Here is a 72,089-nt window from a genome sequence, read left to right as displayed (position 1 = left end):
CCTGATTTGAATTTAGGTTTTCCTGACTCCATACCCAGTGTTCTATTTACTGTGCCACCTACCTGCCTCTCTACCACTCTGAACACTTTTCTTCACCAAAAAATGATTTCCCTTTAGCAGAAGGAGGACAAAGTATTAAGGCAACCTTGGAAAAGTTTACAAATTGTGCACTTTTTTGTGTTCCTTTCTACTTAATCATTTTGTGCCAAAATTGTGCCTTTGGCAATTTGGTGAATCCTGTCTCACCATAATGTTTTTAAATCAGTAAGAAAATACATAGGATTACCCCCCCCCTCAAAATTATATTTGAAAAATAGCTATCAAAGTATTTTTTAAAACAAGTTCATGAAGCCTAGGAAAAGAATTTCTATACTTTGCACCTTTATTCTAACATAAGCAATTTGACTTAGAAGAAAATTATGTCATGGGGAATAAGATATACTGGCATTAGTAAATATCTGTCTTTTGTTGCATCTCTCCTATTGTAGCTACCTCACTCTCCTCGTAGCTCTATCCTCCAGCCTACCTGCTCTGCTCCTGGTTCCTCAGTCAGTGGACTAGGGTTTGCATTAGCAGCTCTGACCCAGTGTCCAGAACGTTGAGCCTGGAAGTCAGGAAAACATGAATTCAAGTGCGGTCTCACACACTTGCTAACCAAGCAAGTAACTTAATCTTTATCTGCTTCTGTTTCCTCATTAGTAAAATGAGGATAATAATAACTAGTTCACAAATGAGATAATATTTGTAAAGCACTCAGTATAGTCCCTGGCACATAATAGGTGCTTAACATGTTTGTTGCTTTACCTCCCTTTCCCATCTATTTGTTGATCCTTGCTATTCATTAATACCAGTGTATTTGTAAATTACCAGTGTATTTGTAAACTACAATTTGTAAATTGTAGTTAAATTTGTATTTAACTATGCTTATGTTGTCATGTTTAGGGACATTTTCTTATTGAAAACAGAACCCCTCAATATTCTGAGAGTGCCTCTGACACTTCCTACCTTTCACTGGATCATAGAAGAAACCTTGACTTAAAAGAAACACAAAATGGAGATGCTTGTGAATCCTGTGAATTACAGTCTTACACATGTGGGCTTCTCTTGGCAAAAGAAGCCTGTCTTCTTCACAAGACCTAGTTTGACTCCTCACTGCTTCACACAGAGAAGAAAGAAATAAGTATTTATTTTTCTCTTCCTACCATTCCTCACAGGCCTTGAGGCAGGGGTGTGCTGGAGCCTGCTTATCCTGCTTTAAGGAGAACAGATTGTTCAGTTTTTCAGCGTGAGAATTTACACCTCAGAAATCTACAAACACTACAAATCAAAGCCTGACATTGTCTTTTTTAAACTGTCTAGACTTAACATGATGGAGAAAATGTTAACAATGCAGATTAAACCTAAAAATGTATGTTTTTGCAAATTTTTTTAGAGAGCAGGTTGTTAAACATTTACCACGACAGCACTGTTTATAAGTATGTTGGTTTATTAGGCAAGATGAAGGCCAGTCTCCAGAGATCTACAGTAGTCCCTAACTTGAAACTTTGGGCAAGTCCTTAAATTCTCTTACCCTTCCTTAGTGCCTTGACTGTAAAAGAAATGACAAGAATAATTGTTAGAAGACTTGACCTCCTCCCTCCTAAATCTGAAATCTGTATTTCTAAATGTCTATTGCACATTTCTACCTTGACAACTCACTGGTTTGTCAGACTTCAAAATGAAAAACCAAAATCATTACTTTTCCCTCAACCTGGCTCATTTTCCTCACATCTCATATTGGAAGTCTCAGTGGCACCTTTGATTTCTCCTTCTCCTTATAGCCAACCAGTTGCCAAATCTTGTTAATTTTACTTCTATGTCTCTTTTCTCAGTACAGTACTACCACCCTGAGGCAGCTAGGTGGTGCAGTGGATAGAGCATCAGGGCCTGGAGTAAGGAAGATCTGAATTTAAATCAGGCTGTGTGTTCTTGGGCAAGTCACTTCTCTCAGTTCCTTATCTGTAAAAGGAGGACATGCTAGAAAAGGAAATGGCACACCACTCCAGTATGTTTGTCAAAAAACTCAATGGAAAAAGTCCATGGGGTCGTGTAAAGTTGGACATGACTAAAAGATCTTGACTCTCATTTCCTTCCACTAGGAATACTGCAGTAGTCTCCTACCTGATCTCCCTGCATCCATCCTCTTAACCTGTCCAATTCGTCATATACATCACTGATAGATGAACTATGTTTTATTTCACACATAGTACGCACTTAATGTTTGTTGAGTAACAAATATGTACTAGTCACTTTTCTCATTTGATTTTAATGAGTTGGAAAATATCTGTACAAATAACATTATGAATTAATATCTTGGTCTTCAAATGTCAGTGACAGATGGCAGCTCCTTAATATACTAATGTCATGGGAATGTGTAATGACTGTTAATCTTTGTTATTATAGTCAAAATTTTACCACTGACAGCATCTTAAAACATACTGTAGAAAATGCAATGGAAATAGTTCTAAATGTCAGTCAGCAAGTCAGTCAACAAACATGTATTGAGCACTTACTACTTATTAGGCACTGTGCTGGACTCTGAAGATAACCACCACAATAAAAAAAGGCAAAAGATAGCCCCTGCCCTCAAGGAGTTTACAATCTAATGGAGCAGACAACATGCCAACAAATACATCCAATGCAAGCTATATACAGGACAAATTGGAAATAATTATCAGAGGGAAGGCAGGAAAAATAAAAGGGATTGAGAAAGGCTTCTAGTCAAAGACTGGAATTTTAGTTGAGAATTAAAAGGGGCAGACAGAGAAGTCAGAATTGGAAGTTGAGAAAGGGAGAGTTTTCCAGGCATGGAGAACTGATAGAGAGAATGCCCAGAGCAAGAGATGGAGAGTTCATGGAACAGCCTAAGGAGGTCAATGTCATTGGATTGAGGAGTACATTTTGGGAAGTAAAGTATAAGAAGAATGGAAAGGTAGTAGGAGTCTAGGTTATGAAAGGCTTTGAATGAAACAGAGTATTTTGTATTTGATCCTGGAGACAATAGGGAGCCCCTGGAATTTTTTGAGTAGAGGAATTACAGGATCTGACCCATGCTTTAGGAAAATCACTTTAATGGCTGAATGGAAAATGGATTGGAGTGGGAAAAGACTTGTAGGTACAGTCAGTTCATTATGTTTTCATGTTCTACAAACATACCACAAATCATGTTCTATATGAAACACCAAACCTTTGGTCTTTTGGAAAACATAGAATCTAAATAAGTAGGGGAAAAAACTACCATTTATATGGTGCTTTAAGGTTTTCAGAGTGATTTGTAAATTACCTCATTTGATAATAGAGAAGCTAACTGATTTTTTTTATAAACTATAAGAGAGATGTATTCATTTGTGTCAAGGGAAAGCAAATGGATAGAACAGATATTTTTATAGAACTGGTTAGGAAATTCAAATTTCTATTGAGAAAAGATCACCTTTCATCATTTTTTGCTGAAATAATGAAAACATCAATCTCCATGGTAAATTTATCACAAATAACAACAAAATGTGAACATTTTTCTGACTACAATTTTTGGAAGATAACAAAACATTTTATTTTGGATTTTTTTCAAGAGGTAACCAGTGAATTCTTTTTATTTTCACTTGATCTTTTTCTAACTTGTCTGAACAGCTTTCTTTCATAATTTATTGAAATATGGTAGCTATGTGTTTGGTTTTTTGGTTTGTTGTTTTTTGCCCTGGATTTTTCAAGTAGTCTAATGATTCTGGAATTATCTCTCCACATTCTCTTTTCCAGGTAAATTGACATGAGATATCTTACATTTTCTTCGTTCTTTTCATCTTTTAACATTGTTCTAATATTTTTATTGTCTGTCATAGTCATTAAGTTTCACTCGGTCCATTCTAATTTTCAAGGTCTGCTGTTTGGGTAAGGTCTTGTACTTTTTCTACTAAAATATTGATTTTCTTTCCAAGGCTTTTCTACAAAGCTATCATTTCATTTATAGTAGAATTAAAAAAAAAACTTTTTTCCCCCTTTACTTCTCCTAGGAATTCTAACTGATTATGTGGCCAAGCGACGTTTCTTAATTCTCTTTTACTTTTGGCTTTGCTTGTATGTGTTTTAGAGACATGCTCTTCTGCTATGTTTGTGTCTTGGGCATCGTCATCATCACAGCAACTCATCATTTTTTGTTTACTTGTTTTCCACCTTTACTTCCCAGATTGAGACTGTGTTAGCACCAGGCTTGGATCCCTTTTGTCAGGACTGTCATGGCTTTGTATGTTCCTGGGCTGCCTTCTCTGGGGTCCTGCTGCTACATTCTTTGGGTGGTGAGGGCTTTGTTCTTCAAGGATCACAGAAGCCACTTGAATCAGGAAGCCTTCCTGTGCTTTCTAGGATCCAGACGCTGTTTGCTTCTAAGCAACACAGCTTCACATTTGGCTCAGAGTGATGTTCTCATTCTCAGTCTTTTTCTAGGAAACCTCCCATATTACTGGCCTAAGCCTGGGACTGGAATTGAGTCTGTTTGCTCTGTATAGCTGAGCTGCTGGCCAAGCTCTGTTATATGCCTAGGACTAAATCTTAGTTCTGCTCTGGAAGATACTTCCCCATCCTCACCTACACAGCTGACCTGAGTTCAGGACTGAGTCTGTCCTACCATCCCACCCCTGCTCCAGAATTCCTAAGCAGGGGTGGGGAAACTGTGGCCTGAAGGTCACATGTGGCCCTCTAGATCCTCACGTGTGTCCCTTTGAATCCAAACCTGACAGAGCAAATCCCCTTATTAAAAGAATTTTTTGTATAAAACTTGGAGTCAGTCAAAAGTCTTTACCCAAGGACCTAGAAGGCTACAGATTCCCTACCACTGTGACCTAACCTATTCATTTGCCTATGGGTTGAATTTGTAATCTTGGGCTGGAAGGATGCCTTGGTGTAGTTTCTCCTCAGATTTCCAAATCGCTATTTAATTTGGTAGGCAGCTAGGTGGCAGAGAGGATAGAGTACATCTGAAGTGAGAAAGACTCATCATCCTGAGTTTGAATCTGGCGTCAGACACTAACTAGCTGTGTGATGCTGGACAAGTCACATAGCCCTGTTTGCCTCAGTTTCCTCATCTGTAAAATGAGCTGGAGAAGGAAATGGTAAACCACTTTAGTACCTTTGCCAAGAAAATCCCAAATGAGGTCATGAAGAGTTGGACACTACTGAAGCAATTAAAAAACAACAAAAATTTAGTCTGGTAGTTTTCTTAGATCTTTGTTGGATTAATTTTGGGAGGAGTTGAGCCCTATTGCTTCCTCTTACTCTAGCACCTTGGTTGGTCTCCTCAAGACTACAAAGCATTTATAAACTTCCTATGCATATATTTTCAAAATTTTTTACAGGTTCATTTTTAGATCTTAATCAACAATTAATAAACATTTCTTAAGCATTTACTACGACCCAGGTATTGTAGTAGGTGCTATGGATAAAAATACAAAGAATGAAACAATCTCTACTATCTCTAGCAGGAGAAATGAGCACATATGTAAGTATATACGGAATAAATATAAAGAAATTAAACTCAAATACATGCAAAGAAATCAAAGGTAGTGTAGTTAGGGATAAAGGATACCAGGAAGCCTTGTGTAGAATGTGGTACTTCAGCTATATCTCGAAGGAAGAGAGAAGTTCTGGGAGACAGAGAATGCATTACAGACATGGCGATGGGAGATATTATGTTGTGTATGGGGACGAGAGAAAAAGCCAGTTTGTTTACATTGCAGAATGAAGACTCGTATAAGAAAAATGTATGAGGAGGGTGGAAATATAGATTGGGACCAGCTTGAAAGGTCTTTACAAGCTGAAAAAATTTTAAGAAGACTTTATGTTTCATCCTAGAAGCAATAGGGAGCTACTGGAGTTTCTTGAGTTGGGGGTAATATGGTTAGATAAGTGTTTAAAAGGCAAATCTCTTTGGCAACAGTATAAAGTACTATATTGGAGTGGTTAGAGACCTGAGGCTGGCAAACCAATTAGGACGCATTTGTAACACTTACTTTAATGCCTACAGATAATAATAATTTTTCAAGGTTATTCTGGTGGAGGAATATGTTTTATATTGTTAAACAGGCTTAAAAATCAACTTTCAAAGCAATACATATTTATGTCATTCCATATCTGAACATGATTTAATATAAGGATATTGATTTGTTCTTGAGTAAAATGTTTTCAAGACCTTAGTAAATAAATATTTTGGAGGTAAAATAACTTGACTATTTTCAACTTATTTATAGTAGTAAATTGCAAATTTGTTTTCCAGAACCAGTTACAACAATCCATTATATCGACTGAATTCAATTTCCTACCTTCCAATCTAAGTTGTTTTTTTTTTTTCAGACAACATCTAATTCTATTTACAATTAACTTAGGATTATGGAATGAATACTGGATTTGGAATCAGATGGCTTGAGTTCAGATCCTGGTTTTGCCACTAATTGTGTGACCTTTGCAAAATTACTTCTCTCTCTGTCTCATTTGCTTAATTTGTAGAATGGAGGTACTGGATTGCTGATCTGTGAGTCTCCTCCTACTTTGGATACTATAATCCCATAATCTATTAATGTTTCATATGACAGAAAATAAATGGAGTCTCATCTCTGTTCTCATCTCTGGAACAACTGCTGTCCCACATTATTAATGGGCAGCTAGATGGTGAAGTGGATGATGGTTTCATGGTTGGCTTCGGTTTCCTCATCTTTAAAATGAGGAGGTTGAACTAAGTCACCTCTGAAGTTCCTTCAGTTCTAGAGCTATGATTTAAGATAATTAGTGGAGAGAAATCTATTTGATAGGACATAATATTCTACTACTCCAAATTGGTCTAAAGTGTCTTTCCTGAAGTCAGGAAGATCCAAGTTCAAAGTTGACCTCACACACTTAGCTGTGTGACCCTGGGTAAGGCATTTAACCTCTGTCTGCCTCAATTTCTTCATCTATAAAATGGGAGTAATAGTACCCACTTCCCAGGGGTTGCTATGAGGATAAAATGGGATAATTTTTGTAAAGCACTTAGCATAGTGGCTGGCATTATTATTGTTACTATTGTTAAAGCAGCCTTCCATAGTCACACAGATATCATCATGGTTGTAATTACATTCTGTCTCAGTGCAGCATGATGTCATGGCAAGAGCACTGAATCTAGAGTCAAAATCCTTCAGATCCACTACTGGCACTGCCATTTCCTGACTATGCACCTTTATAAAAAGAAATAACTTTTTTTTTTTATCTGGACCTGTGACTTCCTAAGTTTAAGAATCACCTTGTGAGGATACTTCTTTCACCAATGCAGATCTATAACTGTCCTTTAATTTATGATCTTAAAAAGCTGCAAATCAGTTATCTTTCCTGTTTTCTTATCTAGAAAATGAGTCTAATAAAACTTTCCTGTTCTATCACTCCCCTCTATTATTGTATCACCTTAGGATGTAAGTACTTTGAAGGCAAGTGCTGCTTATTTTTTGTCTTGGTATTTTGTTCCCCAGTGTCTGGAACATAGCAGATGCTTGCTGACTATTTGTTGATTGATTGATTAATGTCTATCTTGATTAGCAAGACTCCTTTGCCTAGGGCACTTCTCAAATGTGATGAAACCTAAAAAAAATAGATCACTTTACATCCTTGGCTTCATTCTCCTCATTTATAGAACAAGAAGTTTGAGCTAAATCACTTCTAAAGCTACTTGCAGGTCTAGATCTATTATTTAAGACAATTAATGGAGAAAATTTTATCTGATTTTTTCACTGGATATAATGTGCTACAATTCCAAATTGGTCTGAAGTATTTGTTGTATATTTAACTTTTAAAAGCTCATATGCATTTACAAAATATTAATGTAAATAATACATAAATGATTTGAGTTCACTATGCTCTTTTCATAGATAAGCAGGTAAAATGGCATGTCATTTATTCAAGGTATTTCAGAGGAATTTCAAAGAATTTAGACTTACCTATAAAAGTGACTTTATGACGAGGTAGATTATGTGACCACTTATACGTGCTGTGATTTTAGGGCCATCAGGAAACTCAATTGACCAAAAATATACGTACTCACTTTATTGATACCTAATATTTCACCAGAGATTCATTTTTCTTTTCTTTTCTTTTCCTTAAGACTTTTTCTTCTGAAGATACATTGCATTAAACCTTACCAGTCATTTGTATCTTAGTATGAATGAATTTATCAAAGCCTTACCCAAATTTTAGTGGGGAGAAACAATTTGGAAAGCACTAGGGGTCTGAAATTAGAAAGGAGAGATATGCTGTGGATGGGGAAAAGAGGGCAAGTTGAGAGCATTGATGACAAAGCTTCATAATTTTGCATAAATTCAGGTCTCTATATTAATTTGTATTACATTGTTAGTCTAGAACCATCTTAACACACATCAAGTTGACTTTAAAAACCACAGCAATGAATCAAAAGACAATGATGAGAGACTGAAAATATGTCAACTCAAGAAGACAAGTTCAGAGGATGCCTTAATAGAAATGATTTGAGATCTTTGCAATAGTTTAGATTTGCTTTGAACCTAATAAAAAGTATTTGAGATCTGAATTAGGAAGTCTTTTTTTTCCTAGCTATTAGTAGTTTATATAAAACTTTTCCCACAATGCATCTGAGGCCATTTAAAGGTACATACATACCTTGGGGAACCTCACATACAGAAACAGAAGAGGGAAATAAAGAAGTGGGATTCCTTTAATAAGCCTATATACCCAGGTCCCAGAAAAATTTAGATGATTAAGGTTTCATTTTTAAAAAGGCAAGAGATTTGAGAAGGGTGGCAGTTGAGGCCAAGTCATTATGCCTGTCAACCAAATACAGTGGATGACAGTATGTCTTTGTAGACTATCTGTACGGCAGGTTATGTTCAGTAGGAAGATTTGCCCTATACTGCTCTTACTATAATGCAATGGAAATAACACAGGCCCTGAAGTTATAGGACATGGGTTCAAATCCCAGGTTTGCTATGTATTTATTCATTCATTTATTCACCATGTGTCCTTGAGCAAATCATAACTTCTTTGGACCTTGGCTTCCTCTTCTAGAAAATCAGGGATTTGGAGTACATGATTCCCTAAAGTTCTTTCCAGGTATTAAATCTATGAGACACACATGTATATTTGTCTGTCCATCGGATCATCCATCTGTCTATCTATGTATCTATGTATCTGTCTATCATCTACATATCTGTCTTGACTATGTAAGTGCTGAAGCATCCTTATCCTTCCCTATTCTCTTCATCCATTAAAGAATTGAGTTCTTAGAGCTTAGGTAGCTGCATCTCCCTGTCAAGGTTCTTGAGTACTCCTGAGGGTTTGAAGATAATTCCCTAACGTTATTGGTTTGAGCCTCAACTAGAATTCTTCCAGCCAAGATTATTACTTGATAATTCATTTACTCAGCCAACCTAAAGTAGTCTTAATAAACAGGTATTTACCAAAGTGATACAATAAGAACAAGTGGTAGAAAACATCCTCCCAACATCTGTGACAAACTCTCCTAAAAGTATATACTAAGTTCAGGGGTAAAAGTAGGCTCAAGATTAAAGAACACATGTCAAAGAGGTGGTTGACAGCTCCTGGTTGCTGGAAGTCTTTTCTACCATTATGAGGAATTAAACAGCATGATGAATCTACACCCATCTGTCTTTGGCTACTTATGCAAACATTTGTCCCCAGCACATCTGGAGATGTGATTTATGACATTCTTTGGACCTTACCAAACATTAAGGTCATCTGGTTAATGGAGGGGTGGTGGTGGACAATGAACAAGACCTGGCCAAGGCTGAAGAAAAGGCATCTCTTTCACCTCCAGGGGTGTTTGTCTGGAATTCTACACACTTCAATTTCTATAACTGCCTCATTTCTTAACTTACTGAATAATTTATAGATGATCTCAAGATGTACCTCAAGTTTCCTTATTCTATAGGAACAGGTAATTTTCTGCCTGGCATCATTTCCTTTCATCCACTGATTTTCAAAGATTTTTCAAACTTTGTCTTAAAGTCTTTTGGTTAATTGAAATGTGTTCTTCCTAGTCAAGATATTAAGCTAAAATGGGGTAGAGTGGTTTCAATCCCATTCTTACATATATATTCTAAGCAAAATTCCACTTTCATAGTGAATATAATCTCAGTTGCAAGAGATCAGTCAAATAATCTATGAAAAAATGTTAATCATTATGCTACTTTCCCAATAGCAAATCTATCTATCTAGCCAAAGAATTCCTCAAATCACCTAGCTTCCTAGAATGCCAGTACAACTAAGACAGCTCTCCAAGAGAACTGAACGTGATTTTCATGAACACAAAGGCTGTGCTTTTTCTTTTTGGTATGATTCATTAGGTAGATGCATCTCCTGACAGCATCTGAAGGATATAGCGTCTGATGACCAAAAACTTTAAAGATTTACATAATAGCTTGCATTAAGAATCGGGATTGTATTGAAGCCACCTTGCACTGCCTCTTAACAGTCAATTGCTAAATTCTCAATGTGAGCATTTATATCTAGGAAATCAGTGAGTGCTACAAATCATGACCTGATTTATTATTTTGTTGATTGTCTAGAATTAAGTAAGTGATGGAGAAAATGTTAATAATGCAGTTTAAATTTAAAAGTATATTTTAAGTACGTTTTTTCCCAGAGAGCAGGTTGTTAAATATTTACCAGCACATTCCTACAGAGGATCCAGAATCAGGGATATGATTGTAGGGCAAGTGGGGTCCAAACCTTCTGGCTGTATGAAATATAAGAAAAAATCCGCAGTAGCTACTTTTTAGGCCGGTTGATCAAGTGTGGTTCTCACATCTTTTCACCTGGGCTATCATCCCTGAGACGACACCTTCCCAACCTGCCATCTCTCACCTCTCTGACCCCCAACCAGGCTTCCAGGTCCTACCTAGAGGATATGCTAATTCTCTCTACCACCATCTTCCTGCCATACCACTGATGATATACCCTACCTCCTGCCCCCTCCCACTTTACACTTCTTGCTTTGATTGCTTTGTACTACTTTTGCAAAGGGTACCTCAATAAATGACAGCCATATGTTCCTCTTATCAACCTTGTAAATTCACCCTTCTGTTCGTGCCACTCTCCCATATGTGTTGTCTTCCTTTATTAGAATGTAAACTTTTGGGGTGGCATGGGCTCTCTCTCTCTCTCTCTTTCTCTCTCTCTCTCTCTCTCTCTCTCTGTCTCTGTCTGTCTCTGTCTCTGTCTGTCTCTGTCTCTGTCTCTCTGTCTGTCCTTCTCTCTCTCTCTCTCTCTCTCTCTCTCTCTCTCTCTCTCTCTCTCTCTCTCTCTCTCTCTCTGTCTCTGTCTTTCTCGTTAATCACCAGCACTTAGCACAATGTCTGATATATGAGTAAGTGCTAAAAATAATCATGCTTTCTAATAGTTCATTCATGTATACTCTTCCCTGGAGTATTATACTCACTTCTAGGAACAACATGTCAAGAAGGACACTGACAAGTTGAAACACTCAGCAGAAGATAATGAAGATGGTAAACAAATGAGACTAAGCAATCTTAGAATCAGTTGAAGGACTTGGGATATTTAGTCTAAAAAGTGAACACTTAGGGAAGCATCAGCTGTGTCTTCAAATATCTAAAGAGATGTCAAGTAGAAGAGGAACTGGGCTGGTTCTGATTAGCCCAACAGGTCAAAATTGTCAAGAGGAATATGCCAAGAAAAGCTTTGAACAAAACTAACTCCATCTGAAAGTGGAATGGGCTGCCTGTGGAAGTAGTGAATTCTCCCACACTGGAGGTGTTCAATACCAGATGATCCCTTGTTTCAGATGAGGCAGAGGGGATTTTTGCTCCTGGACAAGTGGAACTAGGTGACCTCTGAGATTCTACTATAATGTAAAATTCATAGGAATGAAACAAAGATAGTTGCCCTTCAACCTCACACAAACTGCAGTAATCAGAGAGGAACCTTACACTCTTCTCTGGGGCTGATAGCAGAAGTCTGTTAATTCCAAAGTGGTCCATTCCCTTCCCATGCCCGCAAAGGCAGTCTAGTTAGAATGTCATCTCTTTTATAAAAAGTCCAGCTTTAAATCAGTTCTACTTCCCCTAGGTGAGTATTTTCTCATTATACCATTTAAACCTTGCTCTGTGGTAAAGCCAGAAGTCATTATGAGCCTAATTCAACATAATCCCAGGTTTGATACCGGCTTTTATCCTAAGTCTAAAACCTAGGGTTAAGCATATACAGCCCCAGACCCTAGCCAGATATAGAATGAGCCTGCCACACTCCCTTCCCCTCCCAAGGGTAACATTTAATCTGGTGGTCTGCCAGACTTTGTATTTTTCTCTTTTTAAAATTTGGAGCTAGTAAGACAGGAGAAGTGTGTATTCCTAAATGGGGCGAGGCTGGCTCTACAGATTGCAAAGCAGCCAAGTGAGAATCCAAAGACCTGGGTTAGAAGTGATAGAATACATGGCTGAATGGACATTTGAGGAATAAAGATTTAGTACTTGAAGGAGAAATATGGGAGGGTTTTTTCTCCATGACTAGACTTGCCAATGACTATATTCCCTGGTTCTACTACAAATGAACAAGCTAATGAACCAGCTATTATGGAAAGACCTTGAAGATTGGAATCAAGGTCCCAGCCATGGAGAGAGTGCTGAAGCAGGAAAAGTGTTTGGAAGAAGAATTAATATCTGAAGTTTTGAGTTCCTTTATTCAATTAGATATTGACCTTTTGGGGATGACATTAGTACATAGCTTTGTAGAGGACTGCTGAGTGCTCCAGCATTGGCTGTGCTTTCTAACTCCTGGTGGAAGCAACTAATGGGGAAGACTGAGTTCACACATGTAAACCATGTCCCTGTAATTCCTGGGTTTAAGGGTGTGCTAATAGACTAGTTAAGGACTGCCAAGGATTGAAAGGAGTGTGGTGAGAACAGCCCAAATGGAGAATGTTTATTTGATTTTACTATTTTAATGGGGGGGGGGTTGTAATGAAGAACTGTGAATCTCAAATCAGATAATGAATTGAAAGTGTTCTAATAACTTTAAAGCACTACATCAAAGTCATTTATTGTTAGTATTTTTATGGCACTATCATTCTCCCAGTCACACAGGTCCTGAGTTACTCAACTAGACCCTCTCCATCACACCCTTATATCTAGTAAATGACAATTCTTGTCAAAAATATTTTTCATATTTATCCTTTCCTTTTTACTCCATTTAGGACCTCATCACCTCTTAGCTGGGTCATTATAATAGCCATCTATCAGGTCTTCCCTGTCTCCAGGCATCTACATTCTGCTCCCATCATCCATCATTGGCATCTTTATGAATCTTCATGAGGCATGGGTTTGTCCCTATTACTTTTTTATGAACAATCTTCAGTGGATCTCCTTTACCTGACAAATAAAATTATAATAATATTAATCACATTAATAGTACTAATCACTAGCCTTTATCTTAATGTTTGCCTGTATATGTTATTCCCTTCATAAGCCAAAGCCAATGAGAGTAAGGTGCACTCATTCCCTCTCACCTCTCCTCTCTTCCCCTCCACTGTAAAAACTTTTTCTTGCATCTTTTATGTGACATAATTTACCCAATTCTACTGTTCCCTTTCTCCTTCTCCCAATACATTCATCTCTCACCCTTTAATTTTATTTTTAGATATTATCCCTTCATATTTAACTCACCCTATGCCCTCTGTTCTACATAGGAGCTTCATCTGGGATAAATATTGGGACCTTTGCATTGGCAGAGGCTCATTGGAGGAACTCAACAGTAGGGACATTCGTTTTTAGAAGCCCCACTTTTCAAGATCTACCAGAAAACAATTAACATTTTTTCCCTTTTATTGTTTTAGATTGTAATTGTATGATCTACTTTCCATATGTTTCCTAACAAATATGACGAGTCGTTTTGTGATAACTTTTGCTAGTCTGAATAATTATGTATCAAAACCATTTGTGTTTTTTACCCAGTATAAATATTGAGACTAATAGCTATGTGGACTTTAGCATCCCTAAAAGCAGGGCCTAGCAGTTCCCTAAAGCAATGGCACCAAATTCAAAAAGAAATGGGGATCATTAAATTGTACATAAGGATGCCTATAGGTCCTTAGTTTTTAAAAAGTAATATTATCTATATTCTATAATTATTTTTATTTTGTTAAATATTTCCCAATAACATTTTAATCTTGTTTAGGCTTCAATTAGGAGAGCTGTGAACCACATAAGGCCTACAGGATCTATATTTGCCGCTCTTTCTGTCTGAGAGCATAATTTTTTTCTTCTCTTTCATCTTATATTCAAAACCCTGAATAATCTTATTTTAATTTACCTTTTCAGCATTAGTTAACTGTACCCTTCCTTCATGTACACTGTGCTCCAATCAAATTGAACTACTTTCTCATCTGTTGACAACTTCCTGCCTTCTCCTATTTTCACAGAGTTAAACATACTGCCTCCCATACGTGAAACCTCTCTCTCATTGCGGCTGCTGCTGGCATCCTTTTTTCTTAAAGGTTCATATGGTTTCTTCCCTGATTTCCTTTTCTAGAAATGATCCCTCCCTCTTTGACTCTTTGAGGTCAGTCTTTTTTTATTTCTCCCATGTACTTAATCATTTTCTAAGGTGGGATATAAATTATGTATGTTTCTCTGCCTACTTGATTATAAGCTTCCTTATGGCAGGAAATGTTGGTTTCTCCTCTTCCCCATCCCAATGGTATATCTCCAGCTAACAGAGCAATTAACACGGAACACATAATGACTATCGAATTTTCAAATCGCTATAATCAGGATGCTTGCTGAACTGAAAAGCTATGTTTTAAGTTACCAGATATCTTCATAACAACAGAAATACTCAATGGACATGCATTTGAAGGGAAACCATTAAATGTCATTGGGCCTGTATGTCTGGGAATTTTTATCTTAAACTTCATAATTTCGTCCATCAGCATCAGATATGGCAGACTTTGAAGAAGACTTCTTGGCACTGTGCGCATGACAAAATCTATTCCACAAAAAGGTAGACAAAACTATGGACAGCAAATATTGATGAGGAATATGTACTAACATAGACCTGTGGGTTCACAGTCTAAAATTTCAGTAGCAAAAATTATCATTTTTCCCAAGATGAATCTTGTCTTAACAAACTTATAAGAATTCAAGCATTAACTAAGTGTACTAACTATAATTGTGTGCTATTGGAATAAAAAGGTGCTAGCTATAAGGCACGATACAAAATCATGACATTTTAAATGAACCACATATAATAACGAGTCCCTAGATCTTTCAGATGTTTAACTGTTCCAGGAATCAACCTGGTAGCTGAGATTATGATAGCAATGACAATAATTATGATTTATTGTTCTTTTTAAAATACATGCTTCATAGTGTAGTCATTTTAGTCTGAGTCATGTCATAAATTATCATTTCATTTTAATAGAAACTGAAAATTAAACTCATAGCAGTGGTGATGTGCCTCTTTAAATTTCTGGTACCCATGCATGATATTCAAATGTGTCCAGTAGTCGTGCCACATTGGAAAGTGAACTCGGAGCAAATATTTATAGTAGCTTAATGTAAGTTTGACCCTACTTTTCTTAAGAGGGGGAGTGTGCCTCTGGTGCTAGGGGAAATGTTTTATAATTTCTGTTTTGGCTGAATCTTTTTAGTAAATATCCCTAGTTTAAAGCTAATTGATGTTACTTGCTTGTTAGCAAACTATGACCCTCCACCTGTTTGTTTTTATTTTAACAGCCATTGTAAAATGTAAATAGCCATTCTTAGCTCCCTGACTATATAAAAACAGGCCAGATAGTTTGCAAGTCCCTCAGAAAGGATACTGGGGCATTAATCACTGGTAGTTAATCTCAGTGAGAACACACTGGAATAGGGGCTCAAACTGATAGCTTCAGAGAAAGACACTCTTTCCTCTTAGGGTACCCCAAGAACTCTGAGGGAGAGATGTAGCCAGCTTCACCCTATGGGGAACTGACTTAAGTGGGATAAGACCCCCCTGCCTTACAGAATAGTCTATTCTAGCCTTAAAACCACAAACAAGGAACTGTTGTTTACATGAGGGTGACTTGCTGACTGGGTAGCTGGGAAAGGGTATTTCCAAGCAGGGTTACAATAGTAAGAAAACAGAACGTTGTAACTGGGGGCTTTCAAGAGTACAAAATGGGTGCTGTAGACAATATGGAATCAACTTATTCACACTCTAATACCAGCCAACTTGGCCTTCTTTCAGTGTCTCACATTTATTTTATCTCTACCTGTTAGAACCACTTGTTTCATTCAAACAAAACATCCTACATGAAACCTTCCATGCTCCCACCCAAAATTACTCTATATTTATTTTCCATATCTTTATGTAACACAAGAGCTTATGGGGACATGGAGAAATGCATGGCAGGAGTTGAAATTTCCTTGGGTCAGAACAGATCCTCTGAGACTGAGATCAAGGCAGATGATGGAGAAGATGAGGTGGTTGTGAGTGAGATTTGATTTTGCGGTACAGGAGAGGAGGGCAAGCTCAGAGGCAGTGGGGTGATGGTGGATGGAAGGAGAAAAAGAGAAAGGGGGCACCTTGCATTTCCTTGTGATGGAAATTCAAGGGCACAAGACTGAGTGCTGCAGGTGTGGCTCCAGGTAACCCAGCCTCTGCTTATTACAGAGCCCTGGTGGATATGGCTGAAACCTTGTACAGCTTGCTAAACTAGTGTTCTTTGTGGTTGTACCTTGCTAGCTTCACTCTCTCTTCCTCCTTTGCCTGAACGTGGCAGAGATTTGCTTTCAAATTTTTCTATTTCTTTGAGCTTTTTTTAGTTTTCTGATTTTTTTTTTTAATGTAACTTTGACCAGCCTCAAGTCTATTACTGCATAGAGGTGGAGTGCAGTGGAGGGAGTCAGTGAATAACTCGTAGTATACAGAACTAAACCAGGACAGAGGCTTAAATTTGGGTGGTTTTTTTTTTCCTTTATACTAGTTTGGGGGTTCTGATCTATAATCCTTATTGTTTTGATTATTAATAACTTTTTGATCAACTTCCCCAAAGAATAATTTAAATTGAATCTGGGTCTTCTGTAACATATATTAAAACTGAGCTAAGAATAAGAGATAGTCTGGTGAGAGGGATAAGTGTGTGTGCATCCCATGGTTTCTTTTCTCCCCTACTCCTGTTTTCTCCTTCAACTAGGAAAGTGACTGAGAAATGTCACCCACCTCAGTGCTGGGAAGCATAGCCACTCCTCAAAATTCTGAAGGTGAGGGAAGAGGAAAAAGCAAATGTCTCTTCCTTCAACTTTCAATTTTCCAACTAAATCTTTAAACATAGCACCACCTATTTATTTTCCTTCACCTACACACTCCATTGTTGGAGAGACAATTGAGACTTTTTATTTCTGCTACATATCTCCATTGCCAAGCACATATAGGTTCGTGACACTATTTGCACTTGACTTTGTTTTGAGTGAGGCTTATTTTTTTCTTTTGCTCATTAAAGGCCATTCCTGTTTACTTCTTAAAGAGGCCTATTCACTGAATGGGCATTACCTCACTCTGAGTGAGTACCTGAATAGGCCAAGGGCTCCCAGAGCATCCTGGGTCATTTCATCATCCTGAGGAATATCTGGTCACTGGATCCAGATGGTCCAGGAGAGGAAGTGGGGCTGGTGACCTGCACAACCCTCCCTCACTCAAAACAAAGTCAAGTGCAAGTCATGTCATCATTTCTCTGACGGCACGGTCTTGTTTGAAAACGAAGGATGAGCGCAGACAGATAGGTGCATAATAAATGCTATTGCATGCATTCTTTTCATGGCCCTCCATGACTTCATATTTCACAAGCCTCCCCTTCCCCATTAAAAAAAAAAATAACTATCTGCTTAGTGTAGAAATTCAACAAGCATTTATCAGTTACCTATAAATGGCTCCAGAGGAGAAATGAGGCTGGTAATCTTGCACAGCCCTCTGTCACTCAAAACACTCAAAATAAAATCAAATGCAAGTTGTGTCATCATTTCTCTGATGGCATGGTCTTCTTCGGCAATGAAGGACAAACACAGCCCTACATAGAACTCATTGCTTAGAGAGAAGGAAGAGGCTTTGCCCTGAAGTAGCAGAGGTCAGAAGTATAAGACACATAGGTATAGTAATATGATATCCCAACTGCTTAGCATAGTTTCTGGCTCTCAATAAATGCTACTTGCTTGCTTGATGAAAAATATGAATCACAAAAAATGCCAGTTACCTCAAAAAGAAATTGAAGATACAACTTTGATGAAAGAGTTAAATTTTTACATAGTACATTTTCAGAGTTCTTCATGAGTTGATTCTTCACAGCATTTCCACGTGAAATGAAAGTTATGGTTTCTAACATATATTTTCCTATGTATGAACATTTAATGATTTTTTACACTTTAAAATGATTTATTATAAACCATATTGAAAATAAAATCCAGCTGGAGTTTGAATTATTTACATTTAAATAAAAAGGATTTATTTAACTGATAAACATCCTAAGTTTTTTGTCACTCCCTTTAAATCTCATCAGGAGTTTTTGTCCTATCATTTTTCTTTTACTGTGATCGCAATAATTTTACTCTTTTCTACAGGTTCTAAGTTTTTTTCACTCTGCATGATTTTGTAAAGCTTTTCCCCCCCAGATTTCTTTATATCCCTCAGAGTTGTCTTCATTAGTAGAATTATAATATTTTACCATATTGATATGTCACATATTTAGCCATTTCTCTGTTGGTAGACAGTTAAATTGCTTCCAGCTTTTTTTCAATTACAAATAATATATTTTCACATATTTTTAGACTATATTCCTAATAATGAAAATAGAGGCCATGGTCCTTTTTGTATCTTTTGCTTCATTTTTCTAGATTGTTATCTAAAATGATTCAACAAGTCTGTAATTCCATTTGCCCTGAGTATGCTTGTTTTTTTTTATAATCCTGCCTTTTTAATTTCATTGCTTTTAATTATTTTTTGGACAATTTTATGAGTATGAGATAGTACATTAAAGATGTTTTCTTTGAATCTCTAGACAGTATTTGTTCAAGAGATTATTAATAATCTGTTTCCTTTTTCATAAATTGTTTATATCCTTTTTTGATTTATCTATTATTACCTCTGTAAATGTTAGCTTTAGATACATTTTAAATGTTAATTTTTATGTCATATTTACCATATATATTTTTCTAATCTGTTAATTTTCTTTGGATAATATATTTTATTGTACAAAAATTTTATTTCTGTAATTTGTATTAATGCAATTAAGCATATCCATTTTCTCCCTAATAATTCCTTTTATTTGTTGAATACAAAAAGTCATCATATAATTGATACAAGTTCATTATTTTGTTTTCCATTTTTTATAGTTCTGTGTGTATATGTATATGCATGAGTATGTATGTGCTATCAGAGTGTGTATCTTCCAGCCCCCTTTTTTATGCTCTCAAAAAAAAAAGGAGAAAACATACAGTTTCTAAAAGTTATGTGTTTACTACTCTTATACTGACAGGGAAGTGATATGGATAGATAGATTATATTAGATAGATAGATAGATAGATAGATAGATAGATAGATAGATAGATAGATATTGCTGGACATGGTCAATTTGGGAATTATTTTTGCTTGAGTCTACATACTTGTTACAAAGATTTTGTTTTTCTTTGTTTTTCAGTGGTAGAGAGTTTAAGGAAAAGAAGGCAGATTTTAGTCAAAATTTAAAATATCTAATTTACTTTTTAAAAAAATATCTATCATATAGATATGAAGCACCAAGGATGCCAAAGGCAAAGAAAGAGCAAATCTAAGAATTTTAAATATTGTGAGGGCAACAAGACAAATATGCTTTAAATAAAATTCCCTTTTAGTTTATAGTGCTAACAGCATGTGCAACCCAGGTTGGAAAGCATTTTGATTATGTTTATATGCATGACCTGTTTTAGCATTTTGACTAATGATTGTAACCATTATTATACAATTAGCAATCAGTCAAAATATTTAAATCATGTGTATATATTATGACTAGCACAGAATAAAAAGGTCTAAATAAGGAAAAGCAGCTGTCAGATTCATTTACTGTGGTTCTTTTTATAGTTCTGTTCGGTAATGTTATATTATCAACTACTTGAAGGCACCTCCTCAACTTTGTCATGGTGATCCACTTCCTTCCTCCTCCCCCATTTGTACCTATTTAAATCCTACCTGTATTTCAAGGTCCAGCAAAAATGCAACCTCTTCCAAGTAGCCTTCCCTGATTATATCAGCTAAAAATACCTCCCTGCTTCCCAAGTCTTTGCAACACTTATTAGATATTCCTATGCTATTCCTAGGGCTATAACTATTTGTGCACTTCTCCCATTATTCCTACAGCAACTCAAGATGGGTAATGACTTTTTTTCCCCACTCATCATCGCAAAAGTTCTCAGTAAACGTTTGCTGAATTTAATTTGTTGGTGTAGGTTATTTATTTTGTAGGTGAAAGAAAACACAATGTTTTGATGTCAGCCTTCCTCAAGAGAAAGTACTGAGGAAGACTTGACACTAAAAAAAAATACAAGATGTTTAAGAACTCTATATACTTGTGAATTTCAAGTAAATTTTTTTTCTTACTGATAGATGCCATTACTTATTTTAAGGGGAAGAATTTAGTTTCAACAACAACGAAATTATTGTTTAAAATAACAAAGCAATGAGGACCCTAATTAGTCAATTTCTTAATTGTCTTTCCATATGCACAAAAGATTAACCAAGGATTAAGCAAGGATTAACAGCAGTCTTTTCTCAAGGACAATGTATTTAGTTGATCACATTGGAATCCACAGAGGCTGGGAAAATACTTCATTTTCCAGTTAACATAGGCACAGCATGAGAAATATTTCTGTAGATAACTGGAGTAATAGTTATTATTCAATGGCATGTAAATTGGGAAATATTAAAATGCAGCAAGATAAGTCTTCTTCAGATACTTAGCATCATTCTTGTCTTAAATAATATAACAAAGCAACAGTATTAGCATTGAATTTTTGCCCAGCTATACTTAGAATGTTTTGAAATGATTTGAAAAAGACAAAACTATCCAATTCACTTGAGGAATTTGTTGCCTGATTATCAAGTAGCTGTTTTAAAAATAACTAGTTGTTTGCCTAAATTTACCAAAATTTTAAAACTAGTTTAAATGTATAATTTTAGTCTCATTTGATTTTTATATAAATGAACAATTATGAAGTAGCATTAAGTATGATTTTGGTAGGAAGATTCAATATGATGCTATGTAACAAATGTTCTATTGGATTCTCCTTACATAGTCTATAATCAGCCATTTAAGTTTTTCATTGGTTTACAGCTTTTTAATCATTAATTTTGTAATTATAACTCAGGACTGACATACCCCCATAAATGCTTCTTTAAAATGTGGGCTATTCCCAATGAAATTAGTTGTTGTTGTTTTTACAAAAGGGTACAAAAATTTTATCCTAAATAATATTGCATTCTCCATAAATAATAATAGTAAATAATACTATTCATAAAATAATTTTATTTAGTAATTAAACTGAATCCTTTATCCATCCCCATGTCATAAATATAACTTTGCATCACAGGTATTTTAGATAAATACCTGTTTTAGTAAGGAAAAAAGCATTTTTTTATATTCAAAATTGTCAAGTAGTAAACCTTTTCAGGTAATAAATTACATAAAAAGGAACTAAATGTGCTATGTCATGTCAGAAATCAAATTTTGGAAGAGGACTATCATAAGTAGCTAGTTTCTAGGTAAGTAAAATCTTAATCAGTCCAAATATCGTTTTAAAATTATTAACTAGAGAATTAAATGAAGAATTTACACAGAAGCCTAAGACTATCCACCCTCAGATTTGCCACTTTTAGAGGTGAACAGTAATACTAATACTATAAAATTAAGGATAGTTCAAAAATAATATAAATTGAAAGAGAAATTATTTCTCATTTCATATTTGTATTCCCAGTGACTAATGCAGTTTTTGTTGATTCAAATTGAATTTGGTTTTGTACATTAAGGACAGAATGAAAAATATCCACAAACTAGAGAAATAGGTAGAAGTGACCCAGAGAGATTTCAGGACCATATAAGGAAATTATTTCTAACAATTGGAAACATTTCATGGTAGAATGAGCCTTCAAAAAGGCAGACAAGCCAGAATATGTCCTGACCCATATATTACTGAAGGGATTTTGTTACTGGATGAGAACACAAATTAGATAACTGCTAAGGTCTCTTTCAATTGTGATTTCATTATCCTTTGAATATGGTGTACATACCTAATGGTCTGGACAGTCACAGTACTTCTAACCAAACAACCAAATCCCCTGGGAAAGACTCTCCCTTTAGATGTTGGAAAACAACCTAGTTTCTCCTTCTACTTCCACTGTTCCATTTCTCCCCATTTCTTTGCTTTATTTGGAGTCAGGAAGACCTCAGTTCAAATCCTGCCTCAGAGACTTAACTAACTATGTGACTCTAATTATCACATTAATTACTTATTATTATTCTAATTATCTATTATCTTCCCTTAATCTCAGTTCCCTCATTTATAAAATGGGAATGATAATAGCACCTCCCTCCTAACAGCATTGTTAGGAGGTTAAAATGAAAAAACATCTGTAAACTCCTTTCCAGACCTTAAAGAAATATATACATGCTTATTGTTGCTATTATTATAATTCTTGCTGTATTTTCTTGCTCCTTCTCTAAGCTGGCCTCACCTGGTTCTTATTTACCTGTGGGGTGAGGATTAATCATTAAATATTCAAGATAAGAAAAAAAAAACCTTCCTTTTTGATTCTGGCTGGGCGGCAACCACAAACCTTTTAATGTGTGTGTTTGTGTGTGTGATTAAAATTCAATTTAGTCAAGAGATCTATTTGGCAATAAGTTAGTAGCTGTTGACAATTCTGGTTGTTTTCAAAGTAGCTCATTGGACTGAATTCAGCATAACTTTCTCCAATTGTAAGTATTCCCTTCCCCTAACAAAACAAAACTGGTTTCTGTAAGTAACTACAGATGAAACTGGTGAAAGAAAATATAGAGAAAATAGAAAAGTAATGAGAAATAGCTACAAAACAGTTATCAGTGAAGGATAACAATTTAAATCAGAGGTAGCAATGTCACAATACTGTACTTAAGAAGCAAGATTCGCTATGGTTTGTTCACGGTACTAAATAGTTTACATTTTGAAAAAATGACCTTCAAATAATTTTTTAAGACATTTGATTTTCTTACTAATAGAAAGTAAAAATTAATGAACATTTTAAAATAAAAGTACCAGTATGCTTGTTTCTTACCAATGTGCTGCTGCTATAGCATTCCCTGAGCATTCTGAAGATAGAAACTTCTTGTTTCTATTACATACACCCACCCTCAACTCCCCACCCCAGAGCAAGCTCAGGCTCCCTTTGGGGGCTGAGTTTCTATATTCAAATCTGGCATTTCTAACCACTTTAATAGAATCAAAACCCAGAGTCCACCTATTCCACAATTCATGATTACAACTACAAAACAAACAGAAATCACATTATTAAGTTGGCAAGGTAATATTCTTTTGATGGGACACCAGAAAATGATTCATATTAAAGTAAATTAGTGTCCATAACTAATGAATAGACATTGTCACATCCAAATCTTTAAGACAACTACCACTAACCATCTAGGGAATCCTCAAAGACCACTCCTATTAAACAATCATTTCTATAGCCAAAATCTTCTTATGACCACCAACTTTGACAATTCTCTGTAAAAAATCTAATCCCAAAGAAAGGCATAGATGTGTGACACTGAGGATTGCAATAGACCATTGCTGCACAATTCAATGAATAACAAGGGAAATAGAGGAATGAATATGACCTTCAAAAAGGAATTGTGAACTGATATTAGCAGCCTTTTCTAACCTAAGATACTTGAAATTTTAGTGTGCTAGATTCAGTAATTTTAAAAGAATTCTTTCTTGGGGAATAATTTCCCTTGAACCTTGGGGTGGTATAGTAGAAAAGAATCATGGAAATGAGAGCAAGGAGACATGACTTCTAGTCCTATCTGACATTAAGTGGTTGAGTAACAGGTCATCCATCTCATATGTAAAATGAGATTGGAAAAAATAGTCTCTTAGGTCTTTTCTAGCTCAAACATTCTATTAGTCAGTCAAAAAGTATTTATTAAGTGCCAGTTATGTTCTACACACTCTGTAAAGGGCTGAGAATACAAAGTAAATACAAAAACTAGTCCCTGCCCTCGTGAAGCTTATATTATTTTTATTTTGGGGGGAACAAGGGGAATTGCCTTTGTGATTTCATGTGTATAGGAAACTTCCCATAAGGAATTTGCTCTATTATCCATGAAGACCAGCATTCATCTTGCAAATTATATTCCTATAGGGTTTCCTGGATCACTGAGAATATATGTGGTTTGTTTCAGGGTGACACAAATATGTGCTAGTGGTAGGACTTGAACTCAAGACTTACTGACTCTAAGGAAAGCTTTTTATTCACTATAATATGCTGCTCTTAGGAGCTTACTTTCTCACTCTATATCCATTCATAGAAGTTTTCCTAAGTTATTCTGAATTCTTTTTTTGTCATAATTTCTTATGGTGCTGTAGTATCTCATCATATAATTCATATACCACAGTTAGTCCTGCTACTCCCCAAATGACAGGCTACCTACATTGTTTTCAGTTTTCTGCTGTCACAGAAAGTGCTGCTATAATAATTCTGGACACTGAGAACCGAGCCTTTCTATCTATCTTTGACCTCATTGGAGTATATGTCTAGCACAAGGATCACTGAGTTAGAGGAGATCCACTAGTTTCATCTGTTCTGATTATTCTGTAGACAAATTATAGCTCAGCGCATAGTTAAGATAACTTCTCTGTAATAATTCCTCTAAATGTGCACCTTATAATAGTCTTGTGTGATTTGGGAACATTCCTTCTTCAATTTTCAGTCATAGATTATATTTCATTTTTCAATTAAAATCAATTCACCTTTAAAATGTTTATACTTGTTAGGGTGACTGAAGACACCCTGGGCTGTTAAACCTAAGTTTGGAATTACTGGAATACATATAGCTTAAATTGCTTTGATTCCTAAAGCTGGAAAAAAAGGCATGAAGAAATCGTAATATTAAACACATTTATATTATTTAACTATTTCTAAGTAAAATCTACAAGTGAATCAGATCAGTCATTCCAGAAAAATTATAGAAGCCAGCCTTGGTACCAAAGAGAATCTCCCTTTTCTTCCTTCATTATTCTTCCTTCCACTAGGATTGCACCATTGAACAATCAACATTATTCTCCAGCTCTGCATTAGCTTAACATGACTATTTGTATCACTTGCCTGTGTACATCATTCAGGGGCTCTTCAAACTAAAAAGGAAAGACTGACAAGAGTCACAACTGTGCAGAAGGCAGAATTGCTGCAGAAAGCTTCCCACGTGGTCCCTTTCTGGGTGGGAAGGGGAAGTGATACATATTACTTAACTAAATGAAGGGGGTGGAAAAGTGCCCTCCTTTCCTGCCACCTCCCATGGCCTATAGTCTACCAGCATGGGGTTGTGTCCTACAGTTTAAGAAGCGCTGAAGTGGTCATGAGTGGAAAGAGTTTAAGAAGCCCTGGTAGCCTAGGGTGAGTTGTGAAGATAATTGTTAAGATAACTTGATAGGATTTCTCAAAAATAGTGATGCATGTAGATCCACTCTTAAAGATATCCTGATGATTTCAGAACTCTCAGTGCATATTGATTGCATAAATGGAATTTTCATCTACTTTTTATAATAATCACAGTACTTAGTCCTTTAAAATATTGGGTAAATTTTTCTCAAAGCAATGCATACAGGATGAACTTGTTAGATCAGACTTTGTGATAAGTTACCTAGACACCTAAGAAAAACAGAAATTTAGGGTCATTCATCATACCTACCGTTTTTTCCTAGGCCAGGCTGAATAGATTCATTTATTTACCAGAGGCCTTGGGATTCTCCTATCTCTACCCTGATCTAATCTATAAGACTAAACTTTGAGGCTTCCCCTGTCCCTCCTGATCATGACCTTGATTTAACAATTTGACTTTGATCGCTTATCCTCCCAACCTGACTTTTGAAATCACAGATTAGCACATCTGGAAGGGATCTCACTACTCCTGTTCCTTTGTTTTTATATTAACAACACTTGCTCAGATGTTAAATAGGCAGACAGGGTTGTCAGTCATTTTATTTTTCCCCATGTTTATGTGGGCCACCTTGGAGTTAGAGAGGAGCTTAGAAATCAAAAAACCAATAGGAACAGGCAGTAAAAAAGGACTCAGCCTTGGGATTAAGGAACAAAGGATGTTGGAGAGGGAAGAGATATGTATGTTCATCCTTTGTTACCAAAGAAGACCATGCCATCAGAGAAATGACATGACTTGCACTTGACTTTGTTTTGAGTGAAGGAGGGCTGTGCAGGTCACCAGCCTCACTTTTCTTCCAGCGTCATCTGAATCCAGTGACCAGATATTCATCAGAATGACTGGAGATGACCCAGGATGAAGCAATTGGGGTTAAGTGACTTGCCCAAGGTCACGCAGCTAGTAAGTGTCAAATGTCTGAGGTGAGATTTGAACTCAGATCCTCCTGACCCCTGCACTGGTGCTCTATCCACTGCACCACCTAGCTGTCCCTGGGAGGAGATATAGAAAATGGGAGAATACCCAAGGCAAATATCTCCTGCTTGGGGTGTAACATTTCTCTTTAACCATTTCTCAGCACTTTCCCTCCTGGGAGAAGTGATTTCCTTCAAATGGACCACATGGCAAAGATATAATGGCAAAACCTAACTCATCCAGCTACCACTTCCAGTGTTGCTTTACTTATTTTTATGGCCCAAAGAAACTCCAGCAAATGCATTCTCTCTACTAAGGGAATTTGTTAAAATAAATCAATAATTTCTTTTTCCTTTGAATATATGTTCCAGCCAGAAAACTCGCTTTGGAATCTACAGCTGCCTTAAATCTCTTTGCCTTCTGGTTCATTCCCAATTGTCCCCTCAGTGTTGACTCCAAAGCACACATGACTGCTTTCATGCCCTGGCACTATACTGACAATTACACACCACCAGCTTCTGCTCCCCACGCTCTTCCTCCAGAAAGTTAGAAAAAAGATTAATGCTTCTCTTTTGTTATGTATGTGGTTCTGAACTTCTACAGCTAAACTAACTCTCTCTCTCTCTCTCTCTCTCTCTCTGTCTCTCTCTGTCTCTCTCTCTCTCTCTCTCTCTCTCAGTTGCCCTTCTTTCAGTAGTACTGTGCTCCCACAGTTGTCTCCCCAGAAAATGAGTGATCCATCTTCACCTCCCTCCAGCCTTAGTTCACCATACTTGCCATTTTTCCTGAGTTTCTAGCCCATTCTTCTAACAGTTCCAAAAATTTTGCCAGTAATGCCAATTCTTCTGAGTGTTTTTTCCCAAAATCAAACTCTTCCTTCCCCATGAGGGACTTCATCATCTTCCTGAAAACCACCATGAGCCAGAAGTGAAGACAGGATGAAAGTGCCTGTACCTTCTCCTTCCCCCACCCCAGCCTCTGGGTAAATTGGCCAGATCCCTGCTTCATGTACAAAGTCATGTTGCTAGTAGCTGGAACTAGAATCTAGAAATCCCTAATCTCAGTCCAATCAGTCCAATGTTTTTCTATGCTGCCCTCAAAATGTTTTTTGGGTCAACCCCCTGTCCCAATCTGATGTTTCTAATCTCACCTTGGTAACCCCACTACTGTTCACACCATTTGAGTTAGCTGGGAATCATCAATTACAATCCTTCTGGAATATGAAATAACCAAGACTTCCCATTTGGCTTATCATTGTGTCCTAAGATACTCCAGTCTTACCACCTTTTCTGTTGCTACACTCTTCACTTGTTCTGGTACTGCCCTCAGATCTGCTTTTGTACCCTAAGAACCATTGGGTGCTTCAATCTGCTCTACAGCTAAACCTTTTTATATGTGCAAGGCTTGACAGGTTAGCATTTAAATATCCATTCTTTCATTCTTTGTTCACAATTTTAGTTTAGCCCATTACCTGAACTAACATTTCAAGTAACTATTTTCTTGATGGTTCGGCTTTGCTGTTTGGACTCTGAACTACATGTAATGTAAATCTAATGAACCCTTTCTTCCAGTGGAGGCAAGAGCTTTAGAGCTCTTCCATTTACCTTTTCTGTACTTCCTTCCTTTGCCAGAGCCCTTTGTTGCTTTCTAGCAAGGCCCCTAGGGCCTTGATTCTGCATCTTAGCTGTAGAGATCTCTAGGATTCTAAAGAGCTCGTGAGTCTAAGGGCCCTCCCTGAGAATCTCTGCTCTGAACCTATTTGTCTACTTTTATTTCCATAATGAAGAGAAGTCTACAGATTAATTTATACTATAGTATTATTGATTGAAAAATGGGTTAATATGTTACCCTTTACTAGGTATATTTGCATTTCAATAGGAGACACTGACTTAATTCAAAGGAATTAAATAACCCTAATGAACCTGGGAAGCATTTTTAGACATGTGAGAGGATCATGGAGGAATCTTTCTATCGGCACTCAGATTATACTAGGTTGACTGCTACCTACATAACAGTCTAGCATTTACTGCACACCCTCAGAAAGATCAGAGCAAAGTGCTAAATCTGTTGTATATAAAGACAATTTCCTTGCCAGTGATCTGCCTCTTTTGTCCAATCTTGTCCGAGCCTGTGAGCCTGAACTGTGGTGTTTTTCTACCCCCTCTTGACTTTGAAGAATGCCTTTATAAAAATGATCTACTAGACTATATCCATAATTGATTTTGATGGTTTGTCTGTTTCAATTTGGTGCTGTTTTTATTTAAACTCACTCATACAAGCAAAATGTTACACTGATGAAAATAGTTCTGTGCCTTTGCCTTCTTATGCATATATTTCTTCCACATGGCATTAAGCTGGGATATTTTTATAGGCAGTCAAATGAAGACTTCAATTCCCATCCCCCCAATGTTAAAATTCTACATGTTGCCAATAACATGATTTTTAAAATGAATTTACAATTATAATTGAAATGAAAATAACCTATATAAAATTGTTAGTTCTGGGCTTTACTATACACTTGAAAAGCAAAATGAATTCCAAATAGTTCATAGCAATTTATTATTTCTGTAATTGTTATTACCACTCCTCTGTAGACACCCTATTTCTCACCATGGTGTAGATGAGCGCAGGCTAAGTTCTCAAGGTAGAATACAGGGTTTGGCAGGTCTAATCAGTTAAGAAAGAATTCTAAATTAGGTTCAGTGATTGTATACCTGTTATCAGAAGACCATTCTAACTAAGGTCACAGAAGCTCATCACCAAAAGGTTAGCCTTGAGTGGATTTTTTTTTTTATTTTTTGGCAACAGTAATTCATTAAGATGGTCTTCTAAAAAATGGAAAAGTTATGATTGGCATTGGTGAAAGCAGTATCTACACGGATGAAACCATGGATACAAGAAGCACTAAATTTGTATTGATCATCCTTTTTAATCATAACTATTATTAATACATTATACTTCTATACCTATTCTATAATCATACTTATCTCAGTTTAGCCTTTCTCTTGCCTCTTTATATCTTAATTCCATTTTAAGCAATTCTGATATAAATAATTTTTTTTAGCTTTTTTAGCTTTGCTTAGTGTACCTGAAATTCAAGTTCCTAGAAGCTATGAGCATGTCATACCTAGATTCTATAAAGTTCTAGAACTTTCTTAGCACCATGTGATGCATTCGATAAGTGCTGAGTATAATCTCTTGACCATGCATTTAATCTCATTTTTATTTTCTCTCACTCCCACCTCTCTAATTCAAATGTTTTATCTAAAGACTTTTAAAAACTGAGATGGAAATTTTAAAGCATTTATGACTTCCAATTGCCTTTGGGATCAAAGAGAAAATCTTGTTTGGCTTTAAAAACCCTCCATAACCTGTCCTCTTCCTGTTTTTCCAGTCTTCTTATACCTTATCCCCCTCCGTGCACTCTTCAGTTCAGGAACACTGACCTCCTTCCTGTTCCTTGAACACAATATTCCATATCCTTACTGGGCATTTTCCCTGGCTGCTCTCCATGTCTAGTCTCTACTGGGTCTTTAGTGCTTCTACTGACATCCATGAGATTCTAATCAGGCAAATTTAAAGGCACGCTATGCCCCTGGGCAGTTATTTCACTGATGATTTTGACACTCAGTTACTAGCAAGATTAATAATAGAATACTCCACTAGATCTGCAAACTCATTGATCTGAATTTTTCCATTCAGTGATAGAAATCATAGCCCATTTATGCTTGCCCATCACAATTGTGCATCTCTTGTCTATATCCTCCTATAAACTCTACACAAGAATTCTCCCAATATGCTGGAACCTTCTTCATTTTCTCTTGAAATTAGGAGGTTACCAATAAAGCACATGAACTGTCTGCCAAATTGCTATTGCCACATAGTAACAAGTCATATTAATACAGCACTTTCAGGTTTATAAGGCTTTTTTCTTACAACTACTCTGTGAGGTAGATAGGTTAAGTAATAATAACTGTTTTTTTTTAATAAAATAGCATTTTAAAATATTTTTATCCCTACCCCATAGAGGGAAAATTGAGGTTTAGAGAAGTCAAGTGACTAGCTTACCCATGGTCAAAAAATATACTGACCCCAAATAGTAGACTATTATAACAACATTCTAATTGGCTTCCCAACTTCAGGTTTGTCCCCATTCCCATCTATCTTCCACTCAGCTGCCAAAGTAGAGTAATACACAATTTGACCAGGTCATCTCCCAAGTGAATCAACTCCAATGGCATCCTATTACCTCTAGAATCAAATCTAAAGTTCTCTGTCACTTAAAGACCTTCACAACCCTGGTGCCTCCCACCCCTTCCAGTCTTCTTACACGTTGGTCTCTTCCGTGAACTCTACAATTCAGTCACACTTGCTGTTGCTCACATAAAACTCCCCATCTGCTAATCTCTCTGTCCTTACTTCTGTCTCCTAGTTTCATTGGAGCTCTTCCAAACGTCACTCAAATCCTGCCTTCTGTAGGAGTATATTCCTGGTCACCTATCTACCTTCTCCTACCTCTTTCCCCCTTCTTCCCCTTATTCCTTCCCTCTGAGATTACCTTCCATTTATATCTACTATTTACATAGTTACATGCATGTCTTCTCCTCTGTTAGATTTTCAGCCTCTTAAGGGCACACACTATGTTTTTTGCCCTTCTTTGTATCTGCAGTGTTTATCATATGATAAGCACTTAATGAATATTTGCTGTCTAACTGATTTCCCTGGGCGCAAGGTCTTATTTTTCAGAGTATGTGATTATTCAGTTTAATTCTCTTTTCTCTCATCTTATCCATAATCTTATTGGGGGATGGAAGATAACAAGCATTTATAGATGTTGACAGCAGACATCCTTGTCCTATGGCATGAGAATGATCATCTCCCCTCCTCTCTCAATTCAATTCTATAAACATTTATTGCGCATCTAATGTATGTATATGACACTAAGGAATATACAAAGAAAACTAAGATATGGTCCCTGCCCTCAAATTGTTTGTAGTAAAAAAGAAAGATTTTTAGTAGAGTTTAGTGTGTTCCTTGAGTACACAAAGCTCTTCATTATCTTCATATCTACTTATAAATCACTCATTTATGCATGACCATAGACTATGTTCTTTCTACAAAAGAAACACATAGTCTCTGGTACATATTTTCATTATGATTTTTTCATCAAAACCTACTCCATATTGCAGATTCTAACCTTGATTTTATGATAATAAAATCTGTGTAGTAACTTCATATACCTTGACTAGCTCATACTCATACAGGACTCTGAAAAGTAGAACTGAATACCTTTGCTGAATATTTTAATAATTGGTGGTTTCCTCAAATACCTGGAATTAACTTAACTCACATATTCTGTATGTGTGTAGTTATATGTAAACTAATACAAAATGGTGATCACAATTTTGTTGATAGTTAAATTTAATAATTAAGTTTCTTTTATATAGTAAACTGGGACACTTCAGAATTTCTGTGATCTGTAGTGTCATTCGTACAACTTCAAGCAGATCATAATCCACCCCCCTTCCCCTGCTCAGTAGATAATCTTTATTAGTTGCTGTGGCTGAAACAGTTTTTCATCTGGTGGCTAACATTCTGGTGAGGGATGATCCTCTCTAATCCTAGTCTCAGAAGTATAGTATTTTTTATTTAGCTAACACTTGACCACTACAAACATTGAGGGTACATCCTCCTAGTGCAATCCATTCACACCTTCTTATCCTGTGTGATTCTCATACATGTTTTGGCATGTAGATCATCCAAAGAGCAACTGTCTAGTGAACTAGAGGCATAGTTAGGGATCTGTGGAGTGTGTGGGTCTACAGCTACCCTTTGCTTTTGCTATATCTTTATTCCTCCTGTTTTTCCAGTCATACATGTCCTTAGGGTTAACCTTTATGCCACTTCTTATATGAAAGTTATCGATGGTAATATTGTTATTGTTCAGTCATTCAGTTGCGTCCAAATTTGTGACCCTGCAGACCAGAGCACATTGATATCATCCATGGGGTTTTCTTGGCAAAGATACTGGAATGGTTTGCCATTTCCTTCTCCGATGGATTAAGGCAAACAGCAGTTAAGTGACTTGCCCAGAGTCACAAAGCTAGAAAGTGTCTGAGGTTCTATTTGAATGCAGGTCTTCCTGCCTCCAGGCCCAGTACTCTATCCACTGAATCATCTAGTTGTCTCCATTGATAATATGCTACAACCTATTTTCCATTGCTCTTTGGAATTCCTATGATTTTGATTCAATTCCACAACTGAGCACTTATTTTGTGTAATCACTAGGCTAAGTGGGAGGCAGCATGATATATTAAGCGATCAATCAAAAAACATTTATTAAGTGTCAAGCATGGTATGAAGCTGAGAACACAAAAACAACTGCTTTCTAGGAGCTTACATTCTGTGATGAGGGGTGGAAGGGGTAACATATATATATATGCATACATATATATATATGTCTAAGTAAATGTAAATTAAAAGCAGAATAAATATAATGGAGGGAGGGAGGGTATTAGCTTTGGGGTATTAGAAAAGCCTTCTTTCAGAAAGTGGTATCTGAGCTAAATCCTGATGGAAGTGTGTGAAGCTGAGGTGGAAATGAATTGTGGAGATGGGAATTGGAGTGTCATGTGGTGGAACAGATAGAAGGGAAACTAAGATAAACTGAAAAGTGAGAGGAGAGTAACATATAATGAGACTGGAAAGATAGGTTCAGTCCAAGTTATGAAGGGCTCTGAATAGACGAGTTTATATATTTTACAGACATGAAGGGGCCGTTGGAGTTTCTTGAGTAGGACAGTAAAATGATTGTCAACTTTGTTTAGATCTTATTTGTGCTTTACGAAAACCACTGGTAGCTGGGTCGAGGATGGAGTAGATTAGAGTAGAGACTTTGTGGCAAGGAGAGCAATTGGGAAGTCTTTGCAATAGTTTGGGTGGGAGGTTATGAGGGCCTGAACTAAGGTGGCAGTTGTGTGACTAGAAAGAAATTGAATGCAGGAGATGTTATGGAAGTAGACATGGCAAGTCTTAGCAAATAATTGGATATGAAGGGTGAGGAAGAAAGAAGAGTTGATAATGCTGGGAATTGATAGACCTGGGAGAGACAAAAAAAAGATGGAATCCTCAACAGAAATAATGAAATTTGGTAGTGGGTGGGTTTGGGGAAAAATATAATAACTATTGTTTAGAACATGCTAAGTTCCGTGTCTAAAGGACATCCATTTGTATATAATTGTGCAATAGGAAGGAACCTTAGAGATCTTCTAATGCATACTTTTCATTTTATAGATGAGGGAACAATGGCCCCAAAAGCTTAAGTAACTGTTTCAAGACCATACAAGTTGTAAAAGGCAGAGATGGTATTAAGATCCATTCAAATCCAGGTCCTCTGATATCAGATCCAACACATGGTCTGGCTCTGGCAACAAACCTAGCTAAGTAAGGAGAAGCTCATTACCAGTTGGTGGGCCACGTGATAATGAATTCTCTTACCACAGTAACCTATAAAACAAAGAAAAAAATCAAAATTTCATTCAGTCCTATGTGGCCCTCTTCTGTTTTCACATGTCGAATGTCAAAATAGAGAAAAGAATTACAGTTTTTAGAATATCTATAAATACTAATTTAAGAGCTATTACTATAAATGTGAGGTCAAATGAGTTTATATATGTATGTATATATGTGCATATACATATATACATATATATATAGTGCTTTGGAAGCCTTAAGGTACTACATAAATGCTAATTATTATCATTGTTGTTATCCTTATTCAATGCCCATTGAGTTGACATAATATTGGGAAAACTGAAGCACATTAATATTAACATTCTTTCTGTAAGTGAAACCAGAAAATATCAGGAAGTTGTAGCTAAATGGAAGGATGAGTCACAGGTTCTCCTTGGAGAAAACAAAGAAATTGATGGAATTGGTTCATTTGCACACAAAGAAACCTCATTTCATATGACACTTTATCATTTCTACTTTCAGGGCTTTCAGAGCAAAAAGATCCCCATCAAAGTAACTTCAGATTATACATTATCTGTAGGAGAGGATACAAAGATAGAGAAAGTCTATGAGAAGTTAAATAAGATCTAAACAAAGTCAACAAATACCTTAATACTTGGAGACTTCTGTGCAAAGATGGACATAGGGAAAGTTAGTTGAAAAATATGTCAGGATTAATAAATGAAACAGGCCAAAGGCTTATTAGACTGTCACTCAGAAGCCTCACACCTATATATTATAAATATTGTCTTCAAGGAGAGAGGCAGAGAGTTAAGGATATGATGAATACTGAGTATCAAACAAATGATATTGACTACATCTTTACAGGCAGGAAATGACTAGTTATTGATGTGGGACTTATTTTTTCTAAATAAAATTTTATTTATATCTTTTGTTTCCACATCACTTAAATTTCCCCCTGTATTCCTCTCTTTCTCTACTCTCAGAGACCTATCCCATATAATAAAGATTTTTTTTAAACAAAAAACTCTAAAAATCAGTAAAACTAATATATGTGTCCAAAAATTTCACAATAGATGCAATGTCCTTTGTCTACAGATTCCCACCTCTGCAAAAGAGTTAAGGGAAGTATCTTCCCATATCTTTTCTTTGGGGGCACTCAATCCTGTTCTTTGTAGTTTTGCATAATTAATTATTGGTTATTTATACTGGATTCATTTCTAAATCAGAAGTCTATGTCCATTCAGGTAATTGACTTGTTAGAAGATAAACTTAACAATTACAATAACTTGAATCTGATCTTTCAAACAAGTTTTTGATGCCAAAAGATGAAAAACAGAACAAGAAACAGACATTGAGATGAACTATAATCATTTCTTAAAGAAATTGAACTAATATAAAAATAGTTGCTATAATGAAGAGGCCAGGAAAGCCTAGAAATATGTACAGTCAACAAACATTTGACCACCTTGCCAAGTAGAGAGACAAAGAGTTCAAGGGCAACATCGTTTTAAAAATATAAACTCATTTACAAAAACTTTACAGAGTAGGATGATGGAATATTACAAAAAATTCTCATAAAAATTCAAGAAACAGAGCACAACAAGCTTGGTGAGAACTTAGTTTGACACCAAGTTAAGCCAAATCCTCTTAAGAGAGTACAAAGTCTTTGGCTCAGTGACATCACCACCAGGTATATACTCCAAAGAGGTCAAAGACAGAGATAAAGGACTCATATGTACAAAAACAGCATGTTTTGTTATAACAAGGAACTGAAAATAAAGTTAGTGCCCATTAATAGAAAGATGACTGAACAAATTATGGTTACAAATGTAATGGAATATTATTACACCATAAGAAATGATGAATAGAATGGATTCAGAGGAACCTGATAAGACTTCTATGAAGTGATACAGAGAGAAGTAGAACTGAAAGAACTATTTGTACACTGATCAAACGTTGTAAAGAAAAACAGCTTTGAAAAACTTTAAAACTCTGATCCACACAGTGACCAATCATGACTCCAGAAAACTAATGATGAATCATGCCTCTCACATCTTGTTAGAGTAGTGATAAGACTAGAAATACAGAGCGAGGCATACATTTTTAAAATAAGCCTGAGTTGATTTATTTTTCTTGACTTTGTTACAGGAGAAGGAATAAATAGAAATTTAGGGCTAGGAGGCGGTTGGCTTATAGTCCTAGAGAGGAAAATAAGACAATGAAGAAAAAAGTGCCAGTGAAATATTAAAACATATACAGAGAAGAACAAAAAGGAATATCAGATGACAATAAATCCAAGTACAACAATTGTGTTACTATTGTATTAAAATTTAATATGCAGTTTAAAAATGAAGTGCTAAAAGTGTTTTACCTATGTTATCTCAGAACAATCTTATGAGGCAGATACTATCATTATTATTATAACCATGTTATACATGAGGAAACTGAGGGTTGGAAAAAATAAATGACTTGCTCAAAGTCACATATCTAGAAAATATCAGAGATATTTAAATCCAGGTCTCCCTGCCTCTACATCTAGTAACCACTAACTTTCCCCCAAGGATAATTTATGAGAGGAAGTAAAGGAGTCACACAGGACAAGGAGTGGATGAGTTTCAAACTACACTGCTGGAAGGAATACCCACAGATCCATTAAAAGTTGAAAGCAAAAAGGAAACAATATCAAGTAATTATTGAAGAGTTTTGCCTTCTCTATCTACATCAGCTATTGTTGTTATATCCACACTAAGGAGTGGTTTTATCCTTTGCTGATATTCTTGCATCCTCCCATAGCTTTAAAAGGTCCCTCTATAGTAGTTTTTGTTTTTTCTTGTTTTGTCTTTAACATTTATGACAAGCCTTAGCTTGTTCTGTGCTTTCACATTCCTGACATTATTCTTACAAGACTTGTCAACTCCTAGCTATTCATTTTTGGGTTTCTACCCCTGCCTCCATCTTTTGTATATGACTTTCAAAAATCTGGATTGATCAATGAGTTTCCTTTGCAGTCCCATCAATCTCTTTAACTAATTCCCTTATCAAAATCATAGGCTCACAGGATTTAGAACTACAAAGCACCTTGGGAATTGCCTATTCCAATTTCTTCATTTACTGAAGCCCAGAGAGGTGAATTGATTTGCTTAAGGTAACACAGGTAGTTATTGGAGACCAGATTAAAACCCAGGTTCTCAAATTTCATATTTAGTGTTCTGTCTTACATTACCCCATCCCCTTGGGGCTTGATTCAGTACTCTAATTTATCTATGAAATACAGCATTGACCTTTTATCAACTTGACGAACAAATATAATCTGAAGGGTAATCCTAGTAACACTAGTATAATAAAAGTCTCCCTTCGCTCTTAGTTGTTGCTTCCTGGGGTGAGAGATTTGGTTGACTGAGAGATTTTCATTGTATTGTGCTGTCAAGCAGCAGTAGTAGTTCAATTGGGTTTGTTATTTACAGAGCAGAATGATACTAACTAGACATGTATATTGCCAAAATGTGACTGATTTGTGAGAAACTGAGGGTATTAGGTCGGTCTGGATTGTTTAGGGAAATGAGAAGGCTGGGATGTTTATCAAACCTTGGAAAACAGTGAGTAGACACAGGGGCCTCCTGGGAGAAAATTAAAAGTTGAACCCATTAGCTATTTCCAGTTTATCCAGAATATAGCGTTTACATGTATAGTTATTTGCATGTTGTCTCCCTCATTAGATTCTGAACTCCTCCCAGACAAGAATAGTCTTTATCTTTTTTTTGTATCCCCAGCACTTCACACCGTTCCTGGCATATAGTTGGCATTTAATAAACATTTATTGACTGACCGTGTTGGCAGAATTACATTCATGAGACTATTCTAGTTTTGTGTACACAGGTGGCTTTAATTTTAATTTAATTTGGTTTTTAATTTTTAAGAATTTTGTGGAGATAGTACCTAGACAAAGAACTGTGACAAATTAGAGGGATTCTATGCATAGTGGATTTCATTTTTAAGTTAATCTCAAATCATACTATTTTGGTGCTGTCTCTTACTAGTTAGGCAAATGTTTGTTTCTTATGTTCTTTACCTAATATGCACTAGAAAACTACTCTTTCAAAGGGAATGAATTCATAAGAAGTGTATTAACTCAATTCTGACTAGAAATTGTCCTAGATTTTAACTAGAAAATTTTTTCATCATAGCTTGACCCAGAAATGGTATATAACTCTATGTGTATCTTGGGCATCCTCATTAAATAAGTTTCTGAAGCGAACGAAACATCTTTTGCATAATTTGTAATGAAGTACTGATCTCATTTTAGCTGCTACATGAGATTATTATTAATGATAAAACTAAAGTAATGCAACCAGAACACTAAAGCACCCGACATAGGTATAAATTGGGGAGATTCTACTCCCAGATATCCTGAAGTTCTTCGCTCAGAAGATTCTTATTTTAGAATCTTCCAACCAACAAACCATTTAAAATAAAAACACTTAAGGAGAATATGCTTATGCTAATTAAGCCAGTCCCTGACTATAGACATTGTAGATACTCTAACAACAGAAACTGTAGCTGCCATTTACAAGTGCAGTTAATGTTTGCCAAGAGGTGTTTACAGTATCCCACTTGACACGTACAACGACCCTGACACAAAGCTAATATGTGAAGAAATTGTAACTGAAAAAGGTTAAGTAATTTGTCCCTGGTCATTCAATTAATAAGTATGAGAGACGGGATTTGAACCTAGATCTCCCCTGACTCACAGCTTAGGATTCATTATTTATCATATCAAGCATACAGGTTAGGATGAGAATTATACATACTTTTTTACATTTCTCAGGGATTTCTGGAGCTACCTTTAGCTTTCAGTTTATACTACATTTGGTTTAATTATATGTATAATTCTTTAAAAAAAACAAAAACTACTACACTACTTAAACTACAAAATAGAAGTTAATTGCTAATCAGTGTAGGAAAAATATACTTTATGAAAAGAATTTTAAAATTTTGATCTTTGGTTTCACTACATTTCATTAGGTATGCAATAGTCTTTTAATGAAGCATTATAATACACATAAAAGCAATCATTTAATATAAGAATAAAACAAATCAAGGTTAGTTCACATTTACAAAATATGTTGTACCTTTTTGAACAGTAGATTTGGAAGTGAAAAAAATAATAGCTAGCATTTACACAGCACGTTAAGGTTTGCAAAGCTATTTACCTACATTGTCTACTTTGATCCTTACCACAACTGTTAGCAGTAGTTACCACCATTTTACTAATGAGGAAACTGAGACTAAGGGATGTTAAGTGACTTGCTCAGGGTCACACTGCTAGTCAGAGACTGAAGTAGGTTTTGAACTCAGGTCTTCTTAATTCCAAGTCCAGCACTCTTAAGAATTAGAAGAACATTAGTAAAATTATGGTAAAAAGTTAAGATATGATGAACACAATACAAAAGGCAAAAGTATATTCAGTTCAACAAGCACTTACTGTCTACTGCATGCTAAGAAACTGAGGTGGGTCCTCAGCATTTTGAGTAGACCTATAATGAATTTGTGGAAGTAGTGGGTCAAGAGTTGCACAGCACAGATGGATAATGATGTATCCTGTTGGAGGGAACCATACAAATAGATGTGATTACAGATCCATTTGATTATGTCCCAGGAACTGTGTCAGGCTCTGGAGATACAAATAGGAAAACGAAATAGATTTTACCATCAAGAAGCTTACATTTTACTAGAAAGGAGGAGTTATAGAGGGAGGGGGCCCTATCATGTATGCCAATAAGTAAATATAAAGTATATGTAAAGTACTCTTAGGAGGGTTGAACAGCTTGGGAAGGGGAGAAATAGGAAAGACTTCCTCTAGAAGGCAACTTCGAAGATGTATCTTGGGGAAAGCTAGGAATTCTAAGAGGTAGAGGTGAGGAAGGAAAACATTCTAGGCATGGAGGCCAGTACTAAGGTACAAAGAAAGAAAATTTAATATCTAGTTTGGGGAACAGTAAATAGGCAAATTTGGCTGGAAAGTATAGCACGTAAAGGAAATGATGTGTACTAAGTCTGTAAGAGTAAACTGGACTCAGAATGCGAAGAGTTTCAAACGCCACGATGAATTTATACATTATTCTAAAACCCAGCGAAGCTTCTTGAGAAGGGGTGTGTCATGGTCAGACTTTAGGAACGATACCAATTTGACAGCTGTGTAGGGGTTAGATGACAGGTTTGAAATGCTATATAAATATCAGCTATTACTATTACTGTTGCTATTACACTTGCTGCTGCTATTACTATACTTTCAGGGTTGGAGAGGATTGAAAAAAAATGGTCTTTAATGGCCTTAATTTGCATATATGTAACCTATCTTAAAGTGATTTTGTTTTTTCTTTTGCTATAGGGCTTCCAAGAGGCAGCTTCGGAATAAAGGTCCTTAGGTTTTCTGGACAATAGCTTTCCCTCACTTTTCACTTTAATTGCTTGAATATTCCTAACGTTAAATATTAGGCTTTGAAGATCAACTGTGGAATTATCTGATACTCTTACCTACCTCAGTCTTATGCCCTGTTTCATGGTTTAGCATTAGTAGCACTGTGGTTGTTGCTCTATGACTGGTACACCTGCCTGTAGCTCTACCATCTCACCCTACCCTGAGATATTCTTAGATATGACTGCATTCCCTAGGCGATGCACAAGTGTTTTATCATATCCAATCTGATTCCATTTGTGGAGAAATGGGATACAATTTCTTCCCCTAACCCCCACCCCTGCCTATTTGTAGAACAGACTTTTAGACCTATATCTATCTTCACCTTGGATGTCTCACTGGTTCTTCAAACTCAACATTTCCAAAACATAACTTTTCCTTTTTCCTCTTAAAACTGCTTTTTTTGCATTAACACTCTAACCTCCACCACCAACCTTCCCAGAGGAATCACTGTTTACCCAGAGCACTACATCCAATCCTTGGTGTCAGTTTGGACTCTCCTTTTCTATCTAATCAGTCACACTAAATCTTATTGATTCAACCTCAGTGTCTCTTGTATTCCTTTGCTCTTTTCCAGTCTCATTATTACTATGACACAAAAATGGGCCCTTACTGGCATCTATAATAGCTTATTGTAACATGTCTTACGAATTTCCACCATTTCATCTTTCCCCTCTTCTCTGCCAGAATAGTTTTCCTTAAGCATAGATCTGGTCATAGCCCTCCACAGCTCACACATCACCACGGACTCCTTATTACTTCTTCCTAATCAAAATTGAAACTCCTCTGCATTCAAGACCCTCCATTCTCTAGGGCCACCTTACCTTTCCAGTATCATGCCATATTAAGTCCTTTCTAGGGGGTCTATGCTCCAGTACAAACTGCTCCTCAAAAATGCCCTGTGCTTTCCTGCTTTCATAGCTTTGTTCATTTTTCCTACAAACTAATCACTGTTCTTCTCCCTCTTTATCTGTTGAGAACTCACCCATGTTTTAGCCACCTTTTAAATGAAGCCTTCTCTAATCCTCATACATAGAGATGATTTCCCCCTTGCCCTCAGAACTCATATAGTATGTGGTTTATACTTCTTTAGTACCCTTTTCATGTCTTATTTTATTATACTCACATTTAATATTACTCTTCCTTTAATATAGTCTCTTGGAACACAGCCTATGTAATTTTTGTCTCCTCTAACAGCCAGGACACTGTTCTGCATACAGTAAGTAGGCAGTCAAACAAGAACTACCTACTACGTACTAGGCACTGTGATATAAGACACAAAGCCCAAATATTTGCTTAATGTTTGTTTAATTGAATTTAACATAACAGTTGCTCAACAAATGTTAATTTAGTGGTTAAATGAATGATGTAGTTTTGTGCATGTACAGGCGCACATACACACACACACACACACACACACACACACACACACACATCTGCATACACTGTTTGAAGTTTCCTTACCAGTAGTTCCTTACGTATGGGCAGCTAGGTAGCAAAATGGAGTGCCTCTGGCCTAGAGTCAGAGAGACTTAGCTTCTTAAGTTCAAATCTGGTCTTAGATACTTACCAACTATGTGACCCTGGGCAAGTCACTTAAACCTGTTTGGTTTAATTCATCTGTAAAATGAACTGGAGAAGGAAATGGCAAATCATTCTAGTATCTTTAAAGCCAAGAAAACTCCAAAACGCATCACAAAGATTTGGACAGGACTGAAAACTGACTACCCAACAACAACAGTTTCTTACATCACTGATCTCCTATATCTGCTCCCTCCCCCAACGTATATGCACATATGTATGTGTAGCTATACATATGCATATCAAACTACAAGTGGAAGATGCCTGGACTAAGGGTCAGAGCTGACTTTATATCTTACTTCTGTTACTTATTACAACTTGTATAGCCTTATATAAGTCACAGGATTACTATGGTCTTAATTTCCTGCCCTTTAAAATGAGGGAGTCAGACTAGAGGATCTTTAAGGTTGCTTCTAGCTCTTAACCCAATAATCTATAATTCTTTTATTGGTAATACATTTAACTTTAAGGATTCTACCATTATGATTCTCACATAAGAATTTGTTTGAATTATATAATATTCAGGGGCTGTATAGTCAACAGAATGCAGAGCATTTTGCTTAACTTTGGTTGTAGGCAGAAATTTAGAAGAAGTATAAAATGGTGGATGTAAGATATTCCATTCCTTTCAGATGTCAGAACATGCAATTTTTTTTGTATGCAGGGAAAAAAATGGAGCAAACTGAATGAGCGTTGAAGATGTCCATGCCAGATAATGTGTCTCTAGAAATGTGCTCTGTTCATCCCTCTGAGAGATAACCCAAGTGGTATCATTAATTCAAAACATGCTTTGAACATACCTAAAAATATCATTGCCACAACAAATAAGAATACCATGAATACAATAAAAAGGTAATAATGTATAAAATTTTTAAGATTACCTGAGAAATCGTTTCTCATAGAAACTCAGGTTTTTGGGAGAAAAGGCAGGATGAGGAAACAAGGCTTTTGAAGGTGAGCCTAAGTTCAGGAAGTTCCATCCTTAGACTCAACATATTCTCTTTTTCTTTTCCCCTCTCCTTCCTTCTAGCCATGGGGGAAAGTTTCAGAAAGAAAATTAGAAACTGTGGATCTGTTCAATTAGCAGTTGGATCGAAAATTTTGAGTTTCATAAGTAATTAAATGTACAGGAAAAACAAAGTTTCAGGGAAATTAAACCTTCTAATTGTTGGTAGTATTGCTTTGGATGTCATTTTGCCATGCCATATGATAAAAACTGTCCTCTTTCATATTTATTTTTCTATTTCTTTCTTACCAAAACTTCACTTAAGCAAATTCTATTTCCATATTTATTTTTATTCTTCCATTTTGTTAAGCACCCTTAATTATGTTTACTCTTTTTATGTAAGGTCAATATTAGCACAACATGATATCAATAAATGATATATAATTAGTGGTTAAAATGCTAGACTTGGGGTCAGGAAGACTTGAGTTCAAATGGTGCATCTGATACTCTCTGTGACACTGCATCTTTCAAGATCTCAGTATCCTTAATTGCAAAATAAGGAAGGGGAGGGTTAGGCTGGATGGTCACAAACAGTCTTTTCAATTCTAATTCTATGCTTTTGTGAATAAATATGCCTCTATTACACAGTACAGGTTTTATTTTTAACTAATGGAATTTAAAGGAAACCAAATAGAAGTAAATCTGTTAATCCATACATGTGTATTCACAGTAATAATAATAATTCTGGAAATGTTGGGGAAATGCAAACATTTGATTAAAACTTTAAATGTTTCCTAGAGTATGTCTGTCCTTTAACTTTTCTTTAGGATCAATAAAATATAGAAATGTGCTATTAATCTCTGATAACCAGCTTAGACTGGTAAGTCAGATAGTACAAGACGGACAGCCACTTCTCAAAAGTATTAAAAAGCACATCTGTGAAATGAAGAAATTTGTGCAGCACAGCTTAAATACTAATAGGCACTTTGACGTGCAACCATCTGCTATAATGTTGGACAAACATCACTTCACCAAGAATGCAGAAATGATAGACACAGGAAATGTTTTATAAACATCAAAGGGAGGAAAAAAGCATTGACTTCAATTTTCTAGGAAGAACCAGCTAGTTCAGGGATGTGTTGGGAAACCCTTTGTGCATCCACATACCTTTAAGTAGAGCAGATGGAAAATTAAGACTTTCTCCACCTCTCATGTTACTGTGCACCATGACGCTAGAGTACCTATTCCTATACTAGAAATGGATTCCATTGATGTTAACCTGGTTCAGTTGTCTTGCCTCTTACTACTCTTTAATTCTTCCCGTGTGTATGTGTCTTCTCCCAAACCATACTGTAATCTCTGTGAGAGAAGGTACAATGTGTATTCTGCTTGCATGGTTCCCCACAGTCTGTGAAAATAGAACATAACACAGTACCTTCTATGGGCTAAACACCAGATTACAATTTCAATAAATATTTATTGAGCCTGGAAATTGACTTTTATTTGGCCATTCACAAAACTAGTTTTTCTCTTGTTCTGGAGAAAATCTGGGTTCAAATCCTAGTGCTGCCACTTACTACTTACTACCTTTGTCACCTCTCTGAGTATCAGTTTCTTTATATGTAAAAGGAGGAGAGTACACACTAGTGACCCCTCAGGTTCCATTCAGCTCTAACTATATAGTCCCATGGTCCTAAGACCCTTGCCAAGTTCACTTTAAAGTACTGGCTGCTACAGGACAGGGGAGTGGTTTTTATGACCTTTTTAATTTTTAGACCCCTAACCTAATCCTTGAATAAGCTAGGAATAGAATAAAAGAGATAAAAAAAAGGTTTTTTGCTTTTTTGCCTAACGAAGCTGCCCTGCTAAGATCCTCCTAGACTCAAAGAAAAGAGTTACGCTAATCTATTGAGCTTTGTTTTTTGAGCCAAGCCTTGATAGTAAAATATCCATGCCTTCTCAGTTTAACTATTTATTTCTGATGTAGAAAGCAATGAATAATCCCATCATTGAATCCCAAAACACTGATTAGTGCTCAAGGAAGAAATATATAGATATAGATATATGTACGTGTGCCTATGTATATATGTGTGTACAAAATAAGTGTGACTTACTTGTAATTGATGGCTCTCAATGTAAAAAGAATGATGTTATACTAAATTAGAATCCTGCCCAGATGGCATTAAAAGCTTGGTACTACTACAGGCATGAGGTTTACGTTAAACCAATAGCAATACTTGCCACATAGTGCACTCATATGTAGGGTATCCATTTTTCTCTTTTTCTGGCAAATTCTCAGCTGAGGATTTTTGCATGCCATGCCAGATTCCAGTTAAGTGAGACAACATGAAAATGGGCAATAGAAAATAATCTAGATTTACAGTCAGAAGATCTGAGTTTGAATCCTGGGTACGTAATGTATTCTCTGTGTGATCTTGGGCAAGGGACTTACCCACTATAGGCCTCACTTCAATTATCTATATTATCAGAGGGTTGTACTAGATGATCTCTCAAATCCTTTGTAGCTATAAATCTATAACCCAAGAAGTAAATCTATAATTCACCTGCATCTTGAAATGCAGTCAACTTCAGCTCTGTCAGCTTTCAAAAACAGCAATATTCAGCAAAGGCTTGTGATTGCTGGCTGAACAACTTTTCTGGGTTGTTCAGAGGCTGAGTCTTTAAAATTATCCTAGTGGCCCTGGCAATACACAATTGCTACTTTAAAAAATTTTGTTTTGCGGGGGCAGAGCCAAGATGGCAGAGTAGAAAGACATACCTACTCTAACTCTTCCCCCACAGCCCATAAAACACCTGTAAAAATGACTCTAAACAAAATCTAGAGCAGCAAAAGCCACAAAACCACAGTGAAAGAGATTTCCAGCCCAAGGCAGCCTGGAAGGCCAACAAGAAATGTCTATCACACAGGGCACAGAGAGGAGCCCACAGAGCCCAGCCCAGCCTTGGTCACGTGGCACCAGCAGGAACAGGATGGGAACAGGCTTCAGGGGCAGAATCCCTGGCAGCAGCTGTGGTTGCCAGATCTCTCATCCCAGAAACGCCAAAGACAGCTTTAAAGGTCAGTGAGAAAGCTTTTTTCACCTGGAGCAGTGTCCTCCCTTAGCCCTGGGCCCAGGCAACAGCAGTGGAGCAGCAGCATCCATTTTTGGAGCCCTCGGCCTAAAGACCATGGGGAATTGAGCCTCTGATCTGGATCTCAGCCCTGAGTGGCAGTCCTGGGATGAGGAACAGTGCTGGCATGGTGAAGCTGGTGGAGGCTCTGGACAGGGAATTCTACTTGCAGATCCTGGGGAGAAAAGATTTGGTAACTCCCAGACCACAGCACAGGCCAACTCCTCTCCCTTGATTGTGCCACCTTGGAGGAACTGAGAACTTACACGTCCCCAGAGTATACCCTCCTCTTGACAAAGGACTCAAAAGTCAAGTAACTGGATGAGAAAATGCCCAAAAAAGGGAAAAAAAAATAAGACTATAGAAGGTTACATTCTTGGTGAACAGGTATTTTCTTCCATCCTTTCAGATAAGGAAGAACAATGCATACCATCAGAGGAAGACATAAAAGTCAAGGTTTCTGCATCTAAAACCTCCAAAGTAAATATGCAATGGTCTCAGGCCATGGAAGAGCTCAAAAAGAATTCTGAAAATCAAGTAGGAGAGATGGAGGAGAAACTGGGAAGAGAAATGAGAGTGATGCAAGAAAATCATGAAAAGCGAGTCAACAACTTGCTAAAGGAGATCCCAAAAATGCTGAAGAAAATAACACTTTTAAAAATAGACTAACTCAAATGGCAAAAGAGGTCCAAAAAGCCTAGAAGAATGCTTTACAAAGCAGAATTGTGTGTTCGTCCTTTGTTGCTGAAGAAGACCATGCCATCAGAGAAATAATGACATGACTTTCACTTGACTTTGTTTTGAGAGAGGGAGGGCTGTGCAGGTCACCAGCCTCACTTCTCCTCCAGAGCCATCTGAATCTAGTGACCAGAGATTCATCAGGATGACTGGAAACGACCCAGGATGAGGCAATTGGGGTTAAGCAACTTGCCCAAGGTCACACAGCTAGTAAGTATCAAGGCATGAAGTAATGGGAGCTGTGCTAGGGTGGGGGCACTGCCAGAAGAGAGAAAGTAGATATACAACATGTTAAGAGAGTAGAATTAGCCAAATGTAAAAGGAGATTCAAAAGCTCACTGAAGAAAATAGTTCTTTAAAAATTAGAATGGAGCAGATGGAAGCTAATGACATTATGAGAAAACAAGAAATTACAAAACAAAACCAAAAGAATTAAAAAAAAAAATTAAAAGACAATGTGAAACATCTCATTGGAAAAACAACTGACCTGGAAAATAGATCCAGGAGAGACAATTTAAAAATTATGGGACTACCTGAAAGCCATGATCTAAAAAAGAGCCTAGACATCATCTTTCATGAAATTATCAAGGAAAACTGCCCTGATATTCTAGGACCAGAGGGCAAAATAAATATTGAAAGAATCTACAGATCACCTCCTGAAAGAGATCCAAAAGAGAAACTCCTAGGAATATTGTAGCCAAAGTCCAGAGTTTCCAGGTCAAGGAGAAAACACTGCAAGCAGCCAGAAAGAAACAAATGGAGTATTGTGGAAATACAATCAGGATAACACAAGCTCTAGCAGCTTCTACATTGAGAGACTAAAGGGCTTGGAATAGGATATTCCAGAAGTCAAAGGAATTAGGATTAAAACCAAGAATCACCTACCCAGCAAAACTGAGTATAATACTTCAGGGGAAAAAATGGTCCTTCAATAAAAGGGAAGACTTTCAAGTATTCTTGATGAAAAGACCAGAACTGAATAGAAAATTTGATTTTCAAACACAAGAATCAAGAGAAGCATGAATAGGTAAACAGAAAAGAGAAATCATAAGGGACTTACTAAAAAGTTGAACTGTTTATATTACTACATGGAAAGATAATATTTGTAACTCTTGAAACTTTTCTCAGTATTTGGGTAGTTGTGGAGGGATTATACATATGTGTGTAAATATATAGACAGAGGGCGCAGGGTGAGTTGAATAGCAAGGGATGATAACTAAAAAAGTAAAAGTGTGAGAGGAATATATTGGGAGGAAAAAGAGAGAAATAGAATAGGACAAATTATCTCTCATAAAAGAGGCAAGAAAAAGTTCTTTCAACGGAGGGGAGAAAAAGGGAGGTGAGAGGGAAAAAGTGAAATTTATTCTCATCACATTTGGCTTAAGGAGGGAATAACATGCACACTCAATTTGGTATGAAAATCTATCTTACACTACAGGAAATTAGAGGAGAAGGGGATAAGTGTGGTGGGGGGATTATAGAAGGGAGGGCAAATGGGAGGAGGTAGTAATAAGAAGTAATCACTTTAGGGGAGCGACAAGGTCTAGAAAGAGAATAGAAGAAATGAGGGGCAGGATAGGATGGAGGGAAATATAGTTAGTCTTACACAACATGACTACTATGGAAGTCTTTAGCAAAGCTACACATATATAGCCTATATTGAATTGCTTGCCTTCTCAGTGGAGATTGGTGAGAAGGGAGGAAGGGAGAGAAGTTGGAACTCAAAGTTCAAGGAATGAATGTTGAGAATTGTTTTTGCATGCAACTGGGAAATAAGAAATACAGGTAATGGGGCATAGAAATCTATCTTGCCCTACAAAAAAAGAGAGAAGATGGGGATAACAGAAGCCAGGGAATGGAGGGGAGAGCAGATTGGGGGATGGGTAATCAGAATGCATGGTGTTTCGGGGTGGGGTAGGGGAGAGATGGGGAGAAAATTTGGAACTCAAAATCTTGTGGAAATGAATGTTGAAAACTAAAAATAAATAAATTTTAAAAAAAAGAAAGACAAGAAAAATAAAAAAAAATTTACTTTACTCATTTGTCAACATAGTTCATGTCATGTTTGTGAAATTTTCTTATTAGAGTAACAGTAAGCCAGTCAATTAAAGCAAGTGGTGAGAGTCCATGGCCAATGAAAGGATGGAGAGTGGGTAGATCAGGAGAAGTGTAAGTGGGAGTCTCCCACTGATCAAACTGAATATTTTTGAGTGTTATAACTACAGCACGATATATGATGAACACTCACCTTGAAAACTCCTGGCATTTACTATTCTGTTATAACACACATGCATATCTAACATCTGTCTTTACTATCTCAGACCTTTAATATGTTCTTTTGATTTCTATTGCAGCATACTTAAACACTAAATACTAAGGCTACTTAAGAGAGCCTGGTGTATTCAGAGAAGCTTACAGAGAAAATCTGGTTTCTCCTAGGTCTTTTGATTTTGCCTTTAAAATCTCTCTCACATCCACCACCACTACAATCTCTGTAGTTCAGGCCTATTGGTTACAATACAAACTTGTTAACTTTTTTTTGGAGACTCAATTTACTCATCTAAAAAATGGAGACAGTAACAATTTTTTTGACACAAGAAACAATGTAAATAACGATTTGTATTCCTATTGACATTTTCACAATATATTTGGACTTTTATTTGAATTCTATGAAACCATCTTATATCTTTGAGTCCTTGGAATAAATTTAAGGACAGATCCTCGAGACTATAGTATACATTCAACTCTATTTTCCCTAAATTTAAGTGAAGAAATAATTTGTCCTTTATGTCCTTGAAGGGCATTGTTTTAGTGAAAACAGCACCAAACTTGAAATCAGAAGAACTGACATGGTGTTCTGCCCTGTTCCCACTCTGCTGTGGGGCCCTAGTTTACTCATCTGCAAAGTGGATATAACAATAACTGCCCAACTCATATGGTTAACTCACAGAGAGTCCCTTTTACCTCTAACTCTGTGACGTTATGAAATGATGACGAAATAAAATAATTCAATTACAAAAAGGCATCAAGTTTGTCCTATAACATATGGGCCTAAACTAGAGTGACTGCAGTACCTATGAGCAAGATGGGCTGCATATGAGAGATGATATAGGGAGCAAAAAAAGGAGACCTTAGGAACTGACCCAATATGGACAGAGTGAGGGAACAAGGGCATTTAGAAGATGGTCCAGGGAAGAGTTAGAATCACAGTCAATCTAAGAATGGTAGTCCATGCATAATATATATCATACTGCTTGCCTTATCAAGGCATTAGGGAGGCAGAAGATGGAGAAAATTTGAAACTCAAACTTTTAAAAATATAAACGTTTAAAAATGTTTTTAAACGTAATTGGAAAATATAAGATGAAATAAATAAAAATATATTAAGAAATAAATAAAAATGGTGATCACACATCTAACCAAAAGACTATCTCAGAATCTACTTCTGTCCAGTCACTTCTCCCTTCTAGTCAAATGCAATGCTTTACCTGCATTCACTGTAGGTTCATGGCTATTCATGTCCATTGTTAATTTTTGCCTTATGAGAAGTTCCTAGATTAGCCAGAATATCAGTATTACATTTTCTGATCCTGAATCTTTTGCCTGTGACTGGTTCTTGACTTTCCTAGACAAAATATGGCCATTTGCACCCAGCAAGGGTGTTGCCTTTTAAGTGCTTCCTACTAGACAAATGAAAATAGTATGGAAATCACATAATAGCAATATACGAAAGATTTTTGAGGAGATATAAGTATTTTTAATCACATGCAGCTCTCTGTGTAACTATCACCATTAGAAGCAGCATTTTTAAATATGAAAGAAAGACAGGTTTCAATTAATATCTGACAATCAATCCTATAGATATCACCTAGATCCAAATCTACAGTTTTACAGAAGAGAATACTAAGGCCCAAAGGAGTTAAGAGACCAGCCTATGATCATACAGGTAGTAAGTACAGAGACAGATTTCAATCACAGGACCCTTGGCGATACATTCAGCTTTCTTTCCTTGTATTCCAATGCTTGTTATTTTATCCTAAGTCAAAACACAAGAAAATCTTCGCTCCTTCTAGTGTGACCAACATCACTAATAAACGAATCTTTAAAAATATGGTCACAAAATATAGAGATACCTTAATACTTCAGGCATTTTCTGATATTTGAACTTATGTAAGAAACTGAAATAGTTATCATTTCGGGCTAATGTTACACCTAAGCAGTTTATACTAGAATATTACCATTTACAGAATACATGAGTAGACATCGTGGCAGAAAAACCTTAAACCTCACACAGCTAGATATGCCCAGAAAAATCATGTCCCATGTGTTTCGGAATGAGTACCTAGGATTTTCCACCTAAGTCATAGGAGCATTTTAGTGCAGATTTGGAGAATTTCAAAAATAAATGTCTGGAAAGTAGTTAATTTTTTAATCTTATAGCGTACATTTATAAGTACTCCGTAAACAGTAAATTTATAAATGGGTGCTTAAGTTCCTGATAAAGGAATAGTGTTGAATTTGCTTGTGGTAACATCCCATGATGTAAAGACTAACATTCTTCTAAGATTATAAAATCATAAACCTAGAGCTGGAAGGAACCTCAGAGGTTATTTTATGATACCTCCTTGTTTTAAAGATGAGGACGAAGGGGCCTAGAGAAGAGAAGGTGATTTGCCCGTGGCCACACAGGTGTTTGTCATGCATAAATTAGGATAATAATGGTAATGATAATTATATATCATATATATATAAAATACATATATAAACACATATAGAGAAGCCTTTATATAATTTTACTTAATACTCACAACAGCACTGTGAGGTATATTCTATTATTATCCCCATTTTGCAGAGGAGGTACCTGAAGTTTAGAAAAGCATGGAAGATGACAGAGTCTGTCAATATTTGGTCAAATCCAGTTCTGGTTTTCCCTGCAGAAAACATATAATATGCTTCAATTTCTTTGGAAATGTACGATGTGCACAAAATTAGCAAGTACAAAGGAATTTAACTGCTACACGTAAATGCACCATGTAACAGATATGGTTGCAGCATGGGGTGCTCTGATGAAATAAATTCATGCCTCTCAGATATACTACTTTCATAAACATCTTTTGAATGTATACAACTACTTCAGTTGGGCTATTAATAGGTATTTTTAAAAAGAGCTTTAATTTACCCAACCAGATAGAAAGATATGAAATATTTTCGTACTTTGAAAGAGGCCTCATGGAAATAAAAAGTTAATTTTTTTTAAAAAAAATAACTTCATCTAAGCAAAATAAACCTAAAAAGAAAAGTGAAACTTCCCAAATTTACACAGATAGAATGGGGGATATTTTAGATTACATGCCAAATGACAGATTTGAAAAAGAAATTATAAAAATGTTAAAATCTAGAGGTTTTAAAACAAAATAACAGCAAACTAGAAAGTATTTTTTTTTAAATAGTGAGTAGGGTTATTTATGGAGATAATAATACCAATACAGATCTGACATTGGATCTCTATCTCCTAGATAGATGAAGAAAACTTAAGAGTAAAGTTGAATCAATTATCTACCTTAGACAAAATGTAGTTGAAGCAATGCAGTTGAAGTATAGATGAAGCACAAATGAAGAAAAATCTTTGGAGGATTTACTAATGAGACCTAGATTTGGGAAAGACAGGTAAGTGACAGATAAATCAGCTACAAGTTCTAGTATTTGGTAATTTATCTTTCTTGGTCTTTTTTAGGTTTTGCCATGATTTTTAATTAGCTATCAAAAATGTACTTCATCCCATCACATACATATTTCTATTAAGAATTTAAGAAGATAGGATTTTAAAATTCTAACAGCACATTCCCTTCCTTATTTCAAATATATACAAAATCTCTCTCTTTTTTTAAATTCTATATATTATGCTGAGACACATTGGACTTTTTTATATCCATGTACCTCAGAGCTTAAAGACATGCCAAACTTTTGCATAAATATAGTTTCTGATATTTGAGACCATTTGTAGTTTAACCTCTCTAAGCCCCTCAAAAGAAATTCTGAATATATTACATATTTACTCTAGTAGAAGTATATGACAGGAAATCAATAAATAAATGTTTTGTTGGTATTATATGCTGAAAACATACACTTTACTATAAAGGACTTTTACCACTAAGGCTGAATATGTAATCCTCATAGTTTCTTTTATATACGTGTGTTTGTATGTACCTATATATGTATATATTTGAATGTTTCTGAAATAGAGTATGTTTTGAAGATATGTTTAAATTTACCTCTATTATGGTCTTACATACAACACACATGCTGAACCAAAATATATTTCAATATAAATCCTTACAGATACAAGCCCTAATTAAGTTTTAAAAATTACATAAATGATTACTCTTTGCAGTATTATATAAAAGGTTTCCATAATTTTCTTTATTTTAAGCAGCTAACATGTTAAACCTAAGTGATGTTTAAAATTTATTGTCACATATCTATGCACTTTTAAAATACTATGAATAACTAATTATTGGCACCTATACTAAAATATAAAATTGGAAAAGTATGAAACATAACTAATTACTCTGGTAGTTTAATGGAATAACTGCATAGCCATTAAAATGACATATTTGCTTATAATATGACACTGAGATGTTTTAATTATCTCAGATATTGCCATCATTCCTAGGTTTTTACACCTATGATACGGATGTGGTTGTCACTTCATTAATTTTTCGGAGTCTTATAATCAAGCTATAAAATAAAAGCATTTAAGGTTTTTTTCTACATATTTCAGAAATTCAACTCAGTTAAATTGGTAGAAGCCCTCCATAAACAGTATGTGACTGAATGTTAGGCAGGACTTTTTAGTTCTCAGTACACAAAGTGTGTACCTCTAGTGTTCCCATTCATTCCTGTGAAATATGAAAAAAAATTTAGCCAATCCAGCAGCCAATCTCAAAAATCCAGATATTTGGAAGTATTTAGATGATGAACCAAAAGGTCTTACTTTTCACATGGATACTTGGAATTTTTGTAGATAAAGTGGCAGAAAAGAATGATTACTGTACTGATGGTTTTAAATATGGCGCTCAAACCACCTAAGGAAACTTATTTGGTGACATTTTTGTCTTTCAGAAAACTATACCTTCAGATTTTCTGGTTGCAGTCTATAGACTTGTTAGCAGATGAACAGAATTTTCTCAATACCAGAATCTGAACCACAAAGTTTTTACCAATATGACTTATAAACTAGACTGTGCTGTTGTCCTAGAAAGTGAGGGGGATGAGTTTCTAGTCAGTGGTGACTTCAGGGAAAAGAGAAAGAATTGCTAAGGCTCCAACTTAATAGTGTAAAAATTAACCCTTTGGAAACCGGGCAGCTCTTGGTTATTCCTCTTTGCCTTCATAATAACGTTTATAAATTTTTACCGAGGATTATGTTTGAGGGGAAGTGTATGCAAAAACCATAAAGTAAAATTCAAAATATTCATTTTGAAACTTTCTGGAATTTCCCACCAAGCAGTTGTATATGAAACACACCAAGCATTCTCTCAGGCTTGAATGACTCTAACAATTGTCAGATGGTACAGGTTTTTAAATCTATTAAATTTCCATCAGACAATATGGTTTTTTCATAAATAGAATTCTGACCCAGATATCCTTAGATGGCTAAAAATAGCCTGTGGAAATGGCAAGTTTTATAGAAAGGTGCCTGTTTCTTCACTGGTTAGAACACTCTGAAATCAGTGGCAGTCATGAGAAATGCATTTCCTGAAAACAAAGTAGGATATTCTTATCATTCTAGATCTACAAGATGTTTTCGATGCCTAATTTGGTGGAAAAGTTAGAATAATGGTATCGGAGAATTAAAAACTCTTTTGTGCTTCTTTCTGAAGTCACCTAAGTTAACTGCAAGCGCTCCGTCCTATAGGAAAGTAGACAAGGAAATTAACAAACAGCCAGTGCTGTATTAAATGTTTCTACACCTAGATGAAATCTACAAATGAAATCTACAAATGTGTGTAGGTTGCCGTAAGGACCACGGCACCACGGGGTCACTCCTATGGCCAAGCCTTACTCATGTTTTCTTCTCAGAAACCTGCGTGCACACGGGGATTTCCCCCTGGCTTGGAACCTAGGATGCTCGCTTTTGTTCATCACCACAGTATTTTTAATTTAAAGCACAGAGCGGAGTGCTAAGGGGGACTGGAGGAGGTGACAGGCTGAGCTCCTGGCTACCAGAAGCTGTCTGTTAAGTTAAGCTTTTCCTTAGGGCAGCTTGGCCGCCTCTTCCTGGGCAGGTACATGGATGCAGTCCCAGAACCTTTCCAAAGGCCTGTTATCTGGTCGAAGATGGATAGTGAGATGGCTGGGAGATGCCCGGGGGCACGGGGCCAGGGTCCTGGGATTCACCACTAACTTACTCCTCCGGGAAAGTCAACAAAGGAGGTCAGGGCAGGCGGTGGTGCTGTCAGCGTCTCGACTGCAGATCCTGTCCGTGTAGACCACGTTGTAGCGTTTGGGGGAGAAAATCAGGAACTATCCACAGAAGGTTCTAGACCTACTGAGGTGACGCCGCTGGGCCATCATTTACAGCACACATTCTAAGCCCTGCCTAAGAAGGGATGAGTTCCACCGGGACACAGCCCTCCCACAAGCCCACTCCGGGGTCCCAGGGGGAGGCAGCGCTAGCGGGGCGGACAGAGTTCCTGCCGGACAACCTGGAGGGTGGCCGTGTGCACCAGGCTTTACAAAAATGGAAGGAGGCGCGCTCTGGCCTGAAAGCCTCAGTTCAGGTGTGCGGTCAAGGGAGCGACGAGGGCTCTGGGCAGCGTCTGCCAGCGCACGAGAAAGTCTCCTCGGAAGTTTTCGGTGGGAAGAAAAGGCTCCCTGGCACCGAGCGAACGTGCCAAGCGGGAGGTAGTCGCCCTCCCTCACTGAACTTTCTCCTGAGCCTGGGGCTGGCCTCCCCAGGTCCCGGAGCCCCCGGACGAGCTGGCTGAGCTCGCGTGAGTGCTGAGCGGTAACAATACGCGGCCGCGGGCGCCACGGACACCGCCGTGGCCAGGACGGACACGCGGTGCCGCCTGAAGGCGGGTGGACGTGTGTGCGGAGCGCTGAGCCTGCGTGCGGCACGGCCGGCTAACTCTGAGCCGGGACTTCTCGTGGGGCCACAGGCTGCGGCTCGGGGCAGGGCAGAGCGCGTGGGGACTCAGGGAAGGAGCGCGTGGAGCGCAAAGGGATTTCCGCGCGCCGCTGCCCCGGCTAGAAAAAGGACCCACTGGGCGGCGTGGGCGGAGGCGGACGTTAGCGCGAGGAGGGGCGGGGCGTGCCTCCCGTGCAGGGGAGTTGAGAGTTAGGGGGCGGAGGTTGGGGTGGGTGGTGAAGGTAGCAGCTCACTCGGGCTTTCCCCGGGTTGGCTACGGGGTGAGATGAATTGCAAAGGGGGCGGAGACAGCCCGTGATTGGCGGGCGGGCGGGCAGCTCGGAAGTACTTTGTTTTTTATGCTAATGAGGGAGTGGGGCTTGTCCATATTTACGTTGAGGCGGGAGCCGCCGCCCTTCATTCACCCACATGGTCCCCTCGAGCGCCAGGCGTCTCTGTCGACTCTCCGGCCCGAGCCGAACCTTCGCGCCACTTCACGCCGCCCGAGCCGAGAGGAGGAGCACGAGCCGGAGGGAGCCCCGAGGGGAGGGGGTGGGGGGCGCGGGCTGCCTGGGCCGCGCAGCGGCGACTCCGGCCCCCCCCACCCCGAACTCCCACCTCTGGGACGGGGGCGGCCGCTCGCTGCTGCCGCCCCTGGGCCCGGAGCCGCGGCTTGTAGTAAGGCGGAGGTGGGGGGTGGGGCGGAGGGAAGAAGGGAGGGTGAGTGAGAGGCGGGGGCAAGGGAGAGCGTGGAGTGAAGATGGTGGCGGCAGCGGCTCCTCCTCACTGGTGAGTGTCTTTACTACGCGTTTCTTATTGACGTGAAACCTGTTGTGTGAGGTTTTCCCTCCGTCCCGGCGGGAGGCGGCGCGGGGCGGGGAGAGGAGCGGAGGGGAGGGAGGAGGGGGGTCCCGGGCCGGGCCGCGCCGCGCGGGGAGGAGGGAGGCGGGCTTCCCCGGAGGAACGGCGGCGGCGGCAGCATGGTGGCGGCGGCGGGGCTGGGCGGGAGGGCGCAGCGTGGTGGGGTGGGGAAGGGGCGCGTGCGGGAGGGAGTCTCCAGCCCGGCCGCACACGCGGTGCCTGCTCCGGGGCTGCGGTGCCTGCTCGGGCTTGGCGCCCGCAGGTTTAGCGAGGCAGGCGCATGGCAGCCGGACTCTTCCTCCACTCACTCACTCGCACGCGGGTCGGGCGGGCAGACGGGAGGGAGGGAGGAGGGGATGAGGGAGATTTGAAAAAGCCTGTGCGGCGCTCCCCGTGGGTGCTGGAGGGAGTCGTGCTTCCCCCCCCCGCCCCCGGCCGCTCCGGACCGGAGCCTCACCCCACCCCCTCCCCCGCCTCCCCTCCCCCTCCCCGGACACAGCCCGGGCGGGCGGGCAGGAGCGCGGCGCACACAATGGCCCCACTTGGAGGGGAGGGGTGGGGGGAGATTCTCCCTTTTGCCCTCCGCCTCCCCCCCCCCCGTAGCTTGCGGGGGTGAGTGAATCAAGTGGGGGGAGGTGCAGGGGGAAGGGGCTTTTGGGTTGGGAAAGTTTTTTTTTCCTCTTCCAGGCCCGGGCCGCGAGGCGGGCGCGCGTGGGGGGGGCGGTGTAGTTAAAGCGCCTCCAGAACAAAGCGGCGGCGGCACATGGGGCAGCCCTCCAGGCCGCGGGAAGCGCCCGCGCGAAGGGGCCCGTCCTGAGCCGGCGAGGGCGGCGGGAGGCGCCAAGGCCCCCCAAACTTTGTGCGTGCCAGGGTGGGCGGGAGAGGCGCGCCGGGCCGAGCGAGTGGAGCGTGGGGGCTGGGGGGCGGTGCGTCCCGCAGGGGGCACCTCCGCCCGCCCCTTCCCGCCCTCCCGCCTTCCTGCTCCACACCTCCACATGCTGAGGCTTTTGTTAACGCCGCCGCGGCGGTGTTGGAGGCCATGAAGGGAGGGAGCCCACGCGCTGCCTCGCGAGCGGGAAGGAAGTCCTTTCCTTACCCCCTCCCCCTCACGGGCGGGAGGCGCTCGCGCCTCGCCACCGCCGCGGTGGTCTTGGCTGTCCCTCTGCTTAGTTACGAAGTGGGCAGCGCCGAAGGGTCTGGGACGCGGCGGCGGCGGCAGCGGTGCCGCCATGTTAGTGCCGGGGCGGGCGGGCTGCGCGGGGGGTGGGGGACATGGCGGCGGCTGCGTGTTACAGCCGATTGTTCCTAGTTAGGCCTCGGGCCGCGTGTGAGCGGCACCAGCAGCCGCAGAGCCCCCGCCCCCCTCTCGGGTCGGGCTCTGGGGGAGGGGTGTGTCCACGAGGCCTGGGGATGGGGGGATACACACAAAGGAGGGGGCGGGAGAGTCGAGGGAGCCGTGTGCTTTCCTTCCCTTCACTTCCCTCCCCGCCCTGCCGCGCTCCCGGGGCTTTGGGCCTCTACCTTCCCCGGAGCAGCCGCGTTGCCTCCGCTGGGGGGGGGGGGGGGCGTTTAAGGGTGGGGGGAGTGCGGGGGAGTCACGCTGTAGCCTGGCTCTGACCTCTCCTCGCCCCCTGGTGGTGGTGAGAGGGAACCGCGCTTCCCTTGTGCGACATGTGCTGCTCCAGCTCCATGAGGGTAGGGAGCTCGTGTCGGGCTTTGGGTGTTTCCGCCTTTTTAATTTTTCAGTCCCCAAGCCTGAATCCTGGGTCCGGGGCATCCCAGAGAAAGAAAAGGTTACCGTGGGCCATTTGCTTTTTCCTTCCCCCCCAAAAAAGGAAAGATCTTGATATGCAGCAACTACCACCACTTGAGCTTTGGGAAGCATGGGCTGGGAGCCACGAGGTCCGGGCTGGGGGAGGGGCACGGAAGGGGGTCTCTTACTTGTACATTCTTAACTCCGAAGGAAGAAGGTAGGTTGTTCATTTAGTACTGATTATTAGGAATCTACTTAACAGTTGCCATTAAGTGCAGTAAATTAGCAATTTTATGTCGATCATACTTCTTTATATTTTATCTCGTGTTTTAACCGCCCTTCCCCCTTATGTTACTATAACTTCAGTCCAACTTTTTACCGTTCCAATAAGTTAGAGAATATCAAGGGTGAAGCTAAATAAGATGTCTAAGTAAGGAATTGGGTTTTTAAAAAAAGTGTACTTTGTAAGCAAATAAGTCCACAAGTGATAGTTTCAAAGTTGTTTTTTCGTCTTAGTAAAGAAAATTTTCCTGGTTTTTTTTCCCCCCAGCAGTCACCCTTGGAAAAAGTTATCAAAGAACTTTTTGAGTTCGGAAAACTTGGAAGAGTCGTTCTTTTTTTTTTAAGAGGTGGTAAGTGTATTTAGTTTTATTTAAATTGTTATAGTTTTGCTTTTTATGTTTGTAGCTAAAAGCCTAAAATATAGACCAAAAGCTAAAATCTTGATTTTTGTTTCTATTTGATGGTATTTAATTTTAAGAATTTAGTTCTAATGTAAGTAAAATCCTTAACAAATCAGTAAAAATAAGTGCTTAGAATCTTGTTTGCTAATTAATATGAAGCTTCAAATTTTAAGTCAGTTCATGCAAAGCAGTTAATTGAGTTCATTGGTACAATTGGTAAGCTTGGTACATAAGAAGATACAGTGTTTAAGCTTTTGTGAAAGATGCTTTTCATCCACAAACATCGAATACAAGATGAGTACATATCCATGGCTTGTTTTAGCAATTAGGAATCTCAGAATTAAAAATTGTCATTTAGATTAGCTAGATTTCATTGAGTTAGAAGAACTCCACACTTATTTACAAAGCTGTTTACGTTACAAAGTTCTTTTGGTTGGTTTTGGGGGAGTAATTAATGCTTTTCTGGTCTTTAGATTTTCTACAGGAGCAGTAATGGAGTCTATTTTCCTAAAAGTTCTGTTGATTTTTGTGATTTTTACTCAATGATGTCATCTTCATTCATTTTATTATAAGGACTTTTACAGATTGTATTAATTTTCAGGGCCATATTTACCTGATTGTTACTGAGGTGAGGTGAAGTAATATTTCTTTATATAAAGAATTAATGCATGTTTCTCATGGAACTTTTTATAATGATCTATCATGGTTGAGGTTTTTTCATGTGTGTTTTTTTCCCCCATCAAGCAGGTATGGAGAAAACTAAAATCATGTTTTAACTGAAGATAGTAACCGGTCAGAATAATGTCAAAGTGCTTACAGTGCAGGTAGTGATATGTAGAATCTACTGCAGTGAAGGCACTTGTAGCATTATAGTGACAGCCGCCTCTGGAACAGTAGGTGGGATTTAATGTTATGTGTTATGCTGGTGTCAAGTGCTTTTTGTTCTAAGGTGCATCTAGTGCAGATAGTGAAGTAGATTAGCATCTACTGCCCTAAGTGCTCCTTCTGGCATAAGAAGTTATGTTTTCATCCAGTAATTCAAGCCAAGCAAGTATATAGGTGTTCCAATAGCTTATTGTTTGCAGTCCTCTGTTAGTTTTGCATAGTTGCACTACAAGAAGAATGTAGTTGTGCAAATCTATGCAAAACTGATGGTGGCCTGCTATTTCCTTCATCAAGAGATTTTGAATAATTTTATCCTTTTTATTGCTGCAATGTAGAAGTCTGCCCAATGTGTACTTGAAAGGACAGCTTTTGTAGCACTAAAGTGCTTATAGTGCAGGTAGTGTTTAGTTATCTACTGCATTATGAGCACTTGAAGTACTGCTAGCTGTAGAACTACAACTTCATCGAATCTACTCTTCAAACTTTTAATTGAGCACTGTTCTATGGTTAGTTTTGCAGGTTTGCATCCAGCTGTATGATATTCTGCTGTGCAAATCCATGCAAAACTGACTGTGGTGGTGGAAAGTCAGTAGAAAAAATGTGGAAAAGTCAAACCCCTTTCTACACAGGTTGGGATCAGTTGCAATGCTGTGTCTGTCTGTAGTATTGCACTTGTCCCGGCCTGTTGAGTTTGGTGGGGATTGTGGCCGAAAGATATTGAAATGAGTTGTTGAAGATAACATTTTCCACAATAAAATGATCTTTAAGTATTGGAGCACAAACTATATTGAATATTCCTGTGGTGGTGTCTAATTGGTTTTATTATGTTAATGTACAACTTCAGAGTCTAGGTTGTATTCCTAACTCAGGAACTAAAGACATCTATATAGTAGGTTTAAAGTTGAAAATAAATTTATCTGGGTTAATTTGAGGTCTTGGGTGTTTACTTACATGCTTAAATTGTTTACTTGTAATTAAATCCTTATGATTTTAGTAATAAAAATGTTAAAAAAAATAGGTAAGTCCCTGCCTTGGACAATAATCGTTTATCAATATCTGATTATTACTAGATGAAATATAAATTACTGAAGTCACGTTAGCAAAGAAATGTATGGTTTTGAAAAAATCTTAGAGTACTTGTTAAATAAACTTGATAACGTTAATGTTTAATACACCATTAATTTTCAAACTTCAGTTATTTACTGACAATCCCATAACTTTCAAAATATCATTCATGTGGAGTTACTATTGATGTTTATCTAGGCTATAATTTTCTCCTGGTGTCACTCAGTGCCTTTGATATTTTGACCATTGATGTTAAACACTGACAGCTTTTATATTTGTCTAGTGGCAAAAACCATTAAGTTTGGCATTAAGTACTGAGTTAAAATCCCTATTCTGTAAGATCTAGAAGATAGGGAAGCTTGAGGTTTATCAAGTCATCATGAGTGTTGATATTGGTTTTTAACTTGTCTATTTCTTCCAAAAGTCATCACCTTAAATTTTATTTATAAGGCACTTAAGAAGTTAAGTGCTGTGATATCTTTGAGAAAGAGTAATGTCATTTGAAGACCAAGTTGATGAGTATATAGAAGTAAAAAAAGAAAAATAGTGCAGTTAAAGTTCACTTACCATTTGTGTAGTTTTTAATGTGGAGTATGGTTTGTATGTAGAATACCCAATTTGTGATTGGCTTACTAAAATTTTCTCTTGAAAAAGGCAATTTCATTCATCAGTGTTTTGCATCTAAATAAAATTGAAGATGTGGTTATGAGGTAGGTCAGTGGCTACTCATGTGCTTACTGCTTTATTTCACAAATTATACCTTCATTTTTCATATTGGTTTCAGATGAAATGTCTGACTTGAGATAGTGACTATAGCCTTAAAACAGCCCTAATTTTGGAATTTGCAGGGGTTATAATAGGTAAGTGTACCATGAAACTCATTAAGGTAAGCTTGTGGGACAATCAATTGATGACTGATAGGATTGGATAATGAAAATTGATGTTGAAATTCAAAGCTGAGAACATGAAACTTGAACTTGTTTCCCCTTTAAGTCTAGAATATTGAACTTGTTTCTGAGATTTTGTTGTAGTGTTTAAAAGCAAACACCTTATGTGTTGTGGGTTTGCTCACCTGCAAATATCAGCTTTTATTTTTCCTCCTTTCCCTTGCAGTGGCCCAAAGAATTATGGCTTAATGGTATGAAGGTGGACGGAAGTGTCTCCCCTTCCCATTAGTCATATTGTCTTACTGTAGGACTTACTGTGTATGCTTAAAAATGAAGGCAGTGTAGGAAATTTATTTTTCATCTATTGATCATCAGTCCTGCAGCAGTGAGTGACCTGCATGGTAAGTAAATCAGTAAAAGGAATAAGCAAGAATTTTAGATAATTAAATATTTTTGTTTCTTGGGTAAGTCAATTTTTCTACTATGTAGTTGTGTTAATAAAAAAGCTGGATTTGAAGACAGTAAGACCTTGACCCTCTATAGTACCTAATACATGATAATTTTAAAAGAAATCTCTAGTGGTTTTTGAAGGAAAGTGGTGTTTTAAATGGTAAAGAAAACAGCTAAATTCTTGAAGGTGGGCCAGATTTTAAAAATTCGTTTTCCCTGTTTAGAAAGTTATTCCATTTCACAATGATGTATTGGAGAAAGTGTCAGAAATAAAGCCCAGAGAAAGCTGTGAGGGAATATGGGTGAGTGAACTTGATCATAATTGCATAGTAAGTTTTTTCCTGGGATTTTCTGTAGTGCTTTTGTTTTTCAATTTCCCTCCACACACACACACGTACACGCACACGTATATATAAATATTAGCCTTGTCCAAAATTTAAGACATTTCTTTTGAGTATTGATCTGCAGTCTCAAGAAACATCGATTCATTGTTCAGGCTAAAAACATTAAACATACTTTTACATTTCGAAGTTTGAATTGTATGGTGTAAAAAGTAGTTATTTTACAGCCCAGTTCAGAAACGGAAGCCTTTTAAAAAGTTTCTGGGGTGGTAGAAGGGGGAGAGGAAAGGCTCTGAGCACATAGTTTAGTTAGACCAAACTACCAGAGTACTTAAATAACTGAGTAGATGTTGGACAATAGTAGGTCAAAAAATGTTCAGTCCATAAGCACTTAAGAGGACAGATTATCCTAAATTTTAAGGTGATAATGTGAGACTCTTAAATGGTTGGGATTATTAGAGTTTTGTGTACATGGAACCATAGGAGAAACTCATGGTGCTCTCAATTGGGGACTTTGAAGAAAAATCCGTAACATATCCTCCCCCAGAATATTTTTTTTAAGTCTGTATTGGTGGGAGTGAGCAATCACAGTGATCATGATGAGGACAGGAGTATCAGCACTAGGGTTGTTGAAGATGAAATTAGCTATTTTTATTTCACATACAGTGTCTGTAATGGGTACGATGATATCTTGGGGGGGGGGTGGAAGATTTGCCTTTTTTCCCCTGTATTGACTACAAAAGTGCAACAATTGAGTCCACAAAATAAAAAGAATTGTTCTTTTAGCATGATGTAATAGAGGACAGATAGGTAGCACCATGGATAGAGCGGGTAGAGTGGGAGTTCCTGGTTGTAATCAGGAAGATACCTCTTAGATACTTCGTAGGTATGTGACCCTGGGTGAGTCACTTTAACCCTGTTTGCCCCAGTTCCTCATCTTATAAAAATGATCTGGAGAAGAAAATGGCAAACTGCTCTAGCATCTTAGGTAAGAAAACCCCAAATGGGGTCTTGAGTTAGATGCCACTAATGGGGCTGAACCAACAATATCATAAAGACTTGAATGTACTTTACCAGGATTTTAGTCCTTGTTCTGCTAATTACATATATGATCCTCAGCTATTAAATAGGCTCTTGAGAATTGAATGATTTTTTTTTAAGGTTCCTTCCAGGTCTAAAGCTTTTCATGCTGAAAAAAGCCACCTACATGCTACCTGATTGAATGGATCAAATTGAATAAAAAAGTTTGAATAGTTCGGGATGTTAATTAAGTACCTCACACCAGTGTTTGATTATGGCAAGTTGGGTAGCTGAGTAGAAAATTAGGTCCAAAGCATTAGCACTTCGTAACCAGACTTTAAAAATTGTGTGACTTTAAAAAAAAATTACATTGGACTTAGCATTTGGTTTTGAAATGCTTGTCTGGAATTTTCATTATTTCATACCTCAACCAACAGCTTAGGTTGCCACATAACTTAGTGGTACTTCAGGTTTCAGTAGTGTTTACGTTATCATATGTACTATTTTGAGAAATTAACCCTAGTGATAGATCAGTGTAAGTCATTTTCTGATAAGTGATGCTGGCTAGGCTTATGCCATGAGTAATAGTTAAAGTTGATATTTAAATGCTTTAAAATTTGTGAAGGACTTCACATGATCTTCCCCAGCTGTAATTATCACATGCAGTGAATTTCCTGATGTAACAGCCTAAAAGCTACAACAATTCCCCAACATGTGCAGTTGCATTTTAACAGTGCCTTATTTTCCAGTGATTTTCACTGTTAACATCCCTGTACAGATGTGTACTGTATCTACCTTAACCATTTTTATTTTCTGGCTAGACCAGATCTGTTATTTCTCTCTTCTTAATCATGAGCTTGTTATAACTGGAGAAATGACAATAGCTAAGCCCCTTCTAGACATCCAGTTCTCCAACTCATTTTGTTCCATCAATTTTTTAAAAATGTTTTTACCACTATAACTTATTCACAGACTATTTTTAGTTCATTCACCTTTATTGTAACTGATCTACCTTTTGGCAGGTTTGATTCTCTTAATATCATTTGCATAAGCATATCCCAGATTGACTACCCTAGTACTTATGAAACAGGAATAAAGTCAAAATTTCTTGGTAGTAGTATTGACTTTTCCTTGTATTAAACAATTTAAATTGGGAGGTTTAACTTTGAGACAAAGTTAATCTAAAATTAAAGTGCTGTTAGGCAAAATCATTGGTAATCATTGGTTGAAACATGTTTATTGTAATCTTATGGTATGTGAAGTTCAATAATAATTGCTTGATTTAATAATACAGTTTTGTAACCCCATCTGTAAATTATTGTAGTGCCCAAATCTTTGATATCAGAAACTACTTCAATGAAGAGAAGGCAGGGTTGATATGGTGTGATTCATGGTGACTTGTTGAATTGGTTGAGGATTTTCTGTTTTCTCATACCCATGATAAGTCAAGCCAGAATCATCCCTCTCCCCACCAAGGGTGTTACATAGTAGAACATGGGAGTGGAAATGAAAACTTGACTTTGAGTGCTATATTTGTTTGCTGCTAATAGTGTGATCTTGTTCAAGTCGTTTAACTTTTGTGAACCTGTTTCTACCTCATCTGAAAAATGAGTATTTTTATTAGCACTGACAGGAGGTGAATGGTAATTAACTTTATGAGGGATACTTGTTAACCCATTTACATATAATCTTTGGAGTGTTTTGTCCATTACATGAATTTTCATAATTGATTACCTATTGGACATTCATATATATTACCTTAAATATTGTTTTTCATTCATGTCCTAGTCAACAGATGCTGGACCCTCGAATGTTTAGAACCTAAAAACCCCAAATAAAGACATGAGAAGAGTTGGAAAAGTTTTGGCAATTGAGTAAAAAAGTCACCCCAAATAAGTCTTTGTTATGAAAGTCATATAATCTCTGAAACTTTTGGGTATTTGATCTGATTATCCACATGTCTTGGAAACTTACCTATAAAAACGAGTTTTTTCAGGTGAAGGGAACAGTCTTATGTTTTGATAGCATCTGAAATACTCAGATTTAATTATAAATGTCCTCAACAGTTGCAGTTATGACTAAATCGAGATAGTGGTTTCTTCCCACCCCCCAAACACAACCCCTAAATGATGATAGACTTAGCTCTTATAGTTAGAAATTAGATTCAGATTATCTCGTTGTTTTGCATCTGCATATACGGGGTTAGAAAACTTATCATTGTTTCTTGTTAGGTAAGTTCTCTATAATAGACCTGGAAAATTACAATACCAAAATGGAGTTGTAAATTTATTGAGCATTGTTTTCATTTCCCAGAACTCTGCCCAACACCTCTTCTATCTATTCAATTTTCTAATAATGTAGATTAACTTCAGGTTGCTTTCAGTGATGTAAAATCAACTACTCAGGTATAAGTACATGTAATTTTACCACACGTAGTCTAATTGTCCAAATTATGTGTAGTATACTACCATTCTAAAAATCAAATGTTGAAAAATGTATTTAATTTTTACCTTGCAGGATTTTTGCCTCTTGTACAAGCCTTGGATCAGAGAAGTATACTTTTATTGGAACTATCTCATAACTGAAGGATTTGATATTAAATATTATAGATGTTGTGGTCATATAATCCTAAGACATACATGAAAACACTTTATAATTCTCCCCAAATCAATTGGAGAGCAGTTATCTTTTTAAGTAAAAGTTTAATAGAGGCTCTTTTCTCATAGCTATATTATATATCAAGAAGCCCACAAAATACACAATTCATAAATTTTCTTCAAACTAAAAGATGGCAGTATCTGCCAAGTTGGATGTTTTAATTTGATAGGTGTCATTAAGAAACTTTTAAATGGAATTTTGTTGAGTCTTTAGTACTCGGCAAAAATAATAGGCTTAGATATGAGAAGTAAGGTTTGTTGAATTCTGATTACCAGTGTGTGGCTGCTTAGTTGTCTGGGAAATAATTCGCTCCTCTAGGACCCTCCTGTTTGCTTTTATAAAATCTTTTGAACCTAAGTGACAAGTTTCCTGTCAGTTATATTATTCCCATGCCTATAAGTCTCTCCTTTCCCTTTTTTGACTTAAAATCTTTCCAACAGTAGAAATTTTTGTCCTTCTAGTTTTGATAAAATTGAAGTGCCTCCAAATCCTTGTCTTTATAACCAACCTCCAAAATGTCTTATGCAGGGAATACTGAGTTAGGGCAGTTTGGATGAAATAGATGTGTTAGCTGTGGAAGATAAGGGAAGGGGAAATGTTGAAGGCAGGGAAATGGGTGTATTAGGAGTCTGCTGCAGTAGTCAGGTGAGGGAAGGAAGTGATTTGGAGGCAAAATTGACAAGATTTGGCAGATTGTTGGATCAAAATAGTCATGTTCTGATCGTAGATGAGCAAAAGAGTAGTGATGCCCTTAAGTATAAACTCACAGATAATGAGTTAAGTTTCTTTGCCTGTGCTTCATTTTTACTCCTATTTAATTTTTCTGTCTAGTATCTCACCTAGTAACTTGCAAGGATTTAATGTATGCAAGAATTAACAAGAGATTAGAAAAAAGCATTAATGCAAGTAGTACCCTTGTTATACCTAGAGGAATGCCACCAGTAAATTGGGTGCACCCAAGAATAGATTTTAAACAAGAATTGCATGTAAGTCATTGAATTGTGACTTTACTGATCTCATTCCTCTAATTCTGAAGGCAGTGACATTCAGATGATTCCTGTTTACCCACCTTGTACATTTTCTTACATTTCTACTTTGATAACCTGATTGTGTCTTGTTCCCACCCCCAATGTGTGGCCTCTCCCCACCTTTTATTTTCCTTACATCATCCACAAAGCTTAAATGGTCTGCATCTGACCCCGCTGTGACATTAGGGTTCTAAAAATTTCCTCTGCCCCTGTTAGAATATAAACAAGTTCGTTCTTCTAAAAGCACCTTCTGATTGTGGATCTGGAACTTCGCAAGAAGTTGAGTGAAGGGGACCCCCTGAGTAGAATTGGAAGAATAGGCGCAAAAGATGCATATCATAAGACAATTAAAATATTCATTAAAACAACTTAGTGAGAACAGTCTTGGGGAACAACAGCATATACAAGCTCCCAGACCTAATACCAAGTATTCAAGGAACATGAATACCATAGCTATTGTGAAAAGGACTATTTGATGAAAAGTACTAAAATAAGGGAAGAAGATTTAAACTAAACACCCAAATGGATAACTAACTTGGATATTATGAGTCACAAATTAGAAATGTGGAGGAAATTATCCAATCTAGATAAAGATTTGTTGTTGAGGAATAGAGATCATGGAAGGTGATTATAATTTCATAAAATTAACTCAGTTTTGTAAGAAAAAGTCATAAACAGGAGTATATGAGTAAGTTCTCAAGGGAAGAAACTTGGGTTATAGCCATACAACAGAATTAATCAAATTGCCACTAAAATGCAATTTTACAATTACTTCTTTAACCTGTCAGTGGCAAAGCTGACAAGTATTGGAGAAGGCTTTGAAAAGAAGGCATTATGATAAACCATACCCATAATGGAATGTGAATGAGATGAGGAGTGGGAGGGAGGTGCTTCAGATACAGGGCTTTTGTTAAGAGTTCTCCCGAGGTGGGTGTATCAGTAAGATAAACAAGTAAATACATAAACTAAGAAATTTTGAATGTCACTAGTTAAACTCAAATGTTAGCCCCTTTGTGATTTAGCATAATTGTGAGCCTATTTTGATCTGCAGAGGTCATCCTTCAAAGGCTGTTGAAATGCTTGGACTTAATATGTTTTTTAAATACAGTTTCACTGCAATTTTAAAACTTGGTGGCTCTTTTATCCTCAACAAACATTTACTGAGTGCAAGGCACTATAGTAGGTATAGTGATACAAAATGGTCTCTGAATTGCTGAGCTTCTGGTGACTTTGTCTAACCCACAACTACCACTGAGGTCTGTCTACCTTTGCAATTCTCTTTCCTTGAATCTAGGTCGGCTGAGACAACACATAGGCCACAGCGCAGTGAGAATAACATGACTGCTGACACCACTTGGGCAATCCAGAAGTTGCTAGATAAAATCCTTTGAGTGAGATTCATCTTGCCAGTCCCTCAGACTAACTCTAGACCTTACCAGCTACCCTGTTGCTATGCCATATATCAGGGGTGGGAAACCTGTTCTATGGAGATCACATGTAGGGAATTTGTTCTTTGACGTTTGGGTTCAATCAAAAGACCACATGTGGCCTTCAGGCTTAAGGTTCCCCACCCCTGCCTTAGATCCTTGGGCTCTGCCTGCCTGACTGTGTGTTGTTAAGGAGTTCCTGAGCCTTGTAATCCATCCCCTACCTGAAACCTTAGTGCTTAACCTTTCTACTACCCAACAGCTGAATTTGTGTTTCTCCCAACTGGAGTGTGAGTTTGCCGAGGATGAATCTTCTCCCCTGTCTCCTCCTCTCTCCCCACACTGTACCTGCATTACTTTGCACAGTGGTTGGCATCTAGTAAGGATTCACTTATACAAGGTAGAATGTAACAAGGTTGTCTGAGAAACAGGAGGAAAAATTCAGATGTATTCAAAGTTTGTAAAACATCTTGAATCCCCAGAGCCTCCAAAGGACCCTGAGGGGAAGATCCTATTCCCATTTTAAAAGTTGTATAAACAGTTTGTGAGAGCTTTCAGCTGAGAGGTGGCAGCGAAACTTTATGGAAGAAGTCACACCTGAGTTGGATCTTGAAGAGATTTCAGCTAGTGGTGATGTGGTGCAGATTTTGTTTCTCCAGGTAGTGGGGAGTTAGTAAAGTTTTCTGTTGGAAATTAGATGATCCTACTGGATTAGGAAAATTAATTAGGTTGAATGGAAGAGAAGCTGAAGTCAAATGAGCATTGATGAGTCACAGAATGGGCAGTGATCTACTGACTGAATTATCCAAATCATGCAATCACCTTTGAGCATTTTTGCATTGAACATGTATATACCTAATCAACTAAATTTCTATAGAAGAGATTGTTGTTTCAAAAGCAGTTATACACAGTATATAATGCTATAGACAGGTATTTCAAAGGGCTTCCTAAATAATGTTGAATTAGATCCAGTTAGCCCCAGATACCATCAGAAGCCTATCCCCATTTTTCCTGTTGGCGGAAAGTGACCTACTGACAACTGAGAAATGAAAAAAGTATGCAAAAGCAGTCACAGACATACTTGGTGCAATCCATCTCATCACCCATTCCTACCTCATCCTCCCAGCTCTCATAATGATCTTCCATCCCTGCCACTCCAATGAAATTTCCTTTTCCAAGGTTTCAGTTGTCTTCTTAAAATACGTTTTGACACCTTGTCTTCTGGAGATAATCATACATATATGCTAAGCCATCTAGCCAGAAGTGATTTAGAAGTCCTTATTTCACCAAGTCAATTAAAAACCTAAGTTATAATATACCATAACTAATGGAATGTATGTAATTTGAGGGCAAGGACTTTCCATTTTTTCTTTTTCCCCGGTATCTACCACTGCTTTGAAAATAGGTACCTAAAAGTTGTTAAATATGCTTATTCAACAATGCTCAAGACAGGGAACTACATGAAGAAGGGGTTAGCTTTAATGTCAAGAACGAATTTCAAGTCGTACCTCTTAAAACACAATGTCACTACGTCACTCAAGTTAACATTATGGTTCCTTTAGCGAATTCTAGCACTGTAATTTTTAGAATAGTATGCCTCCAAGCAATTGTAGCACTATGAAGAGTTGCCCATCTATGTTGGAAGTTTTCACACTGAGAATTAACTGAAAGTGGTGTCAAAGTCAAATAAAAATGAGGGCCACTAAGATACACAACACACACACACATCCTTGTGTACCGTGTGTTGACTTGTAAGTTCATATATTAATGTTATTTGACCTACTGATTTTTATTTTGATAAATATCAATTCCATTTTAACTTGATTCCATGATTGAAACCTACCCTACACCAATGAGATCATGATTCCTTACTCCCCCCCCCCCCAGAAAAGCCCTTGAATTAGGTTTCTATCCCCTCTCCCCACCCCAAAACACCATGCATTCTGATTACCCATTCCTCCAATATACCCTCCCTTCAATCACACCCCTCCTTTCTCTTATCCCCATCTTCTGTCTTATAGGGCAAGATAGATTTCTATCCCCCATTACCTGTATTTCTTTCCCAGTTAACATGCAAAAACACTTCTCGGCATTCATTTCTTGAACTTTTGAGTTCTAACTTCTTTCCTCACTCATCCTCACTGAGAAGGTAAGCAGTGCAGTATAGGCATGTGTAGTTTCACTAAAGACTTCCATAATAGGTTATGAAAAACTACCTATGTTTCCCTTCTTCCCTTCATCCTATTCTGCCCCCCATTTATTCTCTCCTTGACCTTTTCCCTCCCCCTTCTAATTACGCCCCTCCTCTCGTTTGCCCTCCTTTCTATTGTCCCCCTCTTTTCCTTTTCGTGTAGTGTAAGAGATTTTCATACCAAATTGAGTGTGCATGTTATTTCCTTCTTAAGCCAAATGTGTGATGAGAGTAAGCTTCACTTTTCCCTTTAACCTCCCCACGTCCCCCTCCATTGAAAAAACTTTTTCTTGCCTCTTTTGAGAGATAATTTGCCCCATTCCATTTCTCACTTTCTCCTCCCAATATATTCTCTCACCCCTTAATTTTATTTATTCAGATATCATCTTGTTAAACTCAGCCTGTGCCCTCTGTCTACGTGTATGTGTATAATTCCTCCAACTACACAAATACTGAGAGAAGTCTCAAGAGTTACAAATATTATCTTTCTATGTAGGACAATAAACAGTTCAGCTTCAGTAAGTCCCTTATGATTTCTTTTCCTGTTTACCTTTTCATGCTTCTCTTGATTCTTGTGTTTGAAAGTCAGATTTTCTATTTAGTTCTGGTCTTTTCATCAAGAATGCTTGAAAGTCCTTTATTTCATTGAATTACCATTTTTTCCCTTGAAGTATTACGCTCAGTTTTGCTGGGTAGGTGA

The 72,089-nt window shown here is 37.7% G+C and overlaps 1 long non-coding RNA gene across 1 annotated transcript; it reads right to left on the bottom strand.

Annotated features, from left to right (window-relative positions):
* Positions 1-32,978: 32,978 nt before the first annotated feature.
* On the bottom strand, positions 32,979-56,318 carry LOC140512774 (uncharacterized). Its single transcript, XR_011969907.1, has 4 exons — positions 55,419-56,318; positions 52,568-52,655; positions 51,816-51,938; positions 32,979-34,165 (listed from the first exon to the last, which is right to left on the bottom strand). It is a non-coding gene; the product is annotated as an uncharacterized lncRNA (long non-coding RNA).
* Between the last annotated feature and the right edge of the window lie 15,771 nt (positions 56,319-72,089).

This window comes from Notamacropus eugenii, chromosome 6, assembly GCF_028372415.1.
Source record: "Notamacropus eugenii isolate mMacEug1 chromosome 6, mMacEug1.pri_v2, whole genome shotgun sequence".
Classification (NCBI taxonomy): Eukaryota; Metazoa; Chordata; class Mammalia; order Diprotodontia; family Macropodidae; genus Notamacropus; species Notamacropus eugenii.
This window is presented reverse-complemented; position numbering and strand designations above follow the sequence as displayed.